Raw genomic sequence first — 72089 nt, forward strand, 5'->3', positions numbered from 1 at the left:
GAAGTGGTAAATAACTTACCACGGGCTCTCTAAAGGAGAACATCTTGTGGACAAAAGAGCTTCACACCAGAGAGCTAAAATGGCATCTCGGGAATCCTTCCGATGAAACAGATGCTGAACTACTATTTCCTGAAACTTAAAATGCACCTTGAGCAGGCCCCGTGGCTTATCGGTTAAGTGTGCATGCTCCGCTACCTGCGGCCCGGGTTCGGATCCCGGGTGCACACCGACCCACCGCTTCTCTGGCCATGCTGAGGCCGCATCCCACATACAGCAACTAGAAGGATGTGCAACTATGACAAACAACTATCTACTGGGGCTTTGGGGGAAAATAAAAGGAGGAGGATTGACAGTGAATGTTAGCTCAGAGCTGGTCTTTCACAGCAAAATGAGGGGGATTAGCATGGATGTTAGCTCAGGGCTGATCTTCCTCACAAAAAAAAATAAAAATAAAATGTATCTTATCCTCCAAACAAATACCACCTCCCTGCCTTGCAGCTTACCTGGACATAGTGATGTGTTGGAATCGTTTTTCTAATTCATTGGTTCTTTTTTTTTGAAGAGGATTGGCAGATGTTAGCACAGGGCTGATCTCCTCACAAAATTAAAAAAGATAGGCCTTGGCTCAAGCACGGAGTCTGCAGGTGGAGGAGGCCAGGAGGTGGGAAGCAATGCTGGGCTCCTGCAGGAGAAAACTGAGCTGCCTCTCAGTCACGGGAAGACTGTGCCTGTCATGGCCTCCCTACACCCATGTCCAAATGCCATGTTCCTTTCTACTTCTGTACCTTTCCTCTCTTCTCCCATCTGAAATCCTCACTCTTTCTTCCCTCCATCTGCTCAAAAGTGGTCCCTTTGAGGATTTGATCTAGTCCACCTCTCCTTAGAAGCTGTCCTTAATTACAATTTCTCGATAACTTTCTCATTTTTTTAAGGTTCTGTAATACAACATACACTAAATACCTTGAGAGAATCAAATTATATCTTGCAAACAATTTCATGTATGTGGAGGAGCTTGGAACCTTATAATTCTTTATATTTCCTTCAATACCTATCACAAATAACTTGCACATAGAGGTCAATGGATGTCCAGTAAAGTTAAATAGAGTTGAAGCACACTTTATAAGCTAAAACTTTTATGAGTTCAGTTATTTCTTTAGATCAGCTGCTTGAACCATTAGTTTTTCTCCACAGGTCAACAGTGTTGCCCAGCACAAATGAATTTTACACCTTCTCAAACTCAATAGAGCAAAGATGGAACTTCATTCCCCTTGCAAGCCTTACTGCCCCAGAGAAAAGCAAAAACATGTGACGTCTAATTCTTTCTTCACATTCTCATCTCAAATTGTAGCTGTTTCCCAGTTGCTAATTGGTGTTCATTATTAAAACTGACAAAAAAGAGTGACGTCAGCATCATGGCGGAGTGAGCTTTCCCGTGAACTCTTCCCCCGACAAGATACAACAAAAGCAACAGCCACAGACCAACAACGGAATCCCAGACAGTGAAAACCTAGAGCGGAGGGATCCACACTGCCGCACATCTGAGAGCGGAACGTGCTGGTCCCCCGGTGGAAGTGGGGAGAGGTAAGGAGAACTCCGCTCCCTCCCCATCAGATCAGCAATCCCGGTCCGCGTGGCTCCCAGAGAGGGGGGAGGGGCGGCCCTCAGCGGGGAAACCGTGGCTCTTTGGACTCTCTCAGCCAGTGGGAAACTCCCGCACAGAGGACTCAGAGGAGCCACAGGGCTACCATCAACATCTGAGCACACCAGAGAGCGGATAAAGAGGGGCAAACGAGAAGCTTCCCACGTCAGGGACCCAGAGAGCAAAAGAGAGAGCTCCCCCCTCCCCACAAGCCGGAGTCTGCAGCTCGACCAGACCAGACCTAGCGATCCGAGGCAGACCTGATCAAACGACTGGACCCGTGGATACCAGTGGGAAAAAACAAAACAAAACTGCGGATCGCAGCAGAAAAACCGGGGCAGAGCGCAGGGGGTTTAGACTACACAGCCCTTTACCACCAGACAGTGGCAGCAGGTGGAAATTGCAACCAGAGACTTCCAGGATGAGGAAAAACAAAACCAACACAGGAACCACAATGCAAAAATATATGCAATCACCAGACCAGAAACAAAATGACAAGCACCCAGAAATCAACCCCGAAGACACAGAAATCCATAAACTAAATGACAGAGATTTCAAAATAGCTATCATAAAAACACTCAATGAAATACGAGACAACACAGACAAACAATTCAATGAGATTAGGAGTTTCTTCACAAAAGAGATTGAAATCATAAAGAAAAACCAATCAGTGCTGATGGAGATGAAGAACACAATGGAGGAGATAAAGGAGAATCTGGAATCTTTAAAGAACAGAGCTGACAATATGGAGGAAAGAATAAGTACTTTAGAGGATAGAAATACAGATATACTCCAGATGGAAGAAGAGAGAGAACTAAGACTAAAAAGAAATGAAGAAAATCTCCGAGAAATATCTGACTCTATTAGAAAATGTAACATAAGAATTATAGGTATTCCTGATGGAGAGGAGAGGGAAAGTGGAACAGAGAGCCTATTCAAGGAAATAATAGCTGAAAATTTCCCAAATCTGGGGAAGGAGCAGGAAATACCAGTAAGCGAAGCCAACAGGACACCTATATATATTAACAGACAAAGGCCTTCACCACGACACCTAGTGGTAAGGCTAGCCAGGATCAACGACAAAGAAACAATATTAAGGGCAGCTAGACAAAAACAAAAAATAACGTACAAAGGAACTCCTATCAGGCTCTCAGCGGATTTCTCAACAGAAACTTTTCAGGCTAGAAGAGACTGGAATGATATATTCAAAATACTGAAAGACAAAAACTTTCAGCCAAGAATACTCTATCCAGCAAAAATATCCTTCAAATATGATGGAGAAATAGTAACTCTCCCAGATAAACAAAAGCTAAGGGAGTTCATGGCCACGAGACCCCCACTACAAGAAATACTCAAGAAGGCCCTCAGGCCTGAAAAAAAAAGAAGAGAAAGGGAACTCAAAGCTTAGAGGAAGGAGAAAAGTAGGTAGACAAAATCAGAGAAATAGTAGATCTTTACCGGAATAGGTTAGCAACCACTTAAATACTAAACTCAAAGATCAAAGGAAGAAATTCACCAAAAATAAATTTAACCTCATCACTGTAAACACACAGCCACAACACAAGATAGAATAAGGTATAACAAGAGCAACTTAGAAGGGGAAGAGGAAAGTGACTGAATTGACATAGTATAAGGAAATAGGAGGCTATCAGATAATGGACTATCTCATACACAAGGTATTTTGCCCAAACCTCAAGGTAACCACTAAACAAATAATCAAAGCAAAACCACATATGATAAACAAAGAGAAAACTAGAAGAATCATAAGACAGAACAACCAAACTGAATTGGCAGTCCAAAACAAATGGGACAAGAAACAAAGGAAATGCAAAAGAACCAGAAAATAAGTGACAAAACAGCAACATTAAGCCCTCATATATCAATAATTACCCTAAATGTAAATGGATTGAATTCTCCAATCAAAAGATACAGAGTGGCAGGATGGATTAAAAAGCAAGACCCAACAATATGCTGCCTTCAGGAAACACATCTTAGCACTAAAGGCAAGCACAGGCTCAGAGTGAAAGGGTGGAAGACAATACTTCAAGCTAATGGCAAACAAAAGAAAGCAGGTGTTGCCATACTCATATCAGGCAAAGTAGACTTCAAGATAAAACAGGTTAAGAAAGACAAAGAAGGGAAATATATAATGATAAAAGGGACACTACATCAAGAAGACATATCACTTATAGTAGGGGATGTTAACACCCCACTTACAGCAATGGATAGATCATCCAGACAAAAAGTTAATAAAGAAATATTAGAATTAAATGAAAAACTGGACGAGATGGACCTAGTAGACATATACAGAGCACTCCATCCAAAAACAGCTGACTACACATTCTTCTCAAGCACGCATGCAACATTCTCTAGGATAGACCATATGTTGGGAAACAAAGCAAGCCTCAATAAATTTAAGAAGATTGAAATCATAACAAGCATCTTTTCAGACCATAAGGCTATGAAACTGGAAATGAACCATGAAAAAAAAAACTGGGAAAGTGACAAAAATGTGGAGATTAAACAACATGCTACTGAACAACCAAGGGATCATTGATGAAATTAAAGGAGAAATCAAAAACTATCTGGAAACAAACGAAAATGATAACATGCCATATCAAACCATACGGGATGCAGCAAAAGCAGTCCTGAGAGGGAAACTCATAGCGATACAAGCCCACCTTAACAAACAAGAAAAAGCCCTAATAGGCAACCTTAAATTACACCTAACAGAACTAGAAAAAGAAGAACAAACAAAGCCCAAAGTCAGCAGAAGGAGAGAAATAATAAAAATCAGAGCAGAAATAAATGATATTGAGACCAAAAAAACAGTAGAAAGGATTAACGAAACAAAGAGTTGGTTCTTCGAGAAGATAAACAAAATAGACAAACCCTTAGCCAGGCTTACTAAGAAAAAAAGTGAAGAGGCTCAAGTAAATAAAATTAGAAATGAAAGAGGAGAAATTACAATGGATACCATGGAAATACAGAGGATTATAAGAGAATACTATGAGAAATTATATGCCAACAAATTGGACAATCTAGAAGAAATGGATAAATTCTTAGACTTATACAACCTCCCAAAATTGAACCAAGAAGAAATGGAGAATCTGAATAGACCAATAACAAGTAAAGAGATTGAAATAGTAATCAAAAACCTCCCAAAAAATAAAAGTCCAGGACCAGATGGCTTCTCCACTGAATTTTACCAAACATTCAAAGAAGATTTAATACCCATCCTCCTCAAACTATTCCAAAAAATAGAGGAAGTTGGAACACTTCCTAAATCATTCTATGAGGCCAACATCACCCTGATACCAAAACCAGAGACAATACAAAGAAAGAAAATTACAGGCCAATATCGCTGATGAACATTGATGCAAAAATCCTCAACAAAATATTGGCAAACCGAATACAACAATACATTAAAAAGATCATACACCATGATCAAGTGGGATTTATACCAGAGACGCAGGGATGGTTCAACATCCGCAAATCAATCAACGTGATACATCACATCAACAAAACAAAGAATAAAAACCACATGATCATCTCAATAGACGCAGAGAAGGCATTTGACAAGATACAACATCTATTTATGAAAAAAACTCTCAATAAAATGGGAATAGAAGGAAAGTACCTCAACATAATAAAGGCCATATATGACAAACCCACAGCTAACATCATACTCAACGGGGAAAGACTGAAAGCCATTCCTCTGAGAACAGGAACGAGGCAGGGCTGCCCACTCTCACCACTCCTGTTCAACATAGTACTGGAGGTTTTGGCCAGAGCAATTAGGCAAGAAAAAGGAATAAAAGGAATCCAAATAGGTAACGAAGAAGTGAAACTCTCACTATTTGCAGATGACATGATTGTATATATAGAAAACCCTAAAGAATCTGTTGGAAAACTATTAGAAACAATCAACAACTACAGCAAAGTTGCAGGGTACAAAATCAATCTACAAAAATCAGTTGCATTTCTATATGCTAATAATCAACTAACAGAAAGAGAGCTCAAAAAGATAATACCGTTTACAATTGCATCACAAAGAATAAAAACCTAGGAATAAATCTTACCAAGGAGGTGAAGGACCTATACAATGAGAACTACAAGACATTATTGAGGGAAATCCATGATGACATAAAGAAATGGAAAGATATCCCATGCACGTGGATTGGAAGAATAAACATAGTTAAAATGTCTATATTACCTAAAGCAATCTACAGATTCAATGCAATCCCAATCAGAATCCCAATGACATTCTTCACAGAAATAGAAAAAAGAATACTAAAATTTATATGGGGCAACAAAAGACCCCGAATAGCTAAAGAAATCCTAAAGAAAAAGAACAAAGCAGGAGGCATCACAATCCCTGACTTCAAAACATACTACAAAGCAATAGTAATCAAAATGGCATGGTACTGGTACAAAAACAGACACACAGATCAATGGAACAGAATTGAAAGCCCAGAAATAAAACCACACATATACGGACAGTTAATTTTCGACAAAGGTGCTAAGAACATACAATGGAGAAAGGAAAGTCTCTTCAATAAATGGTGTTGGGAAAACTGGACAGCCACATGCAAAAGAATGAAAGTGGACCATGTGCTATCGCCATTCACAAAAATTAACTCAAAATGGATCAAAGACCTGAAGGTGAGACCTGAAACTATAAAACTCATAGAAGAAAATATAGGCAACACACTGTTTGACATTGGTTTTAAAGGAATCTTTTCGGATGACATGCCTACCCAGACTAGGGAAACTAAAGAAAAAATAAACAAGTGGGACTTTATCAGATTAAAGAGCTTTTATAAGACAAATGAAACCAGAATCAAGATGAACAGACAACCAACCAGCTGGGAGAGAATATTTGCAAAACATACATCTGACAGGGGGTTGATCTCCATAATATATAAAGAACTCACACAACTGAACAACAAAAAAACAAACAACCCGATCAAAAAATGGGCAGAGGAAATGAACAGACACTTCTCCAAGGAAGATATACAGATGGCCAATAGGCACATGAAAAGATGCTCAACATCACTAATCATCAGGGAAATGCAAATCAAAACAACACTAAGATACCACCTCACGCCTGTTAGAATGGCTATAATCACCAAGACAAAAAACAACAAATGTTGGAGAGGATGTGGAGAAACAGGAACCCTCATACACAGCTGGTGGGAATGCAAATTGGTGCAGCCTCTATGGAAAACGGTATGGAGATTCCTCAAAGAATTAAAAATAGAGATGCCCTATGATCCAGCCATCCCACTACTGGGAATCTATCCAACGCACCTGAAATCAACAATCCAAAGAGGCTTATGCACCCCTATGTTCATTGCAGCATTATTCACCATAGCCAAGAAGTCGAAGCAACATAAGTGTCCCTCGACTGACGATTGGATTAAGAAAATGTGGTATATATATACAATGGAATACTACTCAGCCATAAAAAAAGACAAAATCGTCCCATTTGCAACAACATGGATGGGCCTGGAGCGTATTATGTTAAGTGAAATAAGCCAGAAAGAGAAAGACAAACACTGTATGATCTCACTCATATGTAGAATATAAACCAACACATGGACAGAGAAAACTGGACTGTGGTTACCAGGGCAGTGGGGGTAGGGGGTGGGGGGTGGGCACAAGGGGTGAAGGGAGTCATATATGTGGTGATGGACAAACAAAAATGTACAACCCAAAATTTCACAATGTTAGAAACCATTAAAACATCAATAAAAAAAATAAAACTGACAAAAAAGTTTCTCATTATTTCTTTCTTTCTTTTTTTGTTTTATGAGAAAGATCAGCCCTGAGCTAACTTACAATGCCAATCCTCCTCTTTTTGCTGAGGAAGATTGGTCCTGGGCTAACAATTGTGCCCATCTTCCTCTACATTATATGGGATGCCACCACAACATGGCTTGACAAGCGATGCATTGGTGTGCGCCCGGGATCCAAACCTCTGAACCCAGGGCCGCTGTAGCGGAGTGTGCTCACTTAACTGCTGCGCCACCGGGCTGGCCCCTCTCTCTATTTCTAAAGCTAAAATGTCTAAATCTTTCTCTGGGTTAGTTGGAGTTTCCATAAAATGAAAATGTACATTCCAGAAAAATCCTTAACTTTTCCAGAATAATCTTTAATATGATAAACACCTTGGCAAAAATGTCACTGATTTTCAATGTCAGTGCCTCCACAAGGGTATCCTTGCATTGTCTCCCCTCCCAACCACCTCTCACTTTGGCCCTCCCCAGCCTCATGGGGTAAAACTGTTTACTGAGCACTAGGAATGATCAGAGTCTGAGGGAGACTTCACGGATGACTAAGCCGTGGTTTCTGACCCCAACCATCACTCTCCATCTCTGCTTTAACCTCTATTTTTCTTACTCTGGTTTCTACTTTAGTTGTTTACTTGTCTTGTGAATTGTTGTTTTGTGGTTTATAATTACCATGTAAATTCATATTACTTGTTGCCTTAGAATTTAGAAAGAACTTACATTAAACAATGTTTTCCCCAGCCCTTTGATGTGTCTAATACCTTTCAATGAAATTCAAGTGGCTTCTTGTTTTTATGTCTCCATCATTATTTAGAATTATGTTCACCCCACATTTTTAAACTGACCAATGCTGCTTTACTCTTTAAACTTTTCTATGACAAGACTCACGTGAGGAATCCCTGAAGCACCATCAGCTAGGCATCCCCACATTCCTCACATCTGTTTCCTTGATTTGTTCCTAACTAAAGATGTTTCTGAAACTAATACTGAATTGTACCAAGTGGTCATTGCATAAAAAGCACTATCACAGATACCTTAAAGAGAACAAATGGAAAAAAAATATTCAATTCCTCAGATAAGTTTGCAATCAAATGAGGCATTGAGGGGACCTGGGGACACTGATCAGAGCAGGAATCTAAGAGAAGAGTTTTAAGTCAATTTCAAATGAGGTTAAAACTGGAATGAGATGGTATTTTAACAGTTATCTGAAATCATAAACATTTTTCTGACCTTTGAGAATTTATTTGCATATAAACTGTACGTGTGGGGTAAGAGAGTGCTGATATTGTTTAATTTCTTTTTATTATTCACCACTTTGTAATAGATGTGGCTATTCACAATTAATAAATATCATAAAGTAGAGAGACCCAACTGCCTCTTGTTATCAATTCTTACACAAAGCTAAAGTTTTAAAGATCAAACTTCATTCTAGTTACCTTTCAACTAGTCTATATCAGAAAGATGCTGAGTTTTAGGAAAATACTTCAAAACACAAATTTTATATGTAATTTCAAAAGCAAAAGATGAGTTAAAAATTGGGTGGTAACCAATTTTGCTGCTATATATTAAACTTTAACATGGGAGCAGACATTTTTAGAGAATATAATTGATATTTGCCTATTTATATATTGTAGAATGTTAAAGCATTTACAGTTTTAATAGTATTTCAAATACCAGAGAATAAAAAACAGAACTGTTTCAGTTTTATGAAATAGCTTTTCAGACATAGCAGATTTTCAGAGCATATTACTTGAAAATAAAACAATCAGTTAGTGAGGTTTAAGCCATGTGGTTTTATTTTAAATTGCTCATTCCATAGGAGCATCAATAAAAGCCCTCCAGCAGTAGCTGATGCTCTTTCCTTCCACCTGAGCACCAGCTGTATTTTCTTTAAGCATCAAACTCCCGGGCAACACCATAGCCCTCAACTCTGTTTAGTTGAGAAAAGACTTTATGTGTCATGTGTTTTTTCTAGGGGTATGGTGCTCCCAGACTTATTAAGTACAGGGAGAGAGTAAGAGTCTGAACACATTCAATAAACTCCAATGTGCTCAGGTGAGAAGACAGGTGCCTGAACTCACATCTGAAGAACTTAGAGGATGCTTTCTGACTCTGCTTCGTGCCTCTGACTAAGCAGTCCTGGACATCCCCGTTACAGCCACAAATAACACAGGCAGCCTTGATGGACCAGAAGTCCTCCTATGTCCATCATTTGTACAGAGCAAACTGGCTTAAGACATCTCATTTCCTGCTGCAGTGGTAATTTACAGAGATACAGAACTGCCATCTAGTGACTAAGAGAGCAGCAAAATGTTTTACATGAAAAGTGAAATTCTGAGTTTTATAAAACAGAACAGTGAAGCACTAAAGTTGGTAAAGTTGACAAAATGTGGCACACGAAAGTTATAGTAAACCTGAAAAAATGTGTAGGTGAACTAATCAGTTGCTCTCTATGCCTCTAAAACATGTCTTGACATCTGACTCATAAATAGTAGAGTTTAAATATAATAGAATAATTTGGAAACAAACTTCTCATCTCATCTCATCCAATGCTGTTGGCAGGAGCCGGTATTAAATAGCCAGATGGTGAGTACCCATGTTGAAGCACCATTTTTATCACAGTGGAGAGAATATGAGGCATAAGCCCAATGGACTGATGTTCAGATCTTCCCTCTTACCCTTGATCAATTTTGTAAACATGGTTTTCTTTATCAGTTAAATATGAATTATAACAGTTAAAGGATTACTGTAAGAATTGCATAAGGGAATACAGTAAAGGAACTGGCGCACAGTAGATTGAGTTAATTCTCCTTCCCTGTCTCTCTTCTAAGAAACATACAGAAATAATCTAAGAATAGAACCCGTGTATAAAGTAAACTTATGACAAAGAGTCAATTGCTCCTGAAGTAAGGGACATCATTGTTGAGTGCTTAACCTCAACTGCCTCCAAATACTGTTAACTCTCAATTAATTTTATGTGTTTTCTGTCTTCCAGACACTTCACTGGCTACAAGGAAAGGAGAAGTGTGAAATTAATTTCACCCTTGAATGGCCTAGCTGTAACAACAGGTGTTTTAAATCACCTAGTTCTTCAGGTTTTCTGCTTATTACTATATATTTTAACATGGTTCACAGCTGGAGAAAATAAGAAAATCATTATAATTTTACACACACTAATATGTCTTGACTATTACAGCTGGACTCTTAATATATAGAGCAATGTTGTACATGTTTTGTGCTTGTTGATAGTACAGAATACTTTTCTCCAGGTTTTCTTTAATTTTACAGAAAGGAATACTACATTCCAGAGAGCCTAAGTACGTTGTCACACACTAACCAGAAACAGAGCTGGGCCTAGAACTCAGGTCTGAGTCACCTGACTTCTACTGGAGCACACCCTCTTCTTACTGGTAATTTCTAATACTAAGCTATTTTCAAAAGCACAGTTGAGAGAAATTGTAAATAAATAAAACATGATTTTATATAAAATTAAAAGCTGCGACCCACAATTTCTATTCCATATGAGTTTTTCCTTTCTTGTAGGTTTCTTGTTTTTAATACTAAGTCCATTTTAGTAACAAGAAAAAAGACATAATGTTTAGTTTCTTTAGTAACATAAAAAAAGCTTCTGTGGAAATTAAAAAGACACTAACTAATGTCTCGTCTACTAAAGCAACTGAAGAATATTATTTGATTTTAGGAAAGCTCTGAGAGATTTTTTTAAAAATCATATCCACGTGACTATTAGTCCAGCCAGGCACATCTCCACATGACATCTCCTAGAGTGTCCAGTTTTCTGCTGGATCCAGCTATTGTCAGGCCCAATGCTCTGGCTGAGTAGAGAATGATGCCGCTTCTGAAAAGCATGTACTCAGTTCCACTTCAACGCTGATTGATGGAGACACTAGGAAAGGAAAAGATGAAAATATTACCCTAATCAATGATGTAAAACACAAGATATGAACAACCGTTAAAAGAATTTTCTATGAAATTGATCAATTCTACTATCACTACACCGGGCTATTTCCTATCAGTAATCTGACACATAAACAAATAGAATAGCGTATTTAATGATATCAGTTCTTTTAGTTGTGTGCTTTTCCTTTTAAAACTACATATGCTTATATGTGTTTGCTTTATTTTCAGGTGGTGTCACCGTGTCAAGTCCTCGCGGGCAGGTGGGGCCTTCACTGAGGACTCCCAAGGCCCCCCCTACCTCCGGTGGCTGTGCATGTGCCCTTGGCCTCATGGGTTAAACCCAAGGCCGCAGGGCTCCCATAGCGGCCAGAGAAAGAAGGGCCCATGAGAGAGGTATGCGAGGCGCACAGGCTGTGCCAACTTCCTCTTCTCAGGTCCCTGAGAGAGAGAGAGAGTGAGAGAGCGAGAGAGATCCCTGACCTCTGCATTGCTGACTCCACCACTGGTGCCATGTCACACACCATTCCCCTTCCCCCAGCATCCACATGCCACCCCTGGGAAGGCACCACCACTGGGAGGCCTGTTCCCTGTCACCTCCCTGTTGTCCCTTCAGGACCAGAGCCCAGTGCAGGGGAGTTGGTTCAGACAAACATTTACATGTCCCTCTCCATGAGAATTGTCTTCTGCCATTCTCACATCCCAAACTCCACCCCCAACTTCCTCCTTTGTCTTATCTGAAGATAGTATTTAAGAGGAGCATCTCTGCCATTCTTTTGAGAGACTCCATTTCTCATGTGTCTCCCATGTATACATGTTATGAGCCCAATTTAATCAGGCATGGATTCTTTTACTTGCCTATTTGCATCAGGAACATAATTACTAGCTAGAGAATTAATTAGAGAATATTCATGGTGAATGAAAGATGTCATTTCTAATAACGTAATGGAATTCCTTGAGGCTTTATTCTTGGGACATGTGTAGGATTAAGTCAGGACACACTGTTAGAGTGATAAATAAGTTCTACATATTTTTCTTCTTCAAGACCATGAATTTCAGCCACAGTTCATACCCATCTACTTTGCAACAATGAAAAACAATTAAAAAATGATCTTGAATATTTTGCCCTCAGATTCATTAGTCTTTAAAGTATTAATTGAACAATTTAAATCTAGATGAGTGAAAGACTATGGAGACTTCTAGAATGTAACGTTAGGTCCTTTAGAAGTGAAGAATTGTTTTTATAAAACATTTCTATTCTTTCTTATACCTTGACAATAATGTTACTCTGAATCTGTTTTAAAGAGGATAATGGCAGATTTACTTTAATTTGCACCCTTTTTTAAGTACATTTACCTAATATGTCTCAGTCTCTTGAAAACTTTTATCTTTAGCTCAACCTTCATTTAAATCACCAGACCTATTTGATGAAGGCGACATGAACATTTACTCAAAAACTCCTCAGAAAATTACTAATTTAATCTGTACTCTGGACAATCCATTGTAAAACTCAAACTGGATTTGCCAGGCCCCTCAAAACGGCTCATAACTCTGTTTGTACATTTATCTGAGAACATACTAGCTGAAGGTAATTGTTCATCCCAAATGCTTTCTTTAACTCAATCAGCAATACTTCCAAAGTTTTAATGTAAATGTGACCAATTTGGTGAAATCCAAGTGACTTTTTTTGTTTTTGCATGCCAATGAGATTAGAAAATAAGTATTTTAATTATTGTTATTGATTTTAAAAATCAGAGATGAAGAAAACAAACTTCTTTGTCCACAGACATTTCTGCAAATGAAATTGTCTGAAAAACTGACAGCTAGTCCCCCGTTTTAACCACTAAACCATAAGAAATATAATACCGTGGGCAAACACTTGAGCGTTGTCACCTGCAGGAGTCCCCAGCGCTGTTGCCCCATCAGGGCCACGGATCAGGGGAAGGAGCCAGTGGAGGGGAGACAGCTGTGCCCTCAGCATCCTTCCTTCCTTGGTCAGAACCCGGTCCCAGCTGCTCCCTGTCTCATCTTCTGGGGAAGCAGAGAATTCTTCTGGAGACACAACACATTGGGTGTTAAGGATGTCATTGTTCTTTTATAAACAGATGTTAGATCGTGTAATGGGCTTCTCAGGACAGGAGAAGCCACCTCAAGGGAAGGCAGAACTTCTCCAGGAGCTGAAGGTCATCCAGCGAGAGCAGAGTCAAGGGCTGCACAGCGTCAGCCTGCTCCTGCTCTCCATCTCATGGACACCTCGGTCCCCAATCCCCGACACCCCTCCCAGTGCCCCCACAAGGGTTCCCATTGTATCCACAGAGTCCCACGCAAGCGCAGGACTGGTGCTCAGAGTGACAGAGGCCCGCCGAGCTGGAGAGCCCCGGGGCGCATGCACTGGGGGCGGAGTCCCTGATGCGGAAGTGGTGGCCACTGGAGTTTGTGTGGGGGGGCTCGGGCAGTTTCTGGATCCTTCCTCCAGGATTTTCAGCGCGGGGATCTCTCCTTTCTGCAGTGTGGAGGAGCACTGGGCAGGAGTGGCGCTGAGGTAGGCGGTGGGCAGCGGGCTCGGCATGGAGATCTCCGCCGCATATGGCGCAAGCGCCGTGTCCAGGGCGGCGGATGGGACCGGGTGCTGGGGCTGCTGGCGGTCTGCTCCAGGCGGGGGAGCCCAACCTCTGTCCCTTGGAGGAGCAGAAGAGCGCCGCTTGGCCAGCCTGTCCCTGTGCCTTGGCGGCGCCCCACCCCAGCGGGGCCTCACCTCGGCGGGGCCTCCTGCCCACCCATCCGAGGTGCAGGGGGCGGCAGGGAGTCGCCTGCCCTGTGTGCCCGCCCTTGAGTTCGCGCCCCCTGGGACCCCGTCTAGGCCAGGTCGTGACATCTCTGGGTGAAAGCTTTCCTTTGGAAGAGGGCCTGTGGTCAGCGCTCCTCTGCCTGACTCTGCTCAGGCTATTGGGCTCCTCATTGCCTTCATTAAACAAAAGAACAGTTTCTACACCCTTGGGACCACCTTTATAGAAAAGCCTGATCGCATTCATGGTTTCTGATAATTGACTCTATATTTGCAAGGTGAACTTTGAAGCCTGTGAATTGTTGTAAACTGCACTTAATGAAAGGAGCTTTAAACAATCTTTGGTGCAAATTGTGTAGCTTCCTAATACTAACTCACCTTCTGTTAACTTAGACTGATGACTGATAAATTGATGATTGACGTAATGTGTATGGAATTTTGGTTTCAGTTGAAAAGATTTTCTTGGCAGTTGGTGCTAAAATTAAAATTGGATAAAGAGGAGGATTTTGGAAGTTGTATGTAGTGTCTGTTTTGTCTCCATACTCATTTAGAATTGTAAGAATTTAGATTTGGAAAGCCCATAGAACAAGAAGTTTTAAATTTTGATTTGACTGACAAGGGAAAAGGTCAAATATGGTAGGATTTCATTTATGTAATATTCTAGAAAAGATAAACCATAGGCAAAGACAACAGATTGTTAGTTGTCATTAGTTTTCATATTTAGTTAATCATTTAGTTTAATAGTTTAATCATTAGTTTTAATTTTTCTTATTAAAAAATACATTTTAATGATAGCATCCTAATTATGCTTTTGGATGATACCAGAAGTTAATAACCTATTAAATTCTGCAGTAGGAAGACATGACATGTTGGTTATTGGTGTCTTTGAAGTGTAAGTATTGGCGGTAATGAAACTTTTAAATGAGCTTTTTTGGATTCTAAACTACTGATTTTTTTACTAGATCCTGTTGGGCATGGCATGTTACAAGTTTTAAAAGGCTCTTTAAATTATTGTAGCATGCTGAAGCTATTAAATTATAATGTAAGCTCTTTATAGATGAGACAGGCAAAAATACAAAAAGCCATTCATCAATTTATCTTTGTTAAAAAATCAAGTATATCTTACCATACACATGAATGACTTTTGGCTAGACAGACCTGACCTTGACAAGATGGACTCATTGGTATGGGGAACATCTTTTGGAATGTTAAATTGGGAGAGGATATATAAATTTTACCTGAGGGTGACCCAAGTCGATATGGCAGGTTTAGTTGCTTTTACACTCTTTCTGAATTATGATCTTGATTAAAAACCTGGTCATAGACATTCCAAGACAATTGGACCATTTTATGTATCAATATATTAAGACGTCTTATTTCTCTGATACTTTCTGATTTCAGGGTGTCTGGGAAAAACAGTTTCTCAACATAGGTACTTTGGAATATAATTTTTGATTGTTGACTTATCGAATCATAGAACTGTTGAGTTGGAAATAATTTTAGTGGTTTAGAGCCTAACCTCTTCAATTTCCAGGAAACGGAAAGTGAGGTTTCTTGAGTTGTCGTCCACAGTCAGACTGCTACTTTAGTGGCAGAGTTGGAACTAAATGCTCAGATGCTTGTCTCCAGATTCCTAGTACAGTGCTCTCTGTGCTACGTACTATTAAGTAGACAAACCAATGAGTTACCTTCTCATATCATATACGTAGCCAGCAGCATCGATTATTTCCCATATGCATTTCTTTCCTTTCTTTTTTAAATAACTTCTAACCACAATTAATTTATTCCCCTGCCATGTTTAATGACTATCCTTGTGTGTGTCTCCTCGAGCACACGTGTGAACTCCCTAGAATGGACACCTGCCTGTGATTGGATTGTTGGGCCAGAGGCTGATGTGCATCTGCATCTTGACGAGCTGCAGCCAAATCATCCTCTGAAGTTTTAACAATTTCCATTCCCTCCAACAGTGTTTGAGTCATCCTTGCCCTGGTAATTGTCAGATTGGCATTGTCAGATTTTTAAATATTTGCCAATCTGATGGGTGAGAAATGAAGTATTTGTTTTCCTCTTTTGACAAACGCATAGAGCTGTGCAACTGCCAAAATTGAGATACAGAACAGTTCCAGCACCCAGAACTCCCTTGAGCTGCTCATTTGTAGACAACTCTTCCCCTAACCTTAACCACTGGTGGCTAATGATCTGCTGTCTTTCTCTATGGTTTGTCTTTTCTGGAATATCATATAAATGGAATCCTACAGTATTTGGCCTTTTGAGTCTGGTCTCTTTCATTTAGCATGATACATTTATTTGAGTGTTCATCCATGTTGTTGACTGTATCAGCAGTTCCTTCTGTTTTATTGCTGAATGTAGTATCCATTGTATGAATTTACCACAGTTTATCCATCCACCAGTTGAAGGACATTTGAGTTATTTTCAGTTTTGTCTTTTTTGACTATGAATAAAGCTGCTATAAATCTTTATGATTTGAGAAGACAAACAAGTTTTTGTATGAACTTGTCTTCTTCTCCTGGGTAAGCACATAGAAGTGGAATTGCTGGGTCATATGGTATGTGCATGTTTAACTTTATTTTAAAAACTCTTTGTGGTAGCAAAGTCATGGCCCACAAAGATGTCCTAATCCCTGAACCTGAGAATACATTAGTTTACTTGCCAAAGGTGAATTAAATTTGCAGGCGGAATTAAGGTTGCTGATCAACTGACTTTAAAATAGGGAGATTATCCTGGATTATCCAGGTGGGTCCAGTGCATCTCAAAGGCCCTTAAAAGGGAAAGAGAAGCAGTAGAGTAGAGAAAAAGATAGAACAAGGGAAGCAGGGCCAGAGAGATGCCGAGTTCTTGGTTTTGAGGGTGGAGGAGGGGGGCCATAGGGTAAGGAATGTGGTGGTCTCTAGAAGCTTGAAAAGGCTAGGAAATGGATTAAGCTTTAAAGTCCCCCAAAAAGAACCTAGCTCTGCCAACACCTTGATTATAGAACAAAGAGACCCGTGTCAGACTGCTAACCTACAGAACTGTAAAACTATAAATCTGAGTTGATTTAAGCCATGAAATTTGTGCTAATTTGTTACAGCAGCATAACAAACTCCACTTTAAAATTGTTTTCCAAAGAGGCTGAACCACTTTGTGTTCCCACCAGCAACGTAGGAGTGTTCCAGTTACTTTCCATCCTCATTAACACTTGGTATGGTCAACCTCTTTAATTCTAGTCATACCAATATGTATATAGCAGGATCTCAATGTGATTTTTATGTGCCTTTTTCTCATGATTAACGACCTTGAGCATCTTTTCATGTGCTTATTTGCCATCTGTGTATCTTCTTTGGTGAGTGTCCAAATCTGTGACCATTTTAAACTTGGATTTTCTTATTGAAGAGTTTTGAGAGTTCTTTATAGTCCTGTCAGATATGTGATTTGCAAAGGTCTTCTCCCAGTCTGTGGCTTGCCTTCTCCAGCCTCTCACGGGTGTCTTTGTAACGTCTGTGTAACGTAACTCAAGAGGTTTCACATGACCTTATCTTCCCTCAGATACAGAAACAGAGTGAAGTTGGAGCACCTGAGTCCAATCAGACCTTGATCAGATTTGGGTCTGAGTCTCAGTTTTAGTAAACCCAGCCCTTCCACTTTCCCCCTGTTCCTGTTTGCGGTGCTCCCCTTCCCCGCACAGGGGTCTGGTACTAAGTCTGGTAGATCTCTGTCTCCTCAGGTTTGGGAGCCCACAGAAAACCTAGCTACGCCCGTCAGACATTTCAGCTTAGCTCTCCAGCCTCCTACCTTACATTGTTCACAATATGGCAAATTCCCAAAAGGTCACACTAGCAGTATGTTTGACTTAGGCCACTTCCACCACTTCTGGAGGTTTCACTTTGCTTCGTGGAAGCTTTTGGCCTATTTCCCCAGATTCCTGTGTGGCACCAAAACTTAACACAGATGCTGTGAGGAAGAGCGGTTGTGCGTCTGAGAGCCTTCAGGTTTCCTCTGCCACACCAAACTAGAAGTTTGGCTAGTTTCTCTTTTCCCTAGCCGAGGCTCTGACTGAGCAAGCCAGATCCTCGGCAAGCACCCAGAATCAGAATATGCCTGCAGGGGAAAGAAAGATAAAAATCCCTGCTCACATAAAAGAGTTTTCTTCTTTCTGGAATTTTAGTTGGTTGGTTCTGAAGTTCTCTGATGCCCTAAAAATATATTTATAATTTATCTGGCTTTGTCCAGTTTTGCAGCAAGAGTGTTTTCGTGTCCTAGTCTCCTCTAAACCAGAAGTTCCCTTGTCATTAGTTTTTAACTCCATTAGTTATACCCTGTCAATATTATTATTGTTTGGTAAAGTCATGTTTTCAATGATTTATTCAGACGTTTTCCCTTTTTTATCCTCACGATCCATTTTTACATCTTAGCATTTCTTCTTCTATCAATTTCTTCTTAAAGTACATTCTTTTTCATTTTTTAAATTTTTTCCTTGAGGAAGATTAGCCCTGGGCTAACATCTTTTCCTGTCTTCCTCTATTTTGCATGTGGGTCACCACCACGGCATGGCTGATGAGTGCTGCAGGTCCACACCTGAGATCCAAACTCATGAACCCAGGCAACCAAAGTGGTGCGTCGTGAACTTAAACCACTACACCAGGTGGCTGGCCCCCTTAAAGTACATTCCTTCGATGTTCCTTAATGAGCATTTGTTGGTGGTAATACTCTTAGTAAATGTTTGCATAAAAATATCTTTAATTCACCCCAGTTCTTGAGATATGGTTTGATTGGGTATACACTGAAAGTTATCGTCTCTCTGTACCCTGAAGAATTAATCCAACTCTCTCTTGCCTTCCATTGTTAAGAAACGTATCATGGGACTAAATGTAAGTCTCCATAAGTGTTCTGTCACTCTGCGGGGCTTTGAATATCTTCTTTTGTATTTGGTGTTCTTTGGTTTCCCTGGATGGATCTGACTCTAGATTTATTTTTTTAATTCTGCTTGAGATGTATTCAGCTGCCTGAAGCTAGAGTAGAAGAATTTTATCAACTTTGGAAATTTCTGTTATTATGTGTGAATATTCCTTTAAAGCATATATACATTTATATTTTTTAATTCAAATATATATACACATTCTTATTTATACACATTCAATATATATTCATTAAATATATATTTATATTATTTAACACAATGTATTATATTATTCAATATAATGATTTATGTTATTCAAAAAAATACATATATTATTCATATATATAGTTTCCTTTACTTGACCAAACTCAAGCCAGGCTCCTTTGAGCCCTCTTCTTCACTAGGCCTTGATCTTGGCCTATAATAACTACAGCCTCTCAGCACAAATGGTTTCACCCCACACACACACATTAAAGACTTAAACACTGACATAGTTTCTAACAGCTCAAATCCACATCCTTACGATGACCCCTGCCCCCTTATAGTGCCTGCCTGAGAAAGCTCAAGGCAGCCAAAAGAATTGACTGTTTGTTCTGGCCAACACTCGATCATTGGCCCCTGACATCCCTTTCTTAGAGCATTTACCCAAAAGTGCTTACAACTGTGAATCTTTCCTCTGTCTTTTTGAGTTGTGTATGTGTCTCTTATAACTGCATTTCTCGAGGACCTGAGAGCCATTCCTTGAGAGGAGGACAGGATGTCTGTCTCTCAGACTCTGTGAGAGGAGAGAAGTTAAACTTTGATCATTTCCAACTAGCCAACACAACTGGCCAGATCACACTGAACTGACCAACACTCTGTAGCTTTTCCCTCCCTGACTCTACTGAGCCCCTGCTCACCCCTCTGCCTGCTCCCTCATTCTCCCTTTCAAATGCCCAGTCACCTATGTACAAATCAAATTGAGTTCAGCCCTGTTCCCTCTTCCCTACTGCAATGGTATATTACTGATTAAAATCTGTTCTGATCATTTTAACTAGATTCTGGCTTTGTGTATACTCTACATTTAACACACATTCTGATAATCTCATGCATATGCATATATATGCATATACCAACACAACCATGTGCCCTCCAGGACCAGTTCAGCTGACCCCATCTTATCAACAGAGTAGTTCCGCATTTTCTTTCAGGAACTGACACCCCTCATCCAGTTCAAGCCAGTTGAGACCACCAACCCATCAACCGGGCCTGCGCACATGCTTGATAAGTGAACTTTTTGACATCGAGCTAAAAGCTCCATCCTCAGATCATGGTAACACTGCCAATTTGTGAACACACATCTGATGAAGAGTCATGAAGCTTGACTTTGCTTGCGCAGATCATCAATTACCTCACTTCTACTTACTTCCAATCATCTACCTCCACACATCAGACCACCCTGCCCTTCATCCCATAAATTGTAACCCAAGCCCTGGCTCAGGGAGACAGATCTGAGACAAACACGTGCCCCCGTCTCCTTACAGATCAATCTCACAAAATAAAGCTACAATTCTATCCCCAAAAGCTAATGCCAGAATAATTGCGTTTTTTAATGTAGATTGGGCAAGAGAACCTCAATATTGTGCGGTAACATCAATACATATATATATATACTTAATGGATGTTTTATCTTCTTTTTCTTTTTCTTTGCTGAGGAGGATTCACCCCGAGCTAATATCTGTTGCCAATCTTCTTCTTTTTGCTGAGGAAGATTCATCCTGAGCTAACCTCTGTGCCAACCTTCCTCTATTTTGTATGTGGGTTGCCACCACAGAATGGCCAACTGATGAGTGGTGTAGGTCCATGCCAGGAACTGAACCTGGGCCGCTGAAGTGGAGTTCTCTGAATTTAACCACTAGGCCATGGGTCTGGCCCATCTCTAATTGTTTTAAAGATGTTATTAGAAGAATGTGCAGCTATGACATACAACTATCTACTGGGGTTTTGGGGGGAAAAATAAATAAATAAAATCTTTAAAGATGTTATTAGAGATGTAATTGAAGTTTCACTATGATCTCTGGATTTCCTTGCTGCTCCTTTAGTCCCTCACTTCAGTGTATGTGTTTCTTGCTCCATCTTTCATTCTAGAGGAATTCCTCAAATATCTAGTGGTCCTTGGCTACCCATTCGTATTTCTGTGATGAGGAGGAAACAGCTGAGTATGATCTCTGTGGGCCTGATGGGGCCTGTGTCTGTCTGGACTCAGTGTTTCTTCAGGGGTGTAGAGTGTTGACATAAACAAGCAAACAATGTTGGTACCCACGCTCTCTGTCTTTTTGTGTTAAATAAGTTAACATACTTATTCCACACATTCCCACAATGACAGACATCCTCTGAACACTTGGAAATGCTGACAACACACACACACAGACACACACAAACATACACACTATTTGCAAATGACCAGCAGCATTCAGACTGTAAACTGCACCTGATAATGCACACTGATAATCAGAACATACACACAAACTCACACTCATACAGACCACTCACTGTCTCAGAGCCCACAGTGACTTGAACTCTCTAAACACACACAGACATCAACAAAACACACCTTCACATAGATGCTATAATAGCCATGCACCCTGTGACCATAGAGAATTGCTGAACACACACATCCACACAACCAGGAACGTGACCGTGCACGTGTGGGCTTGATCAGGGGATTTTTCACACCTCAGCATCAACATGGACACCCCGGGGTGAGAGGGAGAGGCAGAGGGAACAAGGAGAACATGTGGGGAGCAGAGAGGAGGCACTTGCATAAAGCAAATATGATACCTGTAAAGCTGGTTTCTAAATGACATATGACTCAAGGGTATGAGGAGCCAAGAGGATCTGAAATGGTACAAAGGAGGTGACTGATACAAACCCATCACAAGATATTTAAATGTAAGGGACAGTGATATTTTAAAAGGCACTGAGGAGAGTTCATCAAAGCTTAGCTTTAATTCCAGACAATGAGTGACACGGAATTCTGGCCAAAGAACAGCCATTATTGCTGTTAAAATGCCTATTTAAATGTTTCTTATAAAATTATACTCCTTCAAAAATGACAAATATTCATTGGTTTAAAACATTTCAGGATAAAATTACTGCAGGTTCCACTTTTATTGAATAGCTTTCCTTGGGCAACTAGAAAAGCTGGACAAAGCACACAGAACAGCTTCTTGAAGGGTCAAGAACATCCTGTGCAGGCAGGACTTGGGGGTCTATAATCTCTGAGATGAGGGAACACAAGATTGTGAGCATCAGCTCCATGCAGCTTCTCCCCTAAGGCATTTGCTATTTCAACAGTGAGAGAAGAGAGTCTGAGTAGAAAGAAGAGGAAAAATGAAATGAAATTTGGTTCCAGCAAAGTCCAGTAACTTCTGCTTCCAGTCAGATGTGGTAAAGGCAGAGCAACAATTAAACATTGATTTAATAAATACAGTATGTTTGAAAACACCAAAGGGATGAGGAAGAAACAGGACTAGATGAAATAAAATTTCAAAAAGGGAAGAGCCTTTTTAGGTGAGATTGCCAGACACGCCCTCACCCGAGGGAATTTGCGTAATCTGGACTGTGGTAATCAGACTTGTGTTAGCAGAAGACAATAGTAAGTATAATCTGTCATAATTGATCTATGTTAGCATTTTAATATCACAAGCTTTGTTTCCCTGTTAAATTTTATTGCCTCCACTAGAAGACTCTGTGAAGGGAAGGACATTGTATCATTTGCCACGTGATCTCCAGAACATTCTTCAGTTGGGGCTGTATGACTACTGTAAATATTTGTTAATTGTTGGTTTCATGAATGCTATGGACTGAATGTCTATGTAACCCAATTTCATAAGTTAAAATCCTAATCCCTGAGGCGATGGTATTTGAAAGTGAGGCCTTTGGGAGTTAATTAGGTTAGGTGAGGCCATGAGTGTGAAGCCACCATGATGGGATTAGTGCCCTTATAAGGAGATGGAGGGCCAGAACTCTCTCTGCCAGATGAGGGTAGAGCAACAAGCTGTCCTTCTGCAAAACAGGAAGACAGCTCTCACCAAAAACAAATCAGCTGGAACCTAGATCTTGAACATCCCAGTCTTCAGAACTGTAAGGAATACATTTCTGTTGTTAAAAGTGTCCAGTCTAAGGACAGCCCAGTGGCGCGGCTAAGTGTGTGTGCTCCATTTCAGCGGCCTGAGGGTTTGCAGGGTCGGATTCCGGGTGCACACTGACGCACCGCTTGTCAAGCCATGCTGTGGCAGAGTCCCATATAAAAAGTAGAGGAAGATGGGCACAGATGTTAACCCAGGGCCAATCTTCCTCAGCAAAAATGAGGAGGATTGGCATCAGATCTTAGCTCAGGGCTGATCTTCCTCACACACACACACACACAAAAACCCAAAAGTTCCCAGTCTAGGGGCCTGCCCCACCACCTAGTAGTTAAGTTCAGTGAGCTCCTCTCCGGTAGCCTGGGTTTGGTTCCTGGACACAGACCTACACCACTCATCAACAGCCATGTTGTGGGGGTGACCAACATACAAAATAGAGGAAGACTGGCATGGATGTTAGCTCATGGTGACTCTTCCTCAGCAAAAATATAAATAAAGAACCCAGTCTATGGTATTTTTGTTACAGCATCCCATACTGACTAGGACACTGAGAGTGTGAATAAGTTCATCTAGATCGATGATCCTTCTTCCACATGACACATTATTGCCAATGATTCCTAATTTGGTGTGAGTCAAATTTCCCTTAAGGATCATAAAGACGTTAGGACACTTCTCCGTAGTTATGCACATATTGATATGTATGAAAAGGTTGCATCAAGTGCTTTATCGATGCCTTAGTCTCACACCTCATCCCATTAGCCTTCAACGAACCTCAGTGTTACAGCCAGTGCTTTGGGAAATAGAGGAAAGTCCCTGGACGGAAGAGGGGCTTGTATCCATCGTGCAGCTCCTGTCCTCTGCCCAGCCAGCTCCAGTGCAGGATCAATTTATAAGATGGGCTTTCCTCCAGGCAGTTCTGTCTTTCTCCCAGCCTGTTCTCATTTAGGATGATCTCACCAAGAGCAATGAGTGGAAATTGGAAAGGAAGAGCTACAGAAGGCATCTGCCAGGAGAAATTCTTTGTGGTTACATGATCTAGAATATGGACACTTGGCTGGTCTAAGGTGTCCTGAAAATGGAACCATTCCCATGTCTGCAATATCCCTCTATGTCCTCTTTCCCCACCATCTCTCTGTTCTTGGTGGTAAAACTCCCTTGGCAACTACAATATAAAAATGCAAATAGAGAATGGTCCATTTCCAGTCTCAGAATTCTGGGAAATTTTACTGCCTATCCCCAGTCTCCCAGGACTGACACTCGTTTTATTCTTTTAAGATTAGATCACATTTTAATCTCCTTGAATCAGAGTTTTCTCTCATCCTTGTTATGTACATACATGTTCTGATACATAATATTGAAAACATTATTTTTGGCCCTACAATCTCCAGATTCACTCATAGTTATTTTCTGATGGATGCATGCCTTTTTAATTATGTTTATAACTCCATTAACTATAGAAACTGACTAAATGATGAGTAGTAATGTACTAATACAGGAAAATGGCCCATTTTTATTCATCATAAAGTTTCATGTTTTCATCAAGACAAATACACGAATACTTAATTATTCAGCAAAAACTCTTACTGTGTATATGTAAGCAATTATAAATCTATTGGAGTTGGTTTACCTTGTCGATTATTCCTTGTTTCTGAATTGTCCCTTCAGCATTTCCATGAACATTTTAGAATCCTGCATCTTTATCCTACCATTTTAAATACTAGGTCATTGACAAAACTCCACATAACTTATCCAGTTGTGTGCTAGTGGGTCCTTTGTAGGGTGTCTTTCCGGGTACGTTTTCCAATGTGAACTCCAGCTGATGGCCTTGTGACACTGATGTAAATACTGGTGTCTCCACATATCATGGCGCCAGTGGTGTGTGGTTCTTTATGGAGTCATATATAACCTAATACTTTTCATTCAATCAGTGTAAACAGTGCTATGGAAAGTAGATTGGGGACAATTAATAAAAGAAGATTGATTATGAACATGCTGTTAGGGAGAAAAATTGAACCTTTGGCTATAAAGGTTTATGTTTATGCAATTAATCAGCCACCTTAACAAATCCCGTTCATAGGCAGGGCTATATACATATATATATTAGATTAAGATTATATCATTCATTAGTTTGAATGAGCTTTTGTAAAGTATGCCTTGTTTCTCTTGCCCTTTCATACTGGGAGAAATACGGAATAGATAGAAAACGACTGGCTCACTCTGGTCCTAACTCAGAGCACATAGGGCTTGAATCGTTGAACAAATGAGCCATTAACGGCGGCTACACCACTGGGATTTCCTGATCCAACATCGGTTATACACCCTATTGTGGATATGGACTCTAGAATAAGATTGTGCAGTTATCCTCACGGTAACTTGTTCTGTTGATCAATATTTTGGATCAATAAGTGATAAAATATTTTGACTAGCTGGTCTAGATTTTAATCACTCGGTGGTGACCAGACCTTGCAAAGGCAACATCATCATTTGTTGTCTAAATGAGAACTTGTATGAACGGCCACGCGAGGGTTTTACTCTCTCTTACGTTTAAACAGTGAAATTGACCTTTGTCTGAAGAGGCAGGAATGACAAAATAAGACGAGAAGACCCTATGGAGCTTCAATGAATTAAAAAAAAAAACAAAGGTAAGCCAAATCAAGGGATAACAAAACTTAAATGGACTAACAATTTTGGTTGGGGTGACCTCAGAGAAGAAAATAACCTCTGAGTGATTAAAATCTAGACCAGCTAGTCAAAATATTTTATCACTTATTGATCCAAAATATTGATCAACAGAACACGTTACCCTCGGGATAACAGCACAATCCTATTCTACACTCTGTATCTACAATAGGGTGTATGTCTGTGATGTTGGATCAGGAGATCCCAGTGGTGTAGCTGCCATTAATTGCTCATTTGTTGAATGATTCAAGCCCTACATGATCTGAGTTCAGACCAGAGTAATCTAGTCAGTTTCTATCTATTCCTTATTTCTCCCAGTACAAAAGGGCAAGAGAAACAAGACATACTTTACAAAAGCACATTCAAACTAATAGATGATATAATCTTAATCTAATATATATATGTATATAGACCTGCTTATAAACGGGGTTTGTTAGGGTGGCTGATTAATTGCATAAAAAGTAAACCATTATACCCAGAGGTTCAATTTTTCTCCCTAACAGCATGTTCATAATCAATCATCTTTTATTAATTGTCATCAATCTACTTTCCATAGCATTCCTTACACTAATTGAATGAAAATTATTAGGTTATATATGACTCTGTAAAGGACCTGTCTTGACTTGAGTACAGCCATGTTTGGCCGCTCCATCGACATATAGCCACCAGCACACAAAGAAATACAAAGCTGCTTTCTGTGTGGTGGGAACTGGCCTTTTCCTGAGAACTGGCCTTTCTCCCATGGAGAGAGTTGAAAGTTGTAACATTTCAAGGCTCTTGGAGCATCGTAGCGTGGGATGGACTGGCTATCTGTGCCGGGCTAAGACGATAACCAAAGAGAACAATGCACGTACACAACTACTGGGCTGGGACGTTAGCTAAGGGGCTCAGTGCACGTACGCCACAGATAACCATTTTGTGCATGGGAACACTAGATGCGTGCTCTGTAAACTCTGTAACTGCTTATATAAACTGCTGGAAATTGAGAGCTGGTGAGAGTTCCACCTGTGGAAGGGACACTTTGTCCAGGACATGTGATCCTTGCCCAGCCACGTCGATTGACAGGGCTTTCCCAGCAGTGGGGCGTGGATGTTGTGAGTAATTGATTTGATGTGAAGTAATTGATTTGATATGAAGTAATTGATTTGATGTGTTCTCTTTTCGGTCAACCTGGTGTTTCTCTTTCCGGTTGATTTGTGTCATTTCTCTTCAGCCGATGTGGATGTTTTCCCTTTCCAGTCGGGCTGATGTTTTTTCCCTCTTAATATTTGACCTATTCGGATATGTTTGCAGACTCTCGCCTTTACTATCCTCTATATAATAAAATATACCTTCAGTCCATTTGTTTGGAGTGGAAAGTGTCTTTTACATCTCCGATCGAATCCCCGAACCTCTCATAACAGACCACACATCTTTGGCCCCATGATCTGTGGAGACACCAGTATTTATATCAGTGTCACAAGGCCATCAGGTGGAGTTCACATTGGAAAATGTACTCGGGAAGACACCCTACGGAGAACCCATTAGCACACAACTGAACAAGTAATGTGGACTTTTGTCGATGACCATGTGAAAACGTACCTAGGAAAACACCCTACAAAGGATCCACTAACACACAACTGAATGAGTAATGTGGACTTTTGTCGATGACCGACCTAGTATTTAAAATGGTAGGATAGGACCGGTCTCGTAGCTGAGTGGTTAAGTGCGCACACTCCATTGCTGGCGGCCCAGGTTTGGATCCCAGGCTCGCACCGACACACTACTTCTCCGGCCATGCTGAGGCAGCTTCCCACATACAGCAACTAGAAGGATATGCAGCTATGACATACAATGATCTACTGGGGCTTTGGGGGAAAAATAAATTAATAAAAATTATAACAAAAAAATAAAATGGTAGGATAAAGATGCAGAATTCTAAAGTGTTCATGGAAATGCTGAATGCACAATTCAGAAACAAGGAATAATCGACAAGGTAAACCAACTCCAATAGATTTATAATTGCTTACATGTACATAGTAAAAGTTTTTGCTGAACAATTAAGTATTTATGTATTTGTTTTGATGAAAACATGAAAGTTTATGTTGGAAAAAATGGGCTATTTTCCTGTATTCGTACATTACTACTCAGCATTTAGTCAATTTCTATAGTTACTGGAGTTATAAACATAATTAAAAAGGCATGCATCCATCAGAAAATAACTATGAGTGAATCTGGAGATTGTAGGGCCAAAAATAATGTTTTCAATATTATGTATCAGAACATGTATATACATAACAAGGATGAGAGAAAACTCTGATTAAAGGAGATTAAAATGTGATCTAATCTTAAAAGAATAAAACGAGTGTCAGTCCTGGGAGACTGGGGATAGGCAGTAAAATTTCACAGAATTCTGAGACTGGAAATGGGCCATTCCCTACTCTCATTCTTTTATTGTCATTGCCAAGGGAATTTGGCCACCAAGAACAGAGAGATGGAAGGGAAAGAGGACATGGAAGGATATTGCAGACATGGGAATGGTTCCATTTTCAGGACACCTTAGAGCAGCCAGGTGTCCATATCCTAGGTCATGTAACCACAAAGAATTTCCCCTGGCAGATGCCTTCTGTAGCTCTTCTCTCCAAATTTCCACTCGTTCCTTCTGGTGAGATCATCCTAAATGAGAACATGTTGGGAGAAAGACAGAGCTGCCTGGAGAAAAGCCTATCTTGTAAATTGACACTGCTCTAGAGCTGGCTGGGCAGAGGACAGGAGCTACACGATGGATACCGACACTTTTCAGTCCAGGGACTTTCCTTTATTGCCCTTTGGGGAATACACTGACTGTAAAACTGAGGTTCACTGAAGGCCAATGGGATCAGGTGTGAGACTAAGGTGTCAATAAAGCACTTGACGCAACATGTTTTCATGTGTATCAATATGTGCATAACTAGGGAGAAGGGCCTTAACATCTTTATGATCCTTAAGGGAAATTTGACTCACACCAATTTAGGAATCATCGGCAGTAATGTGTCATGTAGAAGAAGGATCGTCAATCTAAATGAACTTATTCACACACTCAGTGTCCTAGTCAGTATGGGATGCTGTAACAAAAATATCATAGATGGGGTACTTTATTTATTTATATTTTTGCTGAGGAAGAGTCACCATGAGCTAACATCCGTGCCAGTCTTCCTCTATTTTGTATATGGGTCACCCCCACAGCATGGCTGCTGATGAGTGGTATAGGTCTCTGTCCATGAACCGAACTCATGCTACCAAAGAGGAGCTCATGGAACTTAAACACTAGGCCATGGGGCAGGCCCCTAGACTGGGCATTTTTGGGTTTTGTGTGTGTGTGTGAGGAAGAGCAGCCCTGAGCTAACATCTGATGCCAATCCTCCTCTTTTTTGCTGAGGAAGATTGGCCCTGGGCTAACATCTGTGCCCACCTTCCTCTACTTTTTATATGGGACGCTGCCACAGCATGGTTTGAGAAGCGGTGCATCGGTGCATGCCCGGGATCTGAACCTGTGAACCCTGGGGCCACTGAAGCGGAGCACCCACATTTAGGCACTGCACCACTGGGCCATGCCTAGACTGGGCACTCTTAACAAAAGTGCATTCCTCACAGTTCTGAAGACCGGCTTGTTCAAGATCTAGGTTCAAGTTGATTTGCTTTTGGTGAGAGCTCTCTTCCTGTTTTGCAGAAGGACAGCTTCTTGCTCTACCCTCATCTGGCAGAGAGAGCTCTGGCACTCCATCTCCTTATAAGGTCACTAATTCCATCATGGGGGCTTCACACTCATGGCCTCATCTAAGCTAATTAACACCCAAAGGCCCCAATTCCAAATACTCTCAGGTCGGGGATTAGGATTTTACTGTATGAAATTGGATTACATAGACATTCAGTCCATAGCATTCATGAAACCAACAATTAACAAATATTTATAGAAGTCATACAGCCCCAACTGAAGAATGTTCTGAAGATCATGTGGCAAATGATACAATGTCTTTCACTTCATAGAGTCTTCTAGTGGAGGGAGTAAAAATTAACAACAGCCAAAGAAAACTTGTGATATTTAAAAGCTAACATAGATCAATTATGACAGACTGTACTTACAATTGTCTTCTGGTAAGACAGGTCTGATTATCAGAGTCCAGATTAAGCAAATTCCCCCAGGTGAGCTCATGTGTGGCAATCTTACCTAAAAAGGCTCTTTCCCTTTTGAAATTTTCTTTCATCTAGTCCCGTTTTCTTCCACATCCCTTTGATGTTTTCAAACACACAGTATTTATTAAATCAATGTTTAATTGTTGCTCTGCCTTTACCACACATGACTAGAAGCAGAAGTTACTGGACTTGGCTGGAACCAAATTTCAGTTCATTTTTCCTCCTCATTCTGCTCAGACTCTCTTCTCTCACTGTTGAAATAGCAAATGCCTTAGAGGAGAAGCCACGTGGAGATGGTGCTCACAATCTTGTGCTTCCCTCGTCTCAGAGATTGTAGACCCTCAAGTCCTGTCTGCACAGGATGTTCTACAACCCTCCAAACAGCTGTTCTGTGTGCTTTGTCCAGCTATTCTAGCTGCCCAAGAAAAGCTACTCAGTAAAAGTGGAACCTGAAGTAACTTTATCCTGAAACGTTTTAAATATTTTAAACCAATGAATATTTGTCATTTTTGTGGGAGTATTTCTATAATTTTATAAGAAACATTTAAATAGGCATTTTAACAGCAATAATGGCTGTTCTTTGGCCAGAATTCCATGTCATTCATTGTTTGGAATTATATCTAAACTTTGATGCACTCTCTTCAGTGCTTTTTAAAATATCACTGTTCCTTACTTTTAAATATCTTGTGATGGGTTTGTATCAGTCACCTCCTTTGTACCATTTCAGATCCTCTTGTGTCCTCATACCCTTGAGTCATATATCATTTAGCAACCAGCTTTGCAGGTATCATATTTGCTTTATGCAAGTGCCTCCTGTCTGCTCCCCACATGTTCTCCCTGTTCCCTCTGCCTCTCCCTCTCACCCCGGGGTGTCCATGTTGATGCTGAGGTGTGAAAACCCCCCTGATCAAGCCCAGATGTGCACGGTCACGTTCCTTGTTGTGTGGATGTCTGTGTGTTCAGCAATTCTGTATGGTCACAGGGTGCATGGCTATTACGGCTTCTATGTGAAGGTGTGTTTTGTTGGCGTGTGTGTGTTTAGAGAGTTCAAGTCACTGTGGGCTCTGAGACAGTGAGTGGTCTGTATGTGTGTGTGTTTGTGTGTATGTTCTGAGTATCAGTGTGCATTATCATGTGTAGTTTACAGTCTGAATGCTGCTGGTCATTTGCAAATAGTGTGTATGTGTGTGTGGGTGTGTGTTGTCAGCATTTCCATGTGTTCAGAGGATGTCTGTCATTGTGGGAATGTGTAGAATAAGTATGTTGTTAGAGATCAGTGTGGGCACCAACATTGTTTGCCTGTTACTAGTTCAACCCTCAACACCCCTGAAGAAACATTGAGTCCAGACATTCACAGGCCCCATCAGGCCCACAGAGATCTTACTCAGCTGTTTTCTTCCCATCACAGAAATATGAACAGGTAGCCAAGGACCACTTGATATTTGAGGAATTCCTCTAGCATGAAAGATGTAGCAAGAAACACATACACTGAAGTGAGGGACTAAAGGAACAGCAAGGAAATCCAGAGATCATAGTGAAACTTCAATTGCATATCTAGTAACATCTTCAAAACAATTAGACATGGGCTGGTCCCATGGCCTATTGGTTAAGTTTAGAAAACTCCACTTCAGTGGTCCAGGTGCAGTTCTTGGGCGTGGACCTACACCACTCACCAGTGGCCACGCTGTGGTGGCAACCCGCATACAAAATAGAGGAAGGTTGACACAGGTGTTAGCTCAGGGTGAATCTTCCTCAGCAAAAAGATTGGCAACAGATGTTAGCTCAGGGTGACTCCTATTAAGCAAAGAGAACCAAAAAAAATAAAACCACCAGTAAGTGTATATACATGTATTGATGTTACTGCACAATATTGGGGTTCTCTTGCCCAATGCACATTAAAAAAGCCAATTATTCTGGCATCAGCTTTTGGGAAATGAAGTGTAACTTTATTTTGTGATATTGATCTGCAAGGAGACGGGGGCATGTGTCTGTCTCAGATCTGTCTCCCTGATCCAGGTCTTGGGGCACAATTTATGGGATGAAGGGCAGGGTGTTCTGACGTGTGGAGGTACATGATTGGAAGTAAGGAGAAGTGAGGGAATTGATGATCTGCGCAAGCAAAGTCAAGCTTTGCAGCTCTTCATCAGATGTGTGTTCACAAATGGGCAGTGTTACCATGATCGGAGAATGGAGTTTTATCTCCTTGATGTCATAAAGGTCACATATAAAGCATTTGTGAACTCCCAGTTGATGAGTTGGTGGTCCCAACTGGTCTGAACTGGAAGAGGGGTCTCAGTTCCTGAAAGAAAACTCTTAACTACTCTGTTCATAAGATGGGGTCAGTTGAACTGGTCCTGGAGGGCCCATGGTTACGTTTGTATATGCGTATCTAGGCATATGCGTGAGATTATCTGTATGTGTGTTAAATGTGGAGTATACACAAAGCCAGACTTTAGTTAAAGTGGTCAGGACAGATTTTAATCAGGCATATACCACTGCAATAGGGAAGAAGGAGCAGGGTGAACTGAACTCAATTTGATTTGTACAGATGTGACTGGGCATTTGAAAGGGAGAATGAGGGAGCAGGCAGAAGGGTGAACAGGGGCTCAGTAGAGTCAGGGAGGGAAAAGTTACAGAATGTTGGTCAGTGCAGTGTGATCTGGCCAGTTGTGTCTGCTGGTTGGAAATAATCAAAGTTTCACTTCTCTCCTCTCACAGCATCTGGGAGACAGACACCCTGTCCTCATCTCAAGGAATGGCTCTCAGGACCTTGAGAAATGCACTCCTGAGTTATAGCAGACACACCTACAACTCTAAAGGACAGAGGAAAGATTCACAGTTCTAAGCACTTTTGGGTAAATGCTCTAAGAAAGGGATGTCAGGGGCCAATGATCAAGTGTTGGCCAGAACAAATAGTCAATTCTTTTGGCTGCCTTGAGCTTTCTCAGGCAGGCACTTTAAGGGGGCAGGGGTGATCCTAAGGATGTTAATTTGAGCTGTTAGAAACTGTGTAAGTGTTTAAGTCTTATAATATGTGTGGGGGTGTGAAACCATTTGTGCTGAGAGGCTGTAGTTATTATAGGCCAAGTTATTATAGGCTCAAAGGAGACTGGCTTGAGTTTGGTCAAGTACAGGAAACTATATATATAAATAATACTCGTATATTTTTTCAATAATAAAAATCACTATATTGAATAATATATTGAATTAAATATAAATATATATTTAATGAATATATATTGAATGTGTATATGTATATATATTTGAATTAAATATATATATATATATGATTTAAAGGAATATTCAGATATATTAACAGAAATTTCCAAAATTGATAAAAGACTTCTACTCTAGATTCAGGCAGCTGTATACATCTCAAGCAATTTAAAAAAAAAAAAAATCTAGAGCCAGATCCATTCAGGGAAACCAAAGAGCACTAAATACAAAAGAAGATATTCAAAGCCCCTCAGAGGAACAGAACACTTACAGAGACTTACATTTAGACCTATGATACATTACTTAACAATGGAAGGCAAGAGAGAGTTGGATTAAATCTTCAAGGTACAGAGAGAAAATAACTTTCAGTGTATACCCGATCAAACCATATCTCAATAACTAGGGTGACTTAAAGACATTTTTATGCAAACATTTACTAAGGGTATTACCACGAACAAATGCTCATTAAGGAATTCCTAAAGAATGTACTTTAAGGGGGTCAGCCACCTGGTGTAGTGGTTTAAGTTCAGCACACTCCACTTCCAAGGCCTGGGTTCGTGGGTTTGGATCCCAGGCGTGGATCTACACCATTCATCAGCCATGCTATGGTGATGACCCACGTACAAAATAGAGGAAGATTGGCATAGATGTTAGCCCAGGGCTAATCTTCCTCAAGGAAAAGACTTAAAAAGTAAAAAAGAATGTACTTTAAAAAGAAAGAAACTGGGCCGGCCCCGTGGCTAAGAAGTTAAGTGTGCACGCTCCACTACTGGTGGCCCGGGTTGAGATCCTGGGTGCGCACCGACGCACCGCTTCTCCGGCCATGCTGAGGCCGTGTCCTACATACAGCAACTAGAAGACTGTGTAACTATGACATACAACTATCTACTGGGACTTTGGGGGTAAAAAAAAAGGAGGAGGATTGGCAATAGATGTTAGCTCAGAGCCGGTCTTCCTCAGCAAAAAGAGGAGGATTAGCATGGATGTTAGCTCAGGGCAGATCTTCCTCACAAAAAAAAAAAAAAGAAGAAACAAACTGATAGAAGAAGAAATGGTAAGAGGTAAAAATGGATCGTGAGTATAAAAAAGGATAAACGTCTGAATAAATCATTGAAAGCATGATTTTTCCAAACAATCATAATATTGACAATGTATAACTGATGGAGTTAAAAACTAATGACAAGGGAACTTCTGTTTTAGAGTAGACCAGGACAGGAAAGCACTCGCTGCAAAACTGGACAAAGACAGATAAATTATAAATATATTTTTAGAACATCAGAGAACTTCAGAATCAACCAACTAAAATTCCAGAAATAATAAAAAGATTTTTATGTGAGCCCTGCAGGCGTTTTCTGATTCTGGGTGGTTGCCGAGGATCTGGCTTGCTCAGTCAGATCCTCGGCTAAGAAAAAGAGAAATTAGCCAAACTTGTAGTGATTCTGCAGGACTGGTGTGGCAGATGAAACTTGAGAGCTTTCAGACACACAACTGCTCTTTCTCACAGCACCTGTGCTAAGCTTTGGTGCCACACAGATATCTGGGGAACTAGGCCAAACGCTTCCACAAAACAAAATGAAACCTCCAGAAGTGGTGGAAGTGGCCTAAATCCAACATACTGCTAGTCTGATCTTCAGGGAATTTCCCATATTGTGAAGCAATATCAGGTAGGAGGCTGGAGAGCTGTGCTGAGATGTCTGAAGTGTGTAGCTGAATTGTCTATGGGCTCCCAAACTTGAGGAGACAGAAATCTACCAGACTTAGAATCAGACGCCTGTGCGGGGGAGGGGAGCACAGCAAACAGAAACAGGGAAAGTGGAAGGGCTGGGTTTACTAAAAGTGAGACCCAGCCCTGACTCTGATAAAGGTCTGATTGGACTCAGGTGCTCCAACCTCACTCTGTTTCTCAATGAAGGAAAATAAAGTCATGTGGAACCTCTTGAGTTATGTTACACAGACCTTCCAAAGACACTGGTGAGAGGATGGAGAAGGCAAGCCACAGACTGGGAGAAGACCTTTGCAAGTCACATATCTGACAGGACTATAAGGAACGCTCAAAACTCGGCAATAAGAAAATCCTAGTTTAAAATGGGCACAGGTTTGGACACTTCACCAAAGAAGATACACAGATGACAAATAAGCACATGAAAAGATGCTCAACGTCATTAATCGTGAGAAAGATGCACATAAAAACCACATTGAGATCCTGCTCTGTACCTATTAGAATGACTAGAATTAAAGAGGATGAGCATACCAAGTGTTAATGAGGGTGGAAAGTAACTGGAACACTCCTACATTGCTGGTGGAAACACAAAGTGGTTCAGCCTCTTTGGAAAACAGTTTTGTTTATTTACTTTTTTGTGAGGAAGATCAGCCCTGAGCTAACATCCATGCTAATCCTCCTCTTTTTGCTGAGGAAGACCAGCTCTGAGCTAGCATCTATTGCCAATCCTCCTCCATTTTTTTCTCTCCAAAGCCCCAGTACATAGTTATATGTCATAGTTGCACATTCTTCTAGTTGCTGTATGTGGGACTCGGCCTCAGCATGGCTGGAGAAGAGGTGCGTCAGTGTGCACCCGCGATCCGAACCTGGGTTGCCAATAGTGGAGCAGAAGCACTTAACCACTAAGCCACGGGGCCAGCCCCTGGAAAAACAGTTTTAAAGTGGAGTTTGTTATGCTGCTGTAACACATTAGCACAAATTTCATGGCTTAAAACAACTCAGATTTATAGTTTTACAGTTCTGTAGGTTAGCAGTCTGACATGGGTCTCCTTGGGCTAAAATCAAGGTGTTGGCAGAACTAGGTTCTTTGGGGGGACTATAAAGGTTAATCCATTTCCTAGCCCTTTCAAGCTTCTAGAGACCACCACATTCCTTACCCTATGGCGCCCCTCCGTCACCCTCAAAACCAAGAACTCTGCATCTCTCTGGCCCTGCTTCCCTTGTTGCATCTTTTTTCTACTCTACTGCTTCTCTTTCCCTTTTAAGGGCCTTTGTGATACACTGGGCCCACCTGGATAATCCAGGATAATCTCCCTATTTTAAAGGCAGTTGATCAGCAACCTTAATTCCAACTGCAAATTTAATTCACCTTTGCCAAGTAAACTAAAGTTTTCCCAGGTTCAGGGATTAGGACATCTTTGTGGGCCATGACTTTGCTACCACAAAGAGTTTTTAAAATAAAGTTAAACATACACATACCATGTGACCCAGCAATTTCACTTCTAGGTGCTTACCCAAGAGAAGAAGACTAATGTTCACACAAAAACTTGTTTGCAAAGATTTATAGTAGTTTTATTCATAGTCAAAAAAGACAAAACCGAAAATAACTGAAATGTCCTTCAACTGGTGGGTGGATAAACTGTGGTAAATTCATACAATGGATACCACATTCAACAATAAAACAGAAAGAACTGCTGATACAGTCAACAACGTGGATGAACACTCAAATATATGTATTGCGCTAAATGAAAGAAACGACTCAAAACGCTGAATACTGTAGAATTCCATTTATATGATATTCTAGAAAAGACAAACCATAGGGGAAGACAACAGATCATTAGCCACCAGGGGTTAAAGGTGGGGGAATAGTTGACTACAAAAGAGCAGCTCAAGGGAGTTCTGGGTGCTGGAACTGTTCTGTATCTTGATTTTGGTAGTTGCACAGCTCTATGCATTTGTCAAAACTAACGTACAAAGAGGAAAACAAATACATCATTTCTCACCCATCAGATTGGCAAAAATTTAAAAATCTGACAATGCCGATCTGACAATTCCCAGGGCAAGGATGACTCAGACACTGTTGGCGGGAATGGAAATTGTTAAAACTTCAGAGGATGATTTGGCTGCAGCTCATCAAGTTGCAGATTCACATCAGCCTCTGGCCCAGCAATCCACTCACAGGCAGGTGTCCATTCTAAGGAGTTCACGTGTGCTCAAGGAGACACACAGACAAGTATATTCATTAAACATGGTAGGGGAATGAATTAATTGTGGTTAGTTATTTTAAAAAGAAAGGAAAAAATGCATATGGGAAAGAATCAACGCTGCTGGCTACATATATGATCTGGGAAGGTAACTCATTGGTTTGTCTACTTAATAGTACACAGCACAGACAGCACTGTACTAGGAATCTGAAGACAAGCATGTGAGCATTTAGTTCCAACTCTGCCACTAAGTAGCAGTCAGACTATGGATGACTTAACTTGAGAAACCTCACTTTCCATTTCCTGGAAAATGAAGAGATTAGTCTCTACAACCACTAAAATTATTTCCAATTCCACAATTCTATGATTCAATAAGTCAACAATCAAAAATTATATTCCAATTTACCTATGTTGAGAAACTGTTTTTCCCAGACACCCTGAAATCAGAAACTATCAGGGAAATAGGACATCTTAAAATATTGATACATAAAATGGCCCAAATTTATTGGTACATCTATGACTAGCTGTTTAATCAAGATTGTAACTCAGAAAGAGCATATAAACAAAGAAACCCACCATAATGACTTGGGTCACCCTCAGGTAACACATATGTCCTCTCCCATTTTAACATTCCAAAACAAATTCACCATACTAATGTGGGAGATCAAGATTTGGCCATCCTAAAATATATCTCCTTACCTTGATTGTTTTCTCTGAGGGACATTTGACCTCCCTCACTAACTGCCTAAAAAATTTGACATGGTGGCTCCTTCCTGGAACAGATCTATCATGATGGCTATAAAGATAATATAAGATAGAGGTTACAATAGAAAAGGCACCAGCAACCCCTCTTATCAGAAGTTCTGTCTCTCTGGCCACATTCTCTAGATGGCCCTGCGAGGAGTTGCCAGACAATCACTTACATTTATAAGGAAAATCTCCATTTATAAAGGTATATACCTCTTTGTTTTAGAAAGAGGGGGGATGGCCTCATTTCTAGAGGCTTATCAATGTAGAAGGTGAGGCCTTAAATCTACATAATAACCTTACTCTTGTTTACTGTGCTTTAGTGGTAATCTCCTATAACTTACTCCCCCCACCCCCAACATCCTCCTTTGTCATTGGCTGAACATGGTATTTAAGACGAAAATTTCTGCTATTGTGTTAAAAAACGCAGTGTCCCTGCTTTCTCCCATGTATACATGTTATTAAACTTGATATTATTTTCTCCTGTTAACCTGTCTTGTTAATTATTTGCCCATGTATAAGAACCTTAAAAAAAAGGGCCCAGGGAGATTCTCCCTCTTCCCCCGACACTAATGAGCCCATCTTGTCAAGTTCAGGTCTATCTAGCCAAAAGTCATTCATGTATATGGTAAGATTTTCTTTATTTTTTTAACAAAGATAAAATGATGAATGGCTTTTTGTATTTTTGCCTGTTTCATCTATAAAGACCTTACATTACAATTTAATAGCTTCAGCCTGCTACAATAATTTAAAGAGCCTTTTGAAGCTTGTAATATGCCACGTCCAACAGGATCTAGTAAAAAAATCAGTAGTTCACAATCCGAAAAAGCTCATTTATATTCATTACCAACAATACTTACACTTCAAAGACACTCATAACCAACATATCATTTGTTCCTACTGCAGAATTTAGTAAGTTGTTAAATTCTCGTATCATCCAAAAGCATAATTAGGATGCTATCATTAAAATGTATTTTTTTAATCAGAAATATTAAAACTAATGATTAAACTAAATGATTAACTAAATATTAAAACTAATGGCAACTAACGACCTGTTTTCTTTCCCTATGGTTTATCTTTTCTAGAATATCATATAAATGAATCCTACCGTATTTGGCCTTTTGACTTTTCACCCTATCAGTCAAATCAAAATTTGAAAATTCCTGTTCTATGAGCTTTCCAAATCTAAATTCTTACAATTGTAAATGAATATAGAGACAAAACAAACAATACATACTACTTCTAAAAACCTCCTCCTTATCCGATTTTAATTCTATCACCAACTGCCAAGAAAAATCTTTCCACTGATACTAAAATTCCCTACACATTATGTCAATCATCAATTGATCAGTCATCAGTCTATGTTAACAGAATATGAGTTATTATTAGGAAGCTACCTAATTTGCACCAAAGATTGTTTAAAGCTCCTTTCATTAAATGCAGTTTACAATAATTCACAGGCTTCAAAGTTCGCCTTGCAAATATACAGTCAATTATCAGAAACTATTAATGGGATTAGGCTTTTCTATAAAAGTGGTCCCAAGGAAGTAGGAATATTTATTTGTTTAAAGAACGCAACGAGGAGAGTCAGACAGAGGAGCGCTGACCACAGGCCATCTTATGAAGGGCCGTGTTCACCGGGAGATATCCCGACCTGGCCTAGACGGAGTCCCGGGTGGCACGAACTCAAGGGCTCGTGCAGAGGGCAGGCGACTCCCTGCCACCCCCTGCACCTCCGCTGGGTGGGCAGGAGGCCCCGCTGTGGTGGGGCCCCGCCAAGACAAAGGGACCGGCCTGCCAGGCGGCGCTCCTCTGCTTCTCCAAGGGACAAAGTTGGGCTCCCCCGCCTGGAGCAGCCCACCAACAGCCCCGTTCCCCGCCCCTGACACTGCGCTCCCGCCATCTGCAGCAGAGATCTCCACATCGAGCCTGCTGCCCACCGCCTACCTCGGCGCCGCTCCTGCCCAGCGCTCCTCCACACTGCAGAAAGGCGAGCTCCCCAGTGCTGAAAATCCTGGAGGAAGGATCCAGAAATTGCCAATCCCCCCACACAAACCTCTGAGACAGCCACGTCCACACCAGGGACCCCGCCTCCAGTGCACACGCTCCGGGGCTCTCCAGCTCGCCGGCCCCTCTGCTGCCTTGAGCGCCCGTCCTGCGCATGCTCGGGCGTCTCCGCGGATACAATGGGAACCGCTGGGGTGGGCGCGGGAGGGGTTGGGAACTGAGGTGTTCCTGAGAGGGAGAGGGAGAGCGGGAGCGGGCTGTTCCTCTGCAGCTCTAGACTCTGCTCTCCCTGGATGACCGTCAGCTCCTGGAGAAGATCTGCCTTCCCTTGAGGCGGCTCCTCCTGTCCTGAGAAGTGCATCACATGAACTAACATTTGTTTCAAAAAGAACGATGACATCCTTAACACCTGATGTGTCGTGCCCCCAGAAGAATTCTCTGCTTCCCCAGAAAACTAGACAGCGAGCAGCTGGGACCGTGTTCTGACCCAGGAAGGAAGGATGCTGAGGGCACAGCTGTCTCCCCTCTGCTGGCTCCTTCCCCTGATTTGTGGCCCTGATGGGGCTATACCGTTGGGGACTCATGCAGGTGACAAGGCTCAAGTGTTTGCCCATGGTATTACATTTCTTATGATTTAGTGGTTAAAACGGGAAGCTAGCTGTCAGTTTGTCCGATGATTTCACTCGCAGAAATGTCTTTGGACAAAGAAGCTTGCTTAATTTCTGATTTTTATAATCAATAACAATAATTAAAATACTTATTTTCTTAATCTCATTGGCATGCTAAAACAAACAAGTCACTTGGTTTTCACCAAATTGGCCACATTTTCATTAAAACTTTGGGAATATCGCTGTTTGAGGTAAAGAAAGCATTTGGGAAGAACAATTACCCTTAGATAATATCTTCCCAGATAAATGTACAAACGCATAGTTATGAGCCATTTTGAGGGGCCTGGGAAATCCAGTTTCAGTTCTACACTGGATCATCTGAAGGTTAAATTAGTAATTTTCTGAGGAGTTTTTGAGTAAATGTTCATGTCGCCTTCGTCAAATAGGTCTGGTGATTTAAATGAAGGTTGAGCTTAATGATAAAAGTTTTCAAAAGACTGAGAAATATTAAGTAAATATACTAAAAACAAAAAGGTGCAAATCAAAGTAAAGCCTGCCATTATCCTCTTTAAAAGAGAGTCACAGTAGCACTATTGTCAAGGTATGAGAAGGCATAGAAATGCTTTATAAAGTCAATTCTTCACTTCCAAAGGACCTAACGTGACATTCTAGAAGTCTCCATAGTCTTTCACTCATCTAGATTAAAATTGCTCAATTTATATTTTAAAGACTAATGAATCTGAGGGCAAAATATTCAAGGTCAGTGTTTAATTGTTTTTCATTGTTGCAAAGTACATGGGTATAAAGTGTGGCTGAAATCCATGGTCTTGGAGAACAAAAATATATAGAACTTATTTATCACTCTCACAGCATGTCCTGACTTAATCCTACAAATGTCCCAAGAGTAAAACCTCAGTGAATTCCGTTCTGTTCTTAGATATGACATCTTTCATTCGTAATGAATATTCTCAAATTAGGCTCTAGCTAGTAATTATGTTCCTGATGCAAATATGCAATAAAGAAGAATCCATGCGTGATTAAATTTGGCTCAAGAGGACTACTTAGAACCCAAATTTGTTCTTTGTTTTGTTTTTCTTTATCGATTTCTTTCTTTCTCCTCAGCGGAGTCGGCAGATAGATGACACAGAAAGCTGAGAGACTGAAGACTCTGAAGGCAGAGTCTTGAAGAATGTGGGATTTCCTAATCTTCCAGATCTTTTTTATCTTTAAAATTCTACGATTTTTCTATTTATATAGGGGTTCATTTTTTTCATTATTTCTAATAGTGATCATAATAGTGAGACTAACAAAACTTAGCACTTGTGGAACATTTTTCATCATAAAAATTTATGTTATTCTGACAATTGTTAATATATTAAAAAGCCACTAAGAGCTAATCTGATGCTCAGAGGATTTTTAGGGTAGTGAGAATGTTCTGTGCATAATGGTGGCTACATGTCACTATATGTGTGTCATAACCCATGGAACTGTACAACACAAAGCCTGACCCTTAAACTAGAGACTGTAGTTCATAACAACGTTTCAATATTGTTCATTCATTATAACAAACGTATTACACTAATGCAAGGTGTTAATAATAGGGGAAACGGGGCTTGGGAGAGAGGAGAGAGGCAGTGCAGTGGATGTATGGAGCTCTATGTACTATCTGTTCAATTATCTGTAAATCTAAAACTGTACTTTTAAGAATAAAGTTTTTTTGAAAGGCACCGAAAGGTAAGCTAACACTGTAGGGCATCTATTTTGTGCAGAAGGGCAAGGAAGAAGTTGAAATGATTTAAAAAGTTCACCTTGTGAAGGTTTGAATTGTGGTGTGTTTCTGAAGCCTTAGACAAGAGCAGGACATAGAATTTGAGACATGGATGAAATAAAGGAGAAGGAAGACATCAGAGTGATCAGACCTGATCAATTAAATTTAGGACAAATTACTAAATTGGTTGGATTTGTTTTTATTTTCTTTGCTTTTTAGAAACCTTACACCTTTCTATGAAAGCCACACATGCACAGTGTCCACAGGTACTTTTGCTACCGAGCGGCACCTGCTTCTCTCCCTCTACATCTTCTATTCCTTTCCCCCTCCTCTCACTACCTCTGACTGATGGTCCCTGTTTCTATCTCCCTTCCTTACTCTCCCTCTCTCCTGTTTGTTTGTTTGTTTTCTTTATCTTTGTGTTTTCTTTCTCCTCTTACACATCAGACTAACCATAACCTTCCTAGTCATTGTTTAGTTTCACTGAAATATCTCAGTAGTTTCCATGAAGAAATGACAGATCAGTGTTCTGGGAAAAATTTCTCTATTTCAGCTACTTCACCCTCAATCTGAAGCAGGAAAATTTCTTGAATGTTGAATCAATTTTTTATATTTTTTTCTTTTTTGAATCCAAATTTCAGAGCTCCTGGTCATATTGGAAAAATTCCTGAAGACGGCTGCCTGGAGTTGAGCCATAGGAGTTCTTCCTATGGCCATAAAGGGGAATCCTTATTTTGGCCATGGGGCCTCAGGAGAAGACCTCGTGAGGGAGGAATCTTTGCTAACCCTATGTTGTACCTAGGACTGGCTTCTCCTAAGACAGTGGTTCCTGAACTCCAGTGTGCATTAGAACCGTGTGGAGGACTCCTACAACACAGAGTGCTGAGCCCATCCCAGAGTTTGTGATCCAGCAGGATGGGGGGACACGAGAATTTACGTCTCTGACCGTTTCCCAGGTGATGCTGCTGACCAGCCACACACTGAGAACCACCGGCTTAGAAACCCTAGGTTTCAAAGGATGCTTTGCTTGTGCAGACAGCCAAAAGTATCAAAATTGTAACCAAGATTCACCAACAACTTGAATGTGTTGGCATTTGGATCTAGAGGCTCCTGAATTTTCAGGGGCTAAAGCAAACATTACTCTGAGTTCAGGGTTTGTGACTCTCCTAAGTGTCACACAATTCCTTTGCTTGCTTCCCTTGAGCCCTACCTGGCTAGGAAAGAATATTAAAAACAAAGCCAGCTTTGATTATTTAATCCTCAGTCAATTAAGACATTTTTGAGTGAGGTTTTTTTGACAGAATAGCCAACTTTATCTACACTATTGGAAATGAATTATTACTGATAATGTAGGATCCCAAAAAGGAGACCCCAACTCCAGTCTCGGGAAGGCGCGGACCCACAGACACAGAAGACCGAGCTTGATGCAAACGCAAGAGGTAAGAGGTTTATTAAGCGGAGCTCCGGGTCTTAAGCGGAGCTCCGGGTCTTAAGCGGAGCTCCGGGTCGACACCTATCTCTCGCAGGAGACAGAGGAGTCGACCCCGAACCTTAAAGGGCAAGCTCTTTTATAGGATTCGGAAGCATAAAGCGGGAAAAGGTTGGCGCGATCTTACATGATTGGCTAATTTAAACAGTTACATTTTATGGCGCGAATTGCTATGGCGCAAAGCGATTATCAGGTTACACACACGCGTTCCCATCTGGACCCCCTCCACCCCGACCCTCCCAAACTTATCCCTCTGGAGCACTCTCTTGTTCTCAATTCTTCCCCGAACAGTTTAGGGTGGGTCTTTCATGAATAGAGTCAGTCAGGATTGATAAACGTTCCCTCCTATACCAGGAATCCTTAGGGTGTGAAGGTGCCTGTCTCTAAGGTAGTAACTTTAAAATTTTTAATATAATTTACTTCCTTCATTTCCCACTTCTTCTTTTGTCTCTAGTTCTAATCTTAGAACTTAGTTTTCGGTGTCTACTATCAGTGGCTCATTGCGTGGGAGAGCTTGGTAATGGCGTTGGAGCATCATAGCATGCACTGCATTGACCCTTTTTCTTATGAAAGCAGTAATTTTATTGAAAACACACGGTCCGAAAACTAAGAGTAGACAAAGAATCAGCAAGGGTCCTGCTAGGGAGGATAGTAAGGTTGTCATCCAGGGGGACTTAGTGAACCAGGATTCAAACCAGCTTTGTTGCGCCTCTCTGCTTTGCTGCCTCATGTCTAATCTTTTCTTTAATCTTTGCATTGAATCTTGGATTACCCCTGTGTGATCTGCATAGAAACAGCAGTCTTTTTTAAGGGCCGCGCAAAGTCTTCTCTCTCTTAAAAACAGCAGGTCTAATCCTCTTTTATTCTGGAGCACTATTTCAGACAGGGAGGTGAGGGACTCTTTTAATTTAGAGATGGACTGTTCTAAGGTCCTGAGGTCTTTATCTATAGCATTGCTCAAGGCAGTTAATCTCCTTTTTCCTGTGACTAAGGCCGTAGTGCCAGTCCTTACGCCCGCGGCAATTCTCAGTCCCAGGAGTACAGCCAGGGTGAGGGATATTGGTTTTCTTTTTTATAATCTGGATCTCTGGTCAAATTCATCCTCGAAACTATTGGCAGTATGATAATAAATTTTAGGCACCAACTGCACAAGCACGCAAATTCTTGTGACGAATTGAATACGCCAGTTGAGATGCAGGGGGTCAGGCCTGTGGAGCAAGCCCACCACCTATTGGGCCCTGGTATTAAAAAATAACCAGGAGTGGTCGGAAGGCTGACTTCAGTCTTATTATATAGAGCCTGGTAGCCCGGGGGAATTTTTCTTAAGCCTAGTCCTGAACCGGTCCCCGATACATCCGTTAGGGTTATCTGCTCTTCTTTGCCCCAAAGACAAGTTGTGTGGTCCGTGGTGTTATTATAGACCCCCATGGTGGCAATTCTTTTATAATAAGGGGGGCTGACCGCTAGGCATAGCCAGCATGCTTCAGTCATTCAGGGTTGGAGCCATTTAAGGCGTAGTAAGCTCCCCGTACTAAGTTAAACAGTCTGTGCCATCTTTGCCCAGTAGGTACTGCGGGAGGTCAAATGTCCTTCAGAGAAAACAATCAAGGTAAAGAGATATATTTCAGGGTGGCCAAATCTTGATCTCTCACAGTCCCGCCTTTGAAACTAAAAGTTTCATAGTCCTTTTGAAACTTAAAGAAGTTTCATAGTCCAGAAGCTGAGTTGGTAGATTGTTTTATCTCATTGAACACATTCCTTTTCTTAAGGTTACGCCTATATTATGGTATCAAGTCCATCAGCTTCAGTTTGTAAGGCTTCAGGAAAAAGGGCAGGTTCAGTTCTCAGTGATTTCAAATGAAAATGATGGAAAAAATCAAAAACGTTAGTTTGGAGATCTGTAGCCAGATATTTCAGGAGACTGGAAGAAATCAGGATCCAGTCTAGTCAACAGATATAAAAAATAAAAACCTCAAAAGACAATTAACAAAACTAGGATCTAATATCTGCAGATGTATACTATAGTTTTTACTGAAATATAATTTTTTTTTCTAAAATCACCCTCATTTTTATTAAGATAGAGTTGGCCCAATTATTAACATAAGTACAGCAAGAATAGCAATTGATCACATAGTCTCTTTTAAATCTGCTTTGCTGGAACTTTTTATAAGGAATCTCACATTGAACTTTAAAGGCCTCTCGAGGCCAGGAAAGCCAAGCCAAGGATTTTGTCATCAGACTTTGCCTGCAATACCTATAAATTTGGGTGAATTCCTCTATTCCGAGGTTTCCCCAAAATATTTCAAGGTTTCTTGTACCTGCCAGATAAGTGACATTCTTTACTTATCCTGGTAAGTGCTGCTTGGAACACAAGGTACCAGGCCAATATTTCCACGTGGCTTTATTCTATAAAGTCCAATCTTCATTCCTCAAAAGCTGTATGGTTATATCGCAAATATGATGTTCCAGTCATAACCTTGGTAATATAACCAGTTTTTCCAATTGTGTCCTGTTACAAGGAGAACAGATTTTTATTGAACTTATGCAAATAACTATATTGCCATGAAAACAATAATACTCATTAAGAGTTTCCAAATTCGAGGGATCAGATAGAGAGAAAAAGATAAATATTTTAATTTTACTTACAAAAGTATTATTTACCAAATTGTTATAAGTCATAGCTAGCTCAGGAGAAAAGAAAAAGTTTTTCTTAAATCTGAAAAAACAAAACATTAAAAATTCAGCAATACTTTAAATGAAAAATCATAAAAATTATAATCAGTTCATTCAGTCCTGTGTAATCCATTTTTGATCCCAATCTTTTGTTAGCAGCTTCATGAAGTTATCAGTCTTTTCAACAGATTTCTGTAATTTTTTATCAAGTTCAGTTTTATGATCAGAAAGTTTATCAGAAGTCTGTACTTCAGTGTAAATGTCAGAGTCTTTTCTATGAATTTTTCTGAAGTTGAAACATTTTGCAAAAGCATTAGAGCAAAGAAATAAGTCTGTACCTCAAAATGGCAATTGACAGAGAAATTTGGTTAATTTTGTGACATACAACATTTTAAAATAATAATAACCAGAATTATGACTGATAACCAGGACAGATCAGCATTTCAGTAATGTTGTACAATTTTAAAACATCTATATCAATAACATTTATCTACATAATAGCACCTAAGCAGACTTATCATCACTTGTCTGACAATCTTTTTCATGTAATTTAACATACTGAATCAGCCTAATAAGTTTAGTATCTTTCCCCTTATAGGAAGAGAGCAAATTTCTTTGAGAAGTTCCAGGGCCCTTTGAAAATTCCCAAAGAAAAAAGTAAAAAAGACTTTAAGATATGAATTTTGGGGGAGCTTGTCAAAAATATAAACAGTCAAAGCAAACATAGCATTAACAGTCTAAAAAGCCTTAATAGAGAGACCTCAGTCTTTTGAACACAGGAAATTATTTTAACAAAACATAGATTTTTTGTCTTTTAGGTAGACTTACTCAAAGGTAAAGAAAAATCTTTTGTAACCTCTTTATCAAGTTTAAGAAAATTATCCTTTTAAGAGAAATAAGACCAAATTATAATTTTGTACCAGCTTACTTTTGATATTAAAACTCATTTACTTAATTAAATTTATTTTAATCTTAGCCAACTTGACTATGTAAAAACTCTTTTTTCAGAATTTCTCTTTCACAAACTCATAACTTTCTTTTTACATTCAGAATTTGTCCCATGTCTTTCTTTTCCCTTCTAGTACTTGAGGACAAATTTATCTTTCTTAATCGACCAAACAAAACATTTCCATTTTTTGTTTTTTTTTTATACATCTTACTTTTCTTGTACACAGACATATTTTTTTAATTTTTTGTAGCTTTAATCACATATATTAATTAGAAATTTTAACCCTTATAGACTTTGACTTCTAAGTAAAAACTAAGTAAGCAGTTATAAACTTTTTTACATTAGCATTTTGTGGATTGGAAAATTTATGAACACTTCATAACTTCTAGAAATATGTTATTTTATAGTACAATCTTTTAATAAAACACATGTTTACCAATAGACCTAAAACACCTTTTAGTTCTCCTGCAATGAAAAGCCAAAAGTAGACAAACGTACATTCAGCAATCAATGTCCAACATCTTATCTTATTTGGAAATGATGATACTCAGAGAATTTCCATCATAAAATTTAGCAAAACTCTAAAGTTTTAAGTTACCAGAAAGAGTTTGGAAGCTGTAACCACCATAACACATAATTATTGTGTAAAGTTCATCCAACGTTTATCTTTTTTACAACTATTTAGTTACTTATTTCCAATAATTATTTAGATTGCCTACAAGACTTTATAAGACTTCAGATAAAATTAGCCATCATTTAAATTATTATTTTTGTTAACCAGTTCTGTAATAGAAATAACATCAGTTTTTTCCTACAAAATTTCATGCAGTTTTTATCACTTCTTATACCTTTAAACACAGTCATCACTAAGATTTTTATCAATAGGTCTTGGTCTTATAATCTTGGACCAGGGGAGCATTCCCAGTCAGACATTTTAAAACATATTCAGGCAAGGTTGATGCAACCTCTCTATACAAAATCAGCTCAAACATTCCAACCTTTATGATCTCATCAACACTTACACTTTTACATGTTCTCAACTCAACTGCAACCTGAGTCAAGGTCTCAAGACTAGTCAAATTTTTCCCTTCCTTTTTCTAGCCTTAATTTTTAGGTACCAATTAAGCAATTATGTGAGAGCTCTCAAAACATCTTTTTTTCCCCCAATTTAGAAGTTTTTCCAATTTAAAGGATCCGTCGTCTGGCCATTGACGAGTAGGATCTTCACTTGTATATTTATTCTAATAGTGACTCGAACCAATAAGCCTTTTTAAGGAAAGACCCGGAGGTAACTTTCTACGCTTAGAATAAATCTTTCCTATGGACGCAAGAGGCGTCCCTGGTGAGGGCGCAGATGATGTAGCCCCCATGATCCACAAAATTCACTCTCAAAGATATTCAGACTCCCCTGAGAGCTTGGCCCAGCCGGACAGAGACAGTTCGGAACCCCAGTGTACTCGACTGGCCACCAAGGTGCACCCCGGTAAATGCACCTTCCGTATGGTGGAGACCAAGGAGAATATTTTCACTGGTCATAAAGCCAAGTTTTCTCAGGACACAGAACAAGACAGAAGGAAAAACCTCATCCGGTTTTTTTTTTTTTTTTTTTCTTATGTGCACAATGACAGCTTTAGCCACGCCTTAGGTCTCTTGGAGCCAGAATAATACCTGGGGGGGAGGTGCCGCAGGGTTGGGGACTGTGTGCTTTTACAGAGTACCTCGTCGTTGCACGGACATTTTCTTGCAGTTGGCGGGGGACCTGTGTCACCTACCCCGTTCCGTGACCCAACTTATCCTGTCACGGGAGTCTTCTGAAAGTGGCGAGCGCCCTAATGGCTCTTAACTGCTCGACCCGCGCCCACTTAAATTTGCGGCCTTTTTGGCTTCCAAGATGCCCTCGGCAATGACCTTCACTTCATGTGCATAATAACCCACGGCAAAGTTTGTAGACGCCGGTCTGGTGAGACCCGCAAACTCACCAGTCTGTGGGGCCCGCCCGGACAGCAGGCTAATAGGGCCTATGCCTGCGTCCTACCCTATGGTATTTCTTTTTTATGACAAAAGACACAGACAAAAGAGAAAAACAGAGACTACCTTTGGGAGGAAAAGGGATCAAGATCAAAAACCAAGAGTACTCTACCAAATTTAAACCAAGAGTCACTAAAAGCCCAAGAAACTAGTTTCCCAAATATTTTCTCCTGCCAATCTAAATTTAGAAAGAGAAAAGAATTCTCACCATTTCCTTCCGCTGACTCCGCAGATAGAGATTCCGGGAGGCTGACGTGGTAAGAAATCTTACCTTTTGCCGGCTTTTGTCAGGCGTTCCCGTATCTCATCATCTGCAGTAGTCCAGGGAGAAGGCAGGTCCTCCAGCTGTAGGATCTCATCCCGTCAAATGAGGTCCACGTGACGAACAAAAACAGAACAACGAACATCAAAGACACACCAGAACATAAACAATCTCGCCCGGTTGGCGTCTCTACAAGCCAACCTAAGGCGGCTTCAGATGGGAGGGGTTTTCGTGTCCTCCCTGGGAAAAAGAGTGCCGTTTCTTTTTCCACCTGAAGGGGGGTGGTCAGGCTTTCCTGACTCCCCTTGTCCCTTGGGGCGTCCCCCAGGGTTGCAGCCTGCAGTTCCCAGCACGTCTGCCACTGCAGCCGCTCGGCCCTCAGCGGCGCTGAGGCCCGAGGCGGCGGCTGCCCAGATACGGAGACCAAAATAATGCTTCGCGGCGCCGCACACACTCACACACCCAGTCACTCAGGCTTACCTCCAAGGGGTCTTCGGAGTCTGGGGTGACCGCGCAGATCCCGGACGAGCCCCCAAATGTAGGATCCCAAAAAGGAGACCCCAACTCCAGTCTCGGGAAGGCGCGGACCCACAGACACAGAAGACCGAGCTTGATGCAAACGCAAGAGGTAAGAGGTTTATTAAGCGGAGCTCCGGGTCTTAAGCGGAGCTCCGGGTCTTAAGCGGAGCTCCGGGTCGACACCTATCTCTCGCAGGAGACAGAGGAGTCGACCCGGAGCTCCGCTTAATAAACCTCTTACCTCTTGCGTTTGCATCAAGCTCGGTCTTCTGTGTCTGTGGGTCCGCGCCTTCCCGAGACTGGAGTTGGGGTCTCCTTTTTGGGATCCTACAATAACAATGGTTATTTACTAAGGTCCCAATATGTCTCAAGCCCTTTACATACTTTTATTTCTCAGCTTCTCAGAACCCTACGGGATCCCAGGTGTGTTTACTCTTTCTCCACAACTCCTCTAAGGAACCCCCCAGAGCACACTCATAATTGACCTCACCATGCCTTCTCTCATTTAATTTAGCAGTAGATTAAAATTACAGAAAAAACTTGAAGGGATCTTGAGCCCCAGCAGGAGAAGGTCTAAAGTCTATCCAGGACAAATGGCTTAATGTTTGTTTCTGAGAAGTTTCCAGGGACAAAGACTCCACAACCTCCAGAAACCAGTTCTGTTGATTATTAATATCTCTAATCAATGATATACATTAATTGTTTTTTTATTTATTGGTTGATTGTCTGCTATATTACTTTGCCATATAATAAAATTTTTCTTTGTGTTATTTAAATAATTTTCACTTTATATCCACTTTTTAAATTTAGCCTTCTCTGGACTTCCTCATACATTGAAGATGGTAATTGTCACCTATTAGCATTTTCCTCTTCGGTTTAGATAACCTCAGTTTCTTTACTGTGTTAAAAATATTTAATAAGTGTAGTTCTTTTTTTCTCCAGTTCTTCTCTAGGTTGAACTTATTAGGTAGTATAGTGGAAAGATGACTTCAGAGGTCCTGTGTGGTAAAGAATCTTCTTTGTATTGTATTCAATGTGAATAAAATCTCTATTAGTTTTGTGTTCAGTCTAATCTGGAATCTGAACCTTTCCTTCCTTGTCCCTCTATTGTCTGGAATAGTTAATAGTCCCAGACCTAGAGTTTTGCTTGTGGAAAGTGTTTGTGGTTTTTGTTGGTTAGTTGGCTTGACGTTTTAACAATTCAATTTATTTAGTAGATATGTGAGTTTTCCTATTTTATGTTATTTTTTGTGTCAGTTTCAGTATATTGGTTTTTTATAAAGTGAATTTTGATGTTTGTTGACTAATTCGCAGTCCTAAGTATTTCACAAAATGGTGTATCGCGTTAAGATCTAAGCACTCTGTAGAGAATACTTCTCATTTGATTTCTTTTTTTTTTTAACAGGAGAAAATAATACCAAGTTTAATAACATGTATACATGGGAGAAACTCAGAAATGAGCAACTCTTCCCTCTGTCTAAGCTGCCCCCTTAAGTATTGCAGTTAAAGGCGAGGAACGTGTTGGGGGTGGGTAGTGGTCTTGGACCTCAGAGGGCAAGAGGCAACTCACATGGAGATAGAAATGCAAATGTTTGCATGGCAACTCTTCTCAGGGTGATCTATAGATAATGTGGCCAGGGAGAGACAAAGTTTTTGATAAAAGGTGCTTGGTGCCTTTCCTGTTATAACCACTATCCTACATTATCTTTACAGCCATCATGATAATAACTCCTTCCTGAAACAGATCTTTTGTTTTAAATTCTTTAGGCAGTTTGGGAGGGGAAACTCAAATATTCTTCCTGAGTTCTCTGAGTCCTTATTGTCTTCAGCTCGAAATAATCTGCATACCAGAGTGGTGCCTCCTGGGGTAGCTTGCCCTGAGCGCCATCAGTTCCCTCCTCTGAAACTTTCCTAGAAGTTTCACTGTCCTTTTGAAAATTAAAGAAGTTTATTAGTCCAGAAGCTGAGTTGGTAGATTGTTTCATCTCACTGAACAGATTTCTTAGTCCTGATAATAGATCAGTTCAATTAAGTTCATTTTAGAAGGTGGTGATGCAGGTGGGCTCTCAAGGTTACGCCTATATTGTGGAAGCAAGCAATCAAGTATTTAATGGAAGCATTTCTATGTAAACGAAAGAAAAACAAGGTTAATGGTTGGAGCAAGTTGTAAAGCAGTTTCTGAATATAGGGGACAGCTAGTTAAGACTTTTATTTATTTTTTATTTTTTTATTTTTATTTTTTTAAATTTTATTTATTTATTTTTTCCCCCAAAGCCCCAGTAGATAGTTGTATGTCATAGTTGCACGTCCTTCTAGTTGCTGTATGTGCGACGTCGCCTCAGCATGGCCAGAGAAGCGGTGTGTCGGTGGGCACCCGGGATCCCGGCACGGGCCGCCAGCAGAGGAGAGCGCTTACTTAACCGCTAAGCCACGGGGCCGGCCCTAGGAGATTTTTAGATGTCAGCATCAAAGTATCTTTTGCAGTTTAAAATGTCTCTGATGATGTCATCGGGTAATCTCTTAAGTTTATATCAAGTCCATCAGCTTCAGTTTGTAAGGCTTCAGGAAAAAGGCCAGGTTCAGTTTTTAGTGATTCTAAATGAAAATGATGGAAAAAATGAAAAACGTTAGTTTGGAGATCTGTAGCCAGATATTTTAGGAGACTAGAAGAAATCAGGATCCAGTCCAGTCAACAGATATAGAACAAAAAACTTAAGAGACAATTAACAAAACTAGGATCTAATATCCGCAAATGTACACTATAGTTTTTACTGAAATATAATTTTTCTTTCTAAGATCACCCCCATTTTTATCAAAGATAGACAAATTAAAACTAACTAGTTTGCAAAATGTCTAGTTCCAATAGTGTTGGCCCAATTATTTACATAAGTACAGCAAGAATAGCAATTGATCACATAGGCTCTTTTAAATCTGCTTTGCTGGAACTTTTTATAAGGAATCTCAGATTGAACTTTAAAGGCCTCTCCAGGCCAGAAAAGTCAAGCCAAGGATTTTGTCATCAGACTTTGCCTGCAATACCTACAGATTTGGGTGAATTCCTCTCTTCTGAGGTTCCCCCAAAATATTTCGAGGTTCCTTGTGTTTGCCAGATAAGTGACATTCTTTACTTATCCTGGTAAGTGCTGCTTGGAACATAAGGTACCAGGCCAATATTTCCACGTGGCTCTATTCCATAAAGTCCAATCTTCATTCCTCAAAAGCTGTATGGTTATATCGCAAATATGATGTTCCAGTCACAGCCTTGGTAATATAACCAGTGTTTCCAATTGTGTCCTGTTATAAGGAGAACAGATTCTTATTGAACTTATGCAAATAACTATATTGCCATGAAAACAACAATACTCACTAAGAGTTTCCAAATTCGAGGGATCAGATAGAAATAGAGAAATATTTCAATTTTACTTACAAAAATATCATTTACCAAATTGTTATAAGTCATACCTAGCTCAGGAGAAAAGAGAAAAAGTTTTCCTTAACTCTGAAAAAACAAAACATTAAAAATTCAGCAATACATCAAATGAAAAATCATAAAAATTATAATTATCCTTATCAGATCATTCAGTCCTGTGTAATCCATTCTTGATCCCAATCTTTCTGTTAGCAGCTTCATGAAGTTATCAGTCTTTCCATCAGATTTCTGTAATTTCTTACCAAGTTCAGTTTTATGATCAGAAAGTTTGTCAGAAACCTGTACTCCATTGTAAATGTCAGAGTACTTTCCATGAATTTTCCTGAAGTTGAAATATTTTGCAAAAGCATTAGAGCAAAGAAATAAGTCTGTAAAGAACAAGACCTCAAAATGGCAATTGACAGAGAAATTTGGTTAATTTTGTGACATACAACACTTTAAAATAATAATAACCAGAATTATGACTGATAATCAGGACAGATCAGAATTTCAGTAATGTTATACAATTTTAAAACACCTATGTCAATAACATTTGCCCACATAATAACACCTAAGCAGACTTATCATCACTTGTCTGACAATGCTTTCCATGTAATTTAACATACTGAATAAGCCTAATAAATTTAGTATCTTTCCCCTTATAGGAAGAGAGCAAATTTCTTTAAGTTCCAGGGCCCTTTGAAAATTCTCAACGAAAAAAAGTAAAAAAAAGACTTTATTTAAGATATGAATTTTGGGGAGCTTGTCAAAAATAGAAAACGTTAAAGCAAAGAGAGCTTTAACAGTCCGAAAACCTTAATAGAGAGACTTCAGTCTTTTGAACACAGGAAATTATTTTAACAGTTTTTTTTTTTTCTGTCTTTTAGGTAGACTTACCCAGAGGTAAAGAAAAATCTTTTATAACCTCTTTATCAAGTTCAAGAAAATTATCCTTTTAAGAGAAATAAGACCAAATTATAATTTTGTACCAGCTTCCTTCTGATATTAAAACTCATTTACTTAATTAAATTCATTTCAATCTTAGCCAACTTGACCATACAAAAACTCCTTTTCCAGAATTCCTCTTCCACAAACCTATAACTTTCTTTTTACATTCAGAATTTGTCCCATGTCTTTCTTTTCCCTCCTAGTACTTGAAGACAAATTTATCTTTCTTAATCAATCAAATAAAATATTTCCATTCTTTGTTCCTTCTTTATACATCTTACTTTCCTTGTACACAGACATAATTTTCTTAATATTTAGTAGCTTCAATCACATATACTAATTAGAAATTTTAACTCTTAGAAACCACAATTTGTAAGTAAAAACTAAGTAAACCATTATAAACTTTCTTTTACATTAGTATATCGTGGCTTGGAAAATTTATAAACACTTCCTAAGTTCTAGAAATATGTTACTTTATAGTACAATCTTTAAATAAAACACATGTTTGCCAATAGACCCAAAATACCTTTTAGTTTTCCTGTAACGAAAAGACAAAAGTAGACAAATGTACATTTAGCAATCAATGTCTAATATCTTATCTTATTTGGAAATGATGATACTCAGTGAATTTTTATCACAAAATTTAGCAAAACTCTAAAGTTTTAAGTCACCAAAAAGATTTTGGAAGCTCTAACCACCATAACACATAATTATTATTTAAAGTTCACCCAGCATTCATCTTTTTCACAACTATTTAGTTACTTGTTCCCAATAATTATTTAGATTGTCTAAAAGACTTCATAAGACATTAGATAAAATTAGCCATCATTTAAATTACTATTTTTGTTAACCAGTTCTGTAATAGAAACAACATCAGTTTTTTGTACAAAAGTTCATGTAAATTTCATCACCTCTTATACCTTTAAACATAGTTATCATTAAGATTTTTATCAATAGGTCTTGGTCTTCTAATTTTGGACAAGGGAAGCAGTCCCAGTTAGACATTTTAAAACATACTCAGGCAAAGTTGATGTAACCTCTTTATATAAAATTAGCTCAAACATTCCAACCTTTATAATCTTATCAACACTTAGACTTTTACATGTTCTCAATTCAATTGTAACCTGAGTCAAGGTCTTAAGGCTATTTAAATTTTTCCCTTCCTTTTTCTGGCCTTTTTTAGGTACCAATTAAACAATTGTGTGAGAGCTCTCAAAACATATTTTTTCCCCCAATTTAGAAGTTTTCCCAATTCAAAGGATCTGTCGTCGGGCCATTGACGTGTAGGACCTTCATTTGTATATTTATTCCAATAGTGACTCGATCCAATAAGCCTTTTTAAGGAAAGATCCAGAGGTAACTTTCCACACTTAGAATAAATCTTTACCATGGACGTAAGAGGCGTCCCTGGTGAGGACGCAGATGATGTAGCTCCTATGATCCACAGAATTGACTCCCAAAGATATTCAGACAAAGTAAAGACCTTCATTGCACAGGTGGTAAGGATGGTGTAGTGAAAACGGTGTCTCCGCTCTCCCACAATAGTGTGGGACGCCTCCAGTCACAGACCCGCTAATCTGTGACACCAGGCAGGCGATACTGGAATGGGATTTTTCCAGCACTAGCAAGCAACAAAGGTTAAGACGACAAAAGCCCTTATGGACTGGGTCCTTTATGACAAACTCCTCTGAGAGCTTGGCACAGCCGGACAAAGAGACAGTTCAGAACCCCAGTCTACTCGGGGTTCTGGGTACTACCCAGGCCACCAAGGGGCAGCCCGGTAAGTGCACCTTCCGTATGGTGGAGACCAAGGAGAATATTCTCACTGGCCACAAAGCCAAGTTTTCTCAGGACACAGAACAAGACAGAAGGAAAAACCTCATCTGGTTTTTTTCTTAGGTGCACAATGACAGCTTTAGCCACGCCTTAGGTCTCTTGGAGTCAGACTAATACCTGGGGGGGAGATGCCACGGGGTTGGGGACTGTGTGCTTTACAAAGTACCTCGTCGTTGCATGGACATTTTCTTGCAGTTGGCGGGGGACCTGTGTCATCTACCCCGTTCCGTGACCCAAATTATCCTGTCACAGGAGTCTCCTGAAAGTGGCGAGCGCCCTAATGGCTCTTAACTGCTCGACCCGTGCCCACCAAATTTGCGGCCTTTTTGGCTTCCAAGATGCCCTTGGCAATGGCCTTCACCTCATGTGCATATTAACCCACAGCAAAGTTTGTCTAAATAGACGCCAGTCTGGTGAGACCCGCAAACTCACCAGTCTGTGGGGCCGGCCTGGACAGTAGGCTTATAGGGCCTATGCCTGCGTCCTACCCTATGGTATTTCCTTCTTATGACACAAGATACAAAAGACAAAGACAAAAGAGAAAAACAGAGACTATCTCTGGGAGGAAAAGGGATCAAGATCAAAACCAAGAGTACTCTATCAAATTTACCAGAGTCACTAAAAACACAAGAAACTAGTTTCCCAAATATTTTCTCCTGCTAATCTAAATTTAGAAAGAGAAAAAATTTCTCACCACTTCCTTCCACCGGACTCCACAGGTAGAGATTCTGGGAGGCTGACGTGGTAAGAAGTCTTACATTTTGTCAGCTTTCGTCAGGGGTTCACGTATTTCATCCGCTGCAGTAATCCAGGGAGAAGGCAGTTCTTCCAGCCAGAGAAAGCAACTTGCCAGCCAGTGTAGCCCCACCTTGGGCGCAAAAACTCTTATTTGATTTCTGATACTGGTGATTTGTGTTTCTTTTCTTTTCTTTTGTCTTAATCAGTTTTGTTAGTGGTTTATTAACTTTATTAATATTTTTAAAAATAACTTTTAGCCTGATTTGTTTCTTTAGTATTTTTCTATTTCATTGATTCTTATCTTTATTATTGTTTCCATTCTGTACTTTTTCCAGTGTGATTCTCTTTTAATTCTTAAGACAGAAGCTGAGATTATGGATTTCCTGTCTTTCTTCCATATTCATACATTCATTTAAGGCTACACACCATTGCCTTCTAAGCACAGATGTAGCTGGTATCTCTTGTCTTCTCTAGTGTATTTCTAAACTCTGTGCTGCAAGCCATGTCTGTCCCATAGGATCTCCAGCCGATGAGCCTGCAACAATGCCAGCCTTCGTGTGTCTCCATCCCTCTACCTGAAGCTGATATCTTCTGTCCAGTGTCACCATCTCATATGATTGCAGCCCACCTCTGACCTTTTGTGTTGTCAAGGTTTTCTCTCCCCTCTGTCCATACCACCTCTCAAAAGTCTCCATTCCTTGTTCCTGTAGCCCATGTCAACTCATATAAGTCTCCATTCCATCTCTCTAAAACCCATGTCAGACACCTAATTTCATTCTCTCACGTACTTGCAGCGGGTATCTTTCCTCGAATTTCTCTATCTCCTGTGCCCACATTTGATGCCAGACCTCATATGTCTCTCTCACTCCATGTGTCTGCATCCCTTTCCATCCCTGAGTGTGCCTGTCAGCTGTGCTTCAGCCCATGCCAGCTCGTGTTTGTCTACGTTCTCTATGCCTCTAGCCCATCTAGACAACCAGTGTTTTCATCTACTGTTCCTCTAGGCCCTGTCTGAACTCGTGTGTTTCCTTACCCTGTGCCTGTAGCCCATGTGTTCCTCAAGTATCTTCACCCAGTGTCCCACACTTGGGTGTCATTCACCTGTTAAAGGATATCATAGTTTCTTCTAGGTTTTGGTCATTGTGAATAAAGTTGCTTTTTAGATGTTCTTAGGGGTCTGTGTGTGGATGTATATTTTCACGGTAGTTGGAGAAATACAGTGGTGCACCATTGGTGCATCATATAGTGACACTATACTTAGCTTCACAAGAATTAGCAAGATGTCTTCTTAAGAGGTTATACTATGTGTATTCCCATCAGCAATGAATGAGATTTCCTATTGTCCCACATCCTCACCAGTAATTGGTATTGTCAGTTTTTGGTTTTTAGCTATTCTACTAGAAGAGTAGAGTATCTCATTGGTGTTTTAATTTGCTTTTTCTTAATGCACAATGGATTTTATTTTCCAATAATTCCTTGTTGTTGAGCAATTTATATTTGCTTATTTCCCATGTATGTATATATATTTTTGGTAACTTGTCTATTCATATTTTGGTCTATTTATTTTAATTTGGGGAGTTTGTTTTCTTGTTGCAGCGTTTGACTGGTTCTTTGAATAATTTGCATGCAAGTCTTTCTGCAAATATGTGTTTTACAAATGTATTATCTTAGTCAGGAGTTTGTATTTCCAATCTGTGAATGCTGTCTTTCCCAGATTGGAGAATTTAAATTTAACCAAGTCCACATGATCAATTCTTTTGTTCATAGATTGTGCTTTTTGTGTTGTATATGAAAACAAATCATCAAACTATAAATCATGAAGATTTTCTCTTATTTCCCAGTATGATTTTTATAGTTTTGTATTTTATATTTAAGTTGATGTGTGATTTTGAGTACACTTATTTCTAAGGTGCAAAATTTGTGTCTTTGTTCATTTATTTCCATAGGGTCGTCCTTTTGTATCATCACCATGGTTGATGATGACTAGAGACTAAAAGACTAAAGACTAAAAATCTATTATGTTTTATGTTGGAGTGCATTTATTGTCATGACCAAGATCAAGTTGTCTGTACTTGCAGAGGTCTATGTGTGGACTTTCCATGTTTTTTCATTTACCTCTGTGTCTATTCATTTTAAAATATCACGATCTCTTGATTATTGTAGTATTGTAAAATATCACAGTCTCTTGACTTTGTAATTGATCTTGAAATTGAGAAGTATGAGTTCATCAATTAGTTCTTCATCAGGATTGTCTATCTGACAAAGAAAGTCTGTATGTCTGTGTTATATCCAATGCTGAAAACTAACAAGCTTAAATAAGGTTTTATTTACCAAATATTATTTCATATCATGTTAACTGGAAAAACATTTGGATTTAGAAATAACTTTTCTAAGCACTTACTTCAAGTTAATTGAATAGAGCTCTTAATTTTGACCATACCCTCCAGAGGTAAAATACCGTGCATGTATAACATACATGTAGACAGACACATATAAAGAAGAGACAGATGTTGCGGCTGACCCTGTGGCTTAGTGGTTAAGTGCGCAAGCTCCGCTACTGGCGGCCCGGGTTCATATCTCGGGCGGACACTGACGCACGGCTTCTCTGGACATGCTGAGGCCGCATCCCACATACAGCAACTAGAAGCATGTGCAATTATGACATACAACTATCTACTGGGAGCTTTGGGGAAGAAAAAAAGGAGGAGGAATGGCAATAGATGTTAGCTCAGAGCTGGTCTTCCTCAGCAAAAAGAGGAGGATTAGCACGGATGTTAGCTCAGGGCTGATCTCCCTCACAAAAAAAAAAAGAAAAAAAGAAAACCGGTACTCAACTCGACCTGCCAGTGGCAGTTTGGTGAGAAACTGAAGAGCCAGATTGTATGTATAACTGAGCTCAAATGGTATTTGTCTTTCTCTGTCTCAGTAATTTCACTTAGCATAATGACCTCAAGGTCCATACATGACATTGCAAATGGCAAGATTTTTTCTTTCTTATTGCTCAATAATATTCCATTGTAAATATGTACCACATTCTCTTTCCTTTGTTTGTGAGGAAGATCAGCCCTGTGCTAACATGTGCCAATCCTCCTCTTTTTGCTGAGGAAGACTGGCCCTGGGCTAACATCCGTGCCCATCTTCCTCCACTTTATATGGGACTCCATCACAACATGGCCTGACAAGTGGTGAGGCAGTGCGCTCCCAGGATCTGAACCCCAGGCTACCACAGCGGAACACATGCACTTAACCACTACGCCACCAGACCGGCCCATACTACATTTTCTTTATCCACTCATCTATTGATGGACATTTAGGTTGTTGCCATATCTTAGCTATATAAATAATGCTGTAATAATCACAGGGGTGCATATATCTTTTCAAGTTAGTGTTTTCATTTTCTTCGGATAAATACACTGAAGTGTATCTATTTTTAATTTTTTCAGGAACCTCCACTGTCTTTTCCATAGTGGCCGCACCAATTTAAATTCCCATGAACAGCGCACAAGGGTTCCCTTTTCTTCACATCCTTGCCAACACTTAGTATCTCTTGTCTTTTTGATGATCACCATCCTTACACGTGTGAGATGATAGCTCTTTGTGGTCTTGATTTGCATTTCCCTGATGATTAGTGACATTGATCTCCTTCTCATGTATGTGTTGGCCATTTGGATGTCTTCTTTGGACAGATGTCTACTTAGTCTTTTGCCCATTTTTCGATTGGATTGCTTTTTCTTATTGGGTTGTATGTGTTCTTTATAAATTTTCTTATGGGTTGTAAAAGTTTTTTATAAATTTTGGATATTTAACCCTTTATCTGATACGTGGTTTGTAAAACTTTTCTCCCAGCCTTTTGATTTTATTCGTTGTTTCTTTTGCTGGGCAGAAGCTTTTAAGTTTGATGTAGTCCCATTTGTTGATTTTTTCTTTTGTTGTTTGCGGTTTTGGTGGGATATCCACAAAATCATTCCCAAGACCAATGTCGAGGAGCCTCTTCCCTATGTTTTCTTCTAGAAGTTTTACAACTTCAGGTCTGAGAATGCACAAAAGGCCGGGAGGAGCAATGTCCCTTTTTTTTGCAGCTGAACAGATTCAGTCCCTCATTTCTCTATCAAGCAGTTTTGTTCAGACCTTATAAACACAATTCTTTCCAATTTTAAGCCAAATTAAAAAGGTCAGCCCACCCCATTCACTCCAAAAGTGCCCTCTAGGCTCCTCTGGTCTAGGAAATACACCCTGGGTTTCTCTTTCCTAGGAATGCTCCCCTAGCTTCCTCTGACCTAGGGTATGTACCGGTACACCTTTAAGACACCTAGCCTTAAGACTTGAAAACAGCTCAAATAAACTCTGAACTGTTGACTTACAATAAGGAGGTCCTGGTTTCAGGAGAACTCACCGGGATCACCTGAAGAATGCAGTGATCTGGGGGGCACAATGGGTCCCTATTGGTACCCAATGCCAGTTCAGTGTAGATTCCAGGTGGCCTTTGGTGGGTTTCTCTGAAATCCTGCCATGACTACACCAACAAATGTCTACGTCAATAATCCATAATCAATCTATAAATCAAAATTGGAGTGAGTTTATTATGAGCCAACTTTTGAGGACTGTGCCCCTGGGCTTTCCTTCCCTAAGGAAGGAAGGGCACCAAAGAAGTGGGGTGTACAGAGCGGTTATATACCGTCAAAGAGCATGTATCACATAGGATTGTAATGTCCCTTTTACTATAGCGACAAGATCACCCTGTCAGATTACCTGGCCAGAATAGCTATTGATGGACACAGCAGGGAGCAGGTCTGCTATCTCGATGGGCTTGGCTGGGTCAGGTCTGTTGTCTCGAACTGGGTGGTCACAGGATAACTGCAGCAACCAAATCCTAGCTTAGGGAGAAATGCTCATCCTTAAGGTAATGTCAATGAGGGGGAAGTTGCATCCTTATCTTAAGGGCATTTACTCTTCTCTTTGGGACACGGGAAAGCAGATATGCAGGACACAGACCATTTTGGAAAAACAAACTCTGGCCAAATTAGTTTTACCCCAAATGGCTTCCTCATGTGTTCCAATATATCCTATTGCTTGCCATTTATTTATCAGTTCCTTAGTACTCATTGTGTGTCTGTTATGTATATAGAATATGTAATATCCTGGGGAAAACAGGGGTCATACCATATGGTGCCTGGAGGCAGGAAGCATATAACCCTACTTGGAAAATAACTACATTTCTGAAATGCTAAACAGAAATACAGCAGAGAAAAAGACATGCCTCGATGGTCGAGGAAATCCCACAGCAAAGTTATTAATTGAATGCCAAACAGCGACAATCAGCACAAATGCCAAGAAAGCTCTGGAGACTCAAGTTTGCTCAACTAGCATCTCACAATAAAGCAAAGATTCAGCACTGGTTCTGGAGAGACCTTGATGTGGACATATGGTGATGACGTTAAATTCTTCTGAAGAGGATTTAAAAAAATTTTTTTTTTTTGTGAGGAAGATCAGCCCTGAGCTAACATCCATGCTAGTCCTCTTCTTTTTGCTGAGGAAGACCGGCTCTGAGCTAACATCTATTGCCAATCCTCCTCCTTTTTTTTCCCCAAAGCCCCAGTAGATAGTTGTATGTCATAGTTGCACATTCTTCTAGATGCTGTATGTGGGACGTGGCCTCAGCATGGCCGGAGAAGCGGTGCGTCGGTGCCCATCCGGGATCCGAACCCGGGCCGCCAGTAGTGGAGCGCGTGCATTTAACCGCTAAGCCATGGGGCCGGCCCTGAAGAGGATTTTTTAAACACAGGAAATAATGTGTGATTATTCTAACTAAACATAGATTTTTAAAATCTCAAAACAAGTGGTACTCCTGGCGGGTTATTTCTGAATAACAACTGTCATTGTCTTAGCTCTTTCCGCATAGTAGTTGCTCCTGCGTCACACCTGCCCTATGAACATGGCCAAGGCGGGTATCATTCCTGATTTCCTGGTGAGAACGCTGAGGACTTGTAAAGTTAGGAGATCTGTCTGGGCCCCAGTATTGATGATATCCTAGGATTTTTCTCTACTCCCTATTTTTATTTATCTTCTGTAATTGCCACTAGGTTTCAATATAACTGATAACTTGTTACCTTGGCATTTCAAATGAAACCCACAAAGTTTGTTGGTGTCTTTTGGTACCTTTTAAGCAAATGAGGAAAATGATATTACCAGCTACAGCTGCTGCTCCTATTGACAAGACATTTCATTTATTTTTCTACCTGACAAGCGTGTTCATTCAATAGACATTAAGTTGTTGTTATGCAGTCATCATGACATTGTCAAGAGTGGGTGGATTGACAGGACAAGTGTGCACACTTCTCTTGCTTAAGAGGCTTTCAGTGCATTTGAGGGAAAATTAAATACACTCAGGAAAGTGTTAAGCCGCCACCCTTCCAGACAGCACAACATTATTGTCAAAACGAGGGGTGCAGGTGTGCCGTGTCTGTGTGCTGATTCCGGAGTGGTCCACGTGAGCTGGGGCTTCAACTTGACTTTAGTGATTGATGAGACTCTGTGAGGGGAGGACCAGGGAGGGCCTTCTAGTGGAGTGCAGTTTGACTCAGGAAACAGGGAAAGGCGAATTTGGGGGGTGGACGAGAGGCATGTAGAAAAACTTAAGTGATAGTCTGGTTGAAGAGATGGCATGTGTAGACACTAAAAAGCCATGAAAGATAATGTGTTTTCCTTATTTTCTGCTACTGGATCCATGAGGTGAAGGAGAGGTTTTGAGATTACATCACAGCACTGCAATATGTGAGAGTCCTGGGGTGTGTCTGAAAGCCTGGAGGACCAACTGAACTTTCCATATATATATAGTTTATATGGGGTTGTATAGAGTGCTTATAGCATACATTGTATTGGGGTGAACATGGAATCCTAAGTGAAACCATTTATCCCTTTGGCTGTTGGTGTTGCCTGTTTTATATGGAGCCAGTGAAGTCCAAGACTGAGTGGCATTGTGTTAGGATGATGAAGCATTCTAGGCAAGAGTCCCTTCATCGGAGGATGTGCAACTCGCTACCCGGATAGACGCCCGGCTACACCTTCCACGAAAGTTTCACATGATACAGATGTGAAGGAGGCAGGTTCCTGTGCCTAAAGGCTGGCAACAGGCAAGGAGACATTTTACTAAACCAGCAGCTGGTGCAGCACTGTCAGGACATTACCCCTGACATCCTCTCTTGCTCGACTCTTACCTTCTTCCTCTAAGTATGAGGATATTCTCTGATGTTTCGGCCAATCCACATATATGGAATCCTTGCAGTTTCACCAATGAGAGCTCATTTCTAAATTCATGCTAATTAAACGAACCACTCATTTCACCAGTGAAAAGCTATTTTTGATATTCAGTAAGCTAAGTAGCAAAGCCTGTGGTGCTTATCAAGATATGACTAGCTTAAAGAGACGTGAATAGCTGAAACGCACAGCCAGGTCTGAAATGTGACACTTTCTGATACAAGACTAGCTGACTCCTGGAAACTGAATTCTCTATTATGGTCAATGACTCTCCCTGAAGGTAAAGCTTGAACTAACTGATCTATGCATTGTATATTACCGTCAATGCTGAAGAATATTTTATGAATTTTTTAATTTGTTAAAAAAATTTCAGAAAGAGCATCTCCTGTCCATCAGTTAATTCAGTTTAATTTATAGTCTCAACACGATGACTACAGTATGATTTTTATTTTTAATTTGCTCTTTACCTCTGCCGCACAGTTATTCTCTTTGCTTTGCTTTATAATCAACAAATGTTTAGTGAAATATACATATAAGTAAGTAAAATATCATGAGGAGAACCCAGCACATGCATATATTGAACACACACATCCTAAACATGTTGTTGTTCTGAAATCCTAATGAGTAGTTTTGCAAGGTGTTTATAGGCCTCAAAGTGGCCTCCCTTGTGAGATTTCCACTTTACTTCCTGGTGCCAGGTGTAGTTATGAGCCTTCTCATTCTGTCCACATTCTATTGGTCTGTAGCTGGGAAAAGTATTCTTTGCCATCAGATCCCTGTCTAATTCTTTTATTCTTGTCTGGTTTATTTACTTTTTCACTATATTTCTCCCAAATAGTTCCCAACTTGGACCCAAGATAAGTCAGTTTCCTGGACCTTTTGTTGTTGAAGGCAGGGAAGCTATTATCATCCTGTGGTGCCTAGTATAGGCTGTCCTTTGACTTGACCACACGTATTCAAACAGATGTTAAAAGTACAGCATATTCGAATGTATTAAAGATGCTAAAAAGTTGCTTAAAAGATGCTTAAATTTCAGGGAGTTCTCTGATTGAGTGTCTGGATTTTCTGATCTTATAATCTCTGCCCATATGCCATCTCTACCTCTAAAGAAAGAGACATCTTCTCAAAGAAACAGCTCTTAGTTTCATTGAACGTTTCTATTCTTTTTCTAGCCTCTCTTTCATCTATTTCTGTTCTGATTTTTGTTATTTCTGTCCTTCTACTGACTTTAGGCTTTGTTTATTCTTCTTTTTCTAGTTCTCTTAGGTACCGTGTTAGATTGTTTATTTGGGATTTTTCTCGTTCCTTGACGTAGGCTTCTATTGCTATAAATTTCACTCTTAGTACTATTTTTGCTGCATCTCATAAGTTTTCGTATGTTGTTTTTTATTTTCATTTTTCTCTAGTAATATTTTGTTTTCTCCTTTGCTTTATTCATTGATCAAATAGTTGTTCAGTAGCATGTTGTTTAGTGTCCAAATATTTGTGACTTTTCCAACCGTTTCTTGTAGTTGATTTCTAGTTTCACACAATTGTGGTCAGAAAAATGAGTGATATGATTTCAGTCTTCTTAGAATTATTGAGGCTTGCTTTGTTTCCCAACATATGTCTATCTTTGAGAATGTTCCATGTGAACTTGAGAAGAATGTGTATTCTGCTGTTTTGGGATGATATGTTCTCTATATATCTATTAAGACCATCTTGTCTGATGTTTCATTTAATGCCACTGTTTCCTTGTTGGCTTTCTGTCTGGATGATCAATCCATTGATGTGGGTGGGGTGTTGAAATCCCCTAAAATTATTGTGTTGCTGTCAATTTCTTCCTTTAAGTCTGTTAATAGTTGCTTTATATAGTTTGTTGCTCCTGTGTTAGGTGCATGTATATTAATGTGTTATGTCTTCTTGGTGGAATGTCCCTTTTATCTTTATATAATGTCTGTCTTTGTATCTTGTCCGGCAAGGGAAACAAAAGAAAAAATAAGCAAGTGGGACTACATAAGACTAGAAAGTTTCTGCACAGCAAAGGAAACTGTCAACAAAATGAAAAGACAACCTACCAACTGGGAGAAAATATTTGCAAATCATATGTCTGACAAGGGGCTAATTTCCAAAATATATAAGGAACTCATACAACTCCACAACAAAAAAAAGAACGACCTGATCAAAACATGGGCAGAGGATATGAAAAGACATTTTTCCAAAAAAGTTATACAGATGGCCAACAGGCACATGAAAGATGTTTAACATCACTAATTATTAAGTAAATGCAAATCAAAACTATAATGAGATATCACCTCACACCCATCAGAATGGCTATTATTAAAAAGGCAAGAAATAATAAGTGTTGGAGAGGATGTGGAGAAAAGGGAACCCTCATACATTGCTGGTGGGAACGCAAACTGGTGCAGCCACTAGGGAAAAATGATGGAGATTTCTCAAAAAATTAATAATAAAAATACCATAAGATCCAGCTATTCTACCTCTGCATATTTATCCAAAGAATATGAAGTCAGTAATTCAAAAAAATGTATGCACCCCTATGTTCTTCACAGCATTATTCACAATAGCCAACACTGAGTAGCAACTCAAGTACTTATCAATGGATGAAAGAATAAAGATGTGATATATATACATATATACCATGAAATACTACTCAGCCATAAAGAAGACAACCTCATGCCATTTGTGACAGTATGGATGGACATTGACGGTATTATACTAAGCGAAACAAGTCAGATAGAGAAAGGAAAATACTGATTGATTTCACTCATATGTGGAAAATAAACAAACACATAGATAAGGAGTACAGATTGTGGTTACCAGAGGGAAAGAGAGAAAGGTGTAAAGGGGCACATATGTATGGTGACAGATGAAAACAAGACTATTGGTGGTGAACATGATCCAGTCTATACAGAACTGAAATATAGTAATGTAGACCTGAAATTTACACTTATAAGCTATATGACCTCAATAAAATTAAAAAGAAATTTATTTTTAAATATAGCAAGACCCACTTTACACCTGGGCTGCAGGCAGCCCACACACTCACTGAATTACACAGAGGGGCAGTTTCCCAGGTGAGTCCTGTCTGTTTTGCCACCATCGGAACCTCCTGATGAAGAACACAGGCCCAAGGATGCTGAGGCATGTGGGACCCCTGGAGCAGGGAATGGTCTGAGAGTGTGTGACACAAAGTATCTGTGTAGTGCATACTGGGTAGTGAGTTTGTGCTTCCCTTCAAGGTATGCCTTTGATCATAATCTGCAGATAACTCAAGGAAAATCACTGGTAGGCTTGTTAAATGGAAAATTCTCATGTCCCAACTTCAAACTTGCTGAGTTAGAATTCCAGGGAAGGGGACACTGGACTTGTCCAGTTATTACCGTGTAGACTGAAGTCTGAGAATCACTGCTGCTGGCGTACAGCTGTAGCCACTGCCCGAGGTCAAAGCTCCACATCTTGTGAGGCCTGAGACAGCTCCCAGGGGAGATTTCTGTCTGTTGTCTGCAGAGGGGCAGCCACCTTACCTCTTCCTGCTGACTCGCTTCCCTAACTGGCTTCCTTGTGCCTTTCTTAGTCCTTTTCTTTACCTTCAGAGATAACTGGGAGAGGTAAGATAGAGATACAAATTTTGCTAAATCTAACTTTTAAGTAATCTTTAAAAAATTATACAGCATTCAGATGTAATATTTAATTTTCTTTGTGGTTGTTTTTTGTCTTTGTGCCTTTTGTTGTTTTAAAGTATTTTGTGTTATTGGCTGGAAAGATAGCATGAGATTAACATCAGCTTTATATGGAACCGTAAACCAAGAAAGCACTTTATATTTGTCATACTGAATTAAGAATCACATTTGTGTAATGATGTATAAAGGAATTTCGTTGTTTTATTATTTGTTTTTTCTTCTTTTTGGCATAATAAAGTCCCAGTTTCTTCTTGGTGGACTGAGCAGGACTATTGATGTCTGATCTATAAGTGAAGAGTTAATAGAAGGGCATTGTTACTATTCAGAAATCTCTCCCTCACCAACTTTTCCTAAATGGTAGCATGGATGTTAGAGTTAAGAATTTTCATTTTTCCCCCATTGGATTATAGAGAGAAATATAGTCATTAGAGACTTAACTTGGAGTTGTAGTCAAAGAGCATAACATAAGAGCACTGAGCTTGGGCTCTGCCATTTATCAGCTTTGTAACCTGGGTGAGTTTTCTAGCCACTGTACCCAGTCTCTTCATCTATAAAATGGTGAGAAGAACAACATCTACTACATCAGGATATTTTGAGGGATATAGGAGTTCATGTATGTTCAAGCACAGAATTAACATTCAGATTGCCGTGCCTGCTTCAGTAGAAGTGTTTGCTGCTGTTATTATAATTATCATTATTTCATCTCCTTATCTTCCTCATGAGTTCCCTGTAAAACCAACAATGATCCACAGTGTCAACAGTTTTATTCTAGGTCCCTGCTTAAAGGCCTGCAAAGGGGGCCTCGTGCTTATAACCTCCTGTTTTATCCCAGTCTCTGGAGGGATGCATTGACCTCTTTCTTCTTTGCACTAGGCACTGAATGGGGGCCCACACCCAACCCCGCATGTCCTCCTTTTAGTATCCGATGCTTTTGAAACACTGTTTAGTGTTTACTTGGTGGACTATACTCCCTGACATGAGCAACTCATGGGAGATAAGATGTAGGAAACATTGTTCTATGTAGGTCTCTGAGTTTATCATAACGCAGAGTACAGTTGATCAAGGGCCAAGGTAGAGTTCCTTAATGCAAAGATCTTCAGAGATGAGGGTGTTCTAATGTGACACCACCTGAAAATAAAGGAAGAACATAAAAGCATATGTAGTTTTAGAAGGGAAAGCACACAACTAAAAGAATTGATCCCATTAAATACACTATTCTATTTGTTTATGCATCAAATTACTGATAGGAAATAGCCACGTGTAGAGATAGTAGAATTGATCGATTTCATAGAGAATTCTTTTTAACAGTTGTTCATATCTTGTGTTTTACATCATCGATTAGGGTAATATTTTCATCTTTTCCTGTCCTAGTGTCTTTATCTTTCTCAGTTTTTCCAAGAGATATATTTATATTATCCTCTAAAATTCTAGGGCAATTTAAAAAAAGTTATGAAACATTTTAAGTTGTTGATATTGTATATTGGAGGAGCACTAGATTGCAAGTGAATTAGTGATAATTAGAGTTTTAGTTTGGTGAAAGATGGTAGTTGGAATTGATACCAGGATGGTTGTAACCCAGTTTTTTCTTCATTTTTTGATGTAGTTTTCAAAATGACAGAGCAAGTAATTTTTAATATAATAACTTGTCTCATTTTAAAATATGTGTTCTTGGAGAGGGTGATGGAGGTAGGTAGAAAATAGTTTAATGTAGTGACTTGTTTTTCTCCAGTTGATCTGTTATAAACCCAACAGCCATATAGCATCCTTTTGTCCAAATGACCTGATGGCACTTTCTTGACTTTTCTTACTGTGACTCTAGCAATCTGAGGTCACATTATCTTCTCCCTCCTAGTCATGTTTTCAGTAGTAAGAGTGACATTGTCAATAATATAGTGACAACTTTGCACACAGTCTACTATTTACTAAAATATATATATCAATTGCAAACTTTGATAACATAATTGTTAAGTTTGAACTATTTGCAGTGCACTTAACAACTGATTGCTACACATTATTGTATAGTGACATCATGGTTAAAATCATTATTTGCAACATGTGACCCCTTTCAATTTTATTTTAAAGGAAAGGGTTCAATGACTCTTTTCTTTTTGAAGAAAAAAGACTTGCATTTCCATCTTAGAAAATTGAGAACTGGTTTTTTGCCTTTATTTTTTTGTCTTCAGCTCTTCTTCCTACTGGTTACTAATTCACATGTCCAGTTACTTCAGATTCATGGTGCTACCTCCTCTGCCTTTTTCATGGCTCTCACTTTAATTTTTCCATAATCCCTTCTGTGAAGGAGGTTTCGCTCCACGCTCATCTAGCAAGGAAGGAACCGACCCTCCTTTATGTGAACTTGGAGACAGAGGCCAATGTGAAGCCTTGGTGCCCCTCCCCACCAGTGAATTGCAGAAGGGCTGCAGATTCCTGTGAATCTTTTGCTCCCCTACTGGCTCCCTACATAGTTGGCATTGTCTCCAGGGAGGAGCCCAGCTTGGTACAATCAAATTTTGAAGTCTATAGAAGCCTGCTGAAAGATAAGACTGGCTAGAAAGGACATCCGCAAGCAGTGTGCTCCAAAAGTTGGTGGTAGAAACATTCAGAAGAAGAAAACCTTTCCGTTTATCTTGTTTTCTCTTTATCTTCTCGCCCTTCCTTTTCCTTTACCTAGATGTTACAAAACCTGTACACCCCCCATGGTGGTTGTTTTTTTCCTCAAAGCCCCAGTACATTGTTATATATCTTAGTTGTATGTCAACCCATGGTGGCTCTTTTCCTGGAGTCCCATGGCATTTTATTCATATCTCTTTCATTCAAATTATTTCTGTAGTGTAATTTATCTGTTTATACATATCTGTCTTACTTGCAGACTGCCAACATTTCAAGACCTTTGGGCACATAGTATATACTTAAGTATTTGAGTAAATAAATGAAGCTCTTTTGTTGAATAAGATCTAAATAAATAAAATACCTACTCAGCACATGAATGCAAGCATTTGAGAGAGAGTTTTGTGGCTGCTAAAGCAGACTGTGGATCAGTTTAGGGACTCAGTGCCAAAGTTACTCAATAGATTTAGATAAAATGAAAGAGATAATTAACTTTAGTTTTAAAATTCATGGAGAACAGGAGCAGGATATCTAGTTGTGAATCAGGACTTGATCATTCTTGTTGCATCTTTGGAAAATCCAGTCCTTTATGTTTCTATGAAAATGTCACTGGCCAAGAGAATGAGCAGAGGACTCATTTTTAGAAAGGCAATTTGGTCACAGGAATTCCTGGAGGAAAATATATGGAAGGAGAGCTGGTAGAAACATGGCAGAAACGTTTTGTGTATAAACCCTAAAAATTGGTTTTACATCCTGTCTGAAAGTACTGAAACCGAACATTTCTCCAATATAGATTTGAGCAGCTTTTAAATACCTAGGTATACAAAAGGATTACAAAGGAAAATAGATCAAACTGAAAGGAGTTTAGAATGGAACAATGCAATGAAGCTGAAGTAAGCCAGCGCACTGAAAAGTGTTTCGGAAGGACCTGCAGTTTTCTTTCTTTTTTTTTCTTCTTTTTATTTATTTTTTTCCCCCAACACCCCAGTAGATAATTGTATGTCATAGATGCACATCCTTCTAGTTGCTGTACATGGGACGCGACCTCAGCATGGCTGGAGAAGCGGTGCGTCGGTGCGCGCCCGGGATCCGAACCCGGGCCGCAAGTAGCAGAGCGCATGCACTTAACCACAAAGCCACGGGGCCGGCTCGGAAGGACCTGCAGTTTTTAAAGGTAGTCGGAAATGTATCCCTCAGGTTTAAAGTAGAAAGGGTAATGGGAACAATTCTCTATCATCTCATGTCCATGAGATTAAAAGCAAGTCTCTCAGAGAAGCAAAACTTTTCTGGTCTCTAATGTCCCAAAAAGTGTTTTGAATGGTGCCTAATAAAAGAGATTCTGTGTGACATAACGCAAATACGGTATCATCAACTCATTTCCAAGTTTAGTTCAAACACTTTAGGACACGTTCAATTGAGGTAATGCACACATTCTATA

At 39.9% G+C, this 72089-nt stretch overlaps 2 long non-coding RNA genes across 9 annotated transcripts in view; one reads left to right on the forward strand and one right to left on the reverse strand.

The window, feature by feature from the left end:
- Positions 1-395, forward strand: part of LOC147911587 (uncharacterized) — a 6287-nt gene extending 5892 nt beyond the window's left edge. Inside the window, exon 3 of the long non-coding RNA XR_015551176.1 lies at positions 1-395. This exon is cut by the window's left edge and continues 1327 nt beyond it. This is a non-coding gene — a long non-coding RNA (uncharacterized LOC147911587).
- Positions 396-9207: 8812 nt separating this feature from the next.
- On the reverse strand, positions 9208-40066 carry LOC147911588 (uncharacterized). Of its 8 annotated transcripts, none has more exons than XR_015551171.1 (4): positions 39930-40024; positions 27166-27261; positions 13216-13401; positions 9208-11338 (listed from the first exon to the last, which is right to left on the reverse strand). It is a non-coding gene; the product is annotated as an uncharacterized LOC147911588 (long non-coding RNA). The 8 variants fall into 8 exon arrangements; XR_015551172.1 differs by lacking the exon at positions 39930-40024 and adding an exon at positions 39821-39923; XR_015551173.1 differs by lacking the exon at positions 39930-40024 and adding an exon at positions 31660-31674.
- Positions 40067-72089: the final 32023 nt, after the last annotated feature.

Source organism: Ceratotherium simum, unplaced genomic scaffold (genome assembly GCF_057802395.1).
Source record: "Ceratotherium simum simum isolate JZ-2026a unplaced genomic scaffold, ASM5780239v1 HiC_scaffold_43, whole genome shotgun sequence".
NCBI lineage: Eukaryota > Metazoa > Chordata > Mammalia > Perissodactyla > Rhinocerotidae > Ceratotherium > Ceratotherium simum.